Source organism: Pieris brassicae, chromosome 9, assembly GCF_905147105.1.
Source record: "Pieris brassicae chromosome 9, ilPieBrab1.1, whole genome shotgun sequence".
Lineage (NCBI taxonomy): Eukaryota > Metazoa > Arthropoda > Insecta > Lepidoptera > Pieridae > Pieris > Pieris brassicae.
In genome coordinates, this window is record NC_059673.1 from 11,497,417 (window position 1) to 11,569,505 (window position 72,089).

The window sequence follows — 72,089 nt, forward strand, 5'->3', positions numbered from 1 at the left end:
CAACACCTCTTCAATAATAACAGGAAAAAATACATTACTTCCATTCATAGTATTGTGGTAACAAAAAGCGCTGGAATATTAATAAGGTAAAAATAAATACATTTTTCTCACATGACCTCCCACAAACTCTAATGCCGAAAAAATTGCCACATAAGGCAAAATAATCATCATTTAGCAATACACACACTATGGTATTAAGCATGAAATTTAAATTATACAATTAAATATTAAAGCGACACGCGAGGAGCAGCCGTGTGAGGTCTTCGTAAAGTTTTGCCACGGACTTCAGTCGTAGCGATAACGTCGTAGCGGGCAAACGTGTGATCTACTCTTGTTTTTCTTGGGATTGCGCGCGAAACACTACGATATCATGTAATTTTTTTTATTTGTGCTTGCATATGTCCTCTATGGTTTATTAGCACAAAATATCCAAGGAGGTTGAATATGTAAAACTGTTCCGTGAACTTTTTAAAATTCTCAGTGACGTGTCCCGATTTTAAATTGGTACGTATGAGTTCTTCAATAATCTAGAACATTTAGAATATGTATTTATCATGTTAGGATTTTTGGCAGTGAATTGAATCATTTTATTTAAAATAATTTTAATAATTTAATAATAAAACTTTTTAAGTATCCCTAATATTTCTATTTAAGTAATGAAAATGCATTTATTTATATTCGATATATCAGATCAATGTTCAAAATATATGCTATCGTATCGTATGCCTATCGTTACCTCTACAGCCTATCGTTACCTCCACAGTCTATAGTATTAATACTCGAAGGTTAAATCTTTGTACATTTTTAATACGGACAGATACAAAATTAGACACATTATGAAAATTTTGTGAGTAAATTATTAAATATATTAAAATAATCATTGCAAACACTACTTCAATGACACATTGACATTTACCTTTCTCATTCGGTAGACTGTATATTTAATCGACTTTAATTATAGAGGTATAGATTGTCTGTCCTAATGAAATTTCGAATTTAGAACTCTAGGCGATTTCTAGTATATTTAAATGTGTATAACCTTTAAAAATTACGTAATTTATTCAGGGTTGCCCACTCGAAGCGTAGATAAAATATCAGAGTTTCCAATTTAATAAGCCGAGGTATAAATATTAAAGGCCACACAAAATTTACGAGACAAGTTAAGTAAAAAGTTTAATATCTCTTTTGATAGTAAAAAATTCACCCCTCGGGCAGCTTTAGGGATGTATCGAGAAAAGTTTTTATTGACGATACTTACCTAACCTCAATCTTAAAGTTTTTTTGTGTTTAAATTATAAATCACTTTTAAAACCGCAACAGATTTATTTTATAGTTGGAAATTATCTTAAGATAAACTAGTATTTAAAATACATTAGTTAAGTTTAGTAATTTGTGAGTTCTAAGTCTCTTTGTAAGTAAGCACATATGTACACTTATAAACAAACCCTAAGCCTGGTTTCAGAATTCAATTATACGGTTAATCAAGAAATAATTATTCATTTGCCCATACTAGCAAGTATTGAAAAAAATTTAGTACAGCTGTAAACGACAACCACTCAGGGTTGAAACCATAATTGCTATTCCATAATATATTTTTTCTACATGACTATATTTTAGACTATTTTTTAGAAGACAAGCCTTAGCAAAAGTTACATCAATCAATGGAAATAATTAGCCGCAAATTCTCAAGTTTCTAACTCCAGCGGTTTAGCGTGAACCAAAACAAAAATTTCAGATATGCGACATAAACATTTTAACTAAATACGCATTACGAATTGTAATATTCAAGTTGAAGATTGTTTGTAATAGCTCGGAAGCGATAACGCTGCCAGTTTCCCTCCTTTTAATTTCATTTCTCTTATAAACAATGCTTTGAATTGGAAGCAGTATGGGTCATAATTAAAAAAACTTATTTTCTATATCACCTGGAAAGCCCACACGTTACATTTTATGTAAATTGGTGACTATTATAGGATATTAATTGATACCAACGCGGCAGAGAGCGGCCAGGAGAGCCTATTTCGTAGTTAAATTTCATCACCGTTTCTACGATTCTACGAAATTTTATTCTTGTTGAGCTCCTTCCTGTCATTCTCTATATACATTTTTTTTCGATTCGTTAAGCAATTTTTTATTTTTATTGTTTGTTACTCCAGCAGATATTATTACATTTATGTTATGAATAGAGAATCAAATTTGGTGTTCAAATAAAATTTAAAACACGATTCGAATAAGCTTTCTTCATAAATAATGTGTACGCCCATTGTAAATCAAATTGTGCGTTTTTAAAGTATAAATGTATTTTGATAAACACGTACATTAACATAAAATATTGTAGTACCTATATGTATATATATATAAATTAATCACTATTTCGCTTGGTCACGGCATCACGCGTGAATGGCTGGACCGATATTGCTAATTCGTTTTTTGTTGTGTTTGTATTGTCAGGAAAAGGTTCGAAAGAAAAAATTGAAAGAAAGAAAAATAAGAAAATAGCACGGAAAATTAGAAAATTTAAGAATACTTAACAATATTAAGTAATCATAACATTGGCATAATATATATGCAAATGCGAAGCAAATGCTTCTATCGAAGTTTTATATTGGTAAAATACATATAAAATAAATTACAGCCCCTAATTGTTTGTGGCATTCATCTTGAAAATCCATGTTTTTACATGGCCAGTTATATGTCGGAATACCAACAAAACTATTTATATACCAGAAAAACAAACAAAGAATGTTGTTTATCATAAAACAAGTTAGTTATACCAATTCGAAATCAATATATGAATATTTAAGTAATCAAGTTAAGACAGGACAACGTCTGCCGGGTCCGCTACTATAACTATATATGGGTTAAATATAACGATAACTGCGGTTTAACAAAAATATTTTTATACATTCATACTAATTTACTGATTTTATGATAGCGATGTTGTTTTTTTATTCCATCTCATTTTTACATAAAATATATTTGGTCTTTTAGTTTGGTTTACGCTTTAAGTCGAAAAAATATTGTGATATTTGAACTACAATGTTTAAAACTTCAATTGATTTATTTTTAATTACACCAAGCTCTTCTAATTACCCATTAAATTCCCCACGATGGCCCACTATGGTCACGCAACTAAAACCTATGTCACAAAACACACCTTTAATAATATTCTTGAGTAAGTCACATTTGACGTCCACCAACTTTCACCCCAAAGGTTTCACCCCATTTAACCTAATATGAACCATAATAAGCATGCACTTTGACACGCTATCTTAAATTTCGTTTCATTTAATTAAATATTGGGATTATTAATTTTGTTGCAAGCCACAATGTTTGTATTAAAAGTATCGGTGGATATATGATATTTAATTTGTATTTAGATAAGCAATTGCATTACGTTTTCTATTAATATATGTACATATTTTCACCGATTTGAGAACAATCAAATCAAAGGGATATCGTTTTGGTTTGTGATATTATTGGAATTCAGTAATAGCTTCTTAGCTGACAAGCAGTCAGTTTCGTAAGTGTTTATGTGTATGTCTGCAGATAATTTTTCCGAAATATTTTAAACATGTAAACCATGTATATTCGATTTTTTCTGACTTAGGGAACAGTCCAAGTTTCATAAAAATCAGTTAAGTAGTTGTTCCATACGCGTTAACTATTTTATATATTAAAATTTCTTAATTACGTTTATTCATTATATTCATGTCGCATGTATAAGTGTGTAAGTGTGTTATATAAAACACGAATACTTCATATACCCTGCCCAAGTGCGAAACGAAATAGCAGGAATAAAATTCAATCTTTTAGTATTAATATTCTGGAGATTTGAATGGTAAAACTTGGTACACCCACATACCACAATAAACTCTGTTGAAAAGAGAATAATAACAATTTAAAAATTAGGTTATAAATATTTTCTCTTGGGGTTATCACGTCGCGATAGTCATTTATTGAGTACCTAATCAAAATACGTGTAAATGACGATTAAAATTGTATGTTCATTTATTTACGCTAAAATGGTTTAGTTCATTTGGGAGATCCGTGCAATACGTAGCACTACAACAAACTAATCTTACTTTTCCACTAAGAAAAATATAAGAGGAATATAAAAATAGTCTAGTACTTATTAGATTAGGATAACTTATTATTACTAACATATCATGCATTTATTAGACAGATATATTTATTTCTTCTCTATACTACTATTGTGCCCGTGCTTAGTAATTTAATAAAGAATCAGTCCCCTTGCATTGGCGCTGTATTCGATTTTTAATTTGGATTTTGGATGTATTAAATGTCGTCAACTGATTGTTATGGGTTATTATTTTAAAGTAATACAAAATTAGCCCACGATATTTATACAATTAGTTAGCTGGTAGAAATTGGATGACGATGGCACAAAATAAACTGGGGTGGAAAAGGTTGGAGGAGACCTTCTTCCGGACAGGGGCCACATCTTAGTAAAACTATAAATTTATCTTTTTTTATCAAATGTATATCAAAGATGTGGAATAAAGGCTTATTATTATTATTTATACAATGAATCATAATCAGCTTATGTAGTTAATACAACAAGTAAATTTACTAAACTAAATCTTATAATTAACTTCAATAAATGTGGTGGGCGCCAGGAGGATTTTGGTTTATTCTTACGTAACCTATTTTTATGTGGTAACTTTTACTCATTAAACAAATTTTTATTTTATTATTCTATTGGACACCTAATGGACCTTGAGGTCATTTCCCAAAGGTAAAAAAAATATTTCAAATAGCTTCACAATAAAGTAAAACAAAACCCTAAAATAATAATTAAAGAAAACATCACAAAGTTATAAAAAAAACTAAAAATTTCATATTTCATGGAACAATTTATAACTCCGTGTCTATAATTTTGTTCCTACCCTCTACCAATTATATTTAATCAACATAAGCCATATATTTCCCTTAATTAAAAGTTATAAATAATTTATCATTCCATTATTATAAAAAAATAATGTAAGTAGGCTAATAATTCATGGTAGTCATTACTTCAATCGTTTACATTCCCATAATGCACACCGTTAAAAAAACTTAACAACCGTACACTTATAGTTTTATGAGTGAAAATCATAGTCGCGGAAAGTGTATTAAAAAGCCTTTTTGCCTTGTGAAAGTCATTACGAACCAAATCAAAGTGCATGAATAATATATATGGTAAATTCATATCAATTACCATTCATACATCCAAGAACTAGAAGTCGTTTGGGAAGTTAATCAATTATTCGTTGACACCTTACACGAAGTTGCCTTTCACATTGAATGTTCTGTAATTGTATGTATGTATAAATAGGTATGGTGTACAATTAACTCTATTGGATATAAGGAAGGCTAAGACGATCATCCCCTTTGTTGATTGATTTTTGCAATGCCGGTCCTTCCTTACATCCATTCATTCGGTCAAAGCCTCTAATTCAATGTTATTTTTTAATTATGTTGTTATGGGAGAGCTAGACACCCTGTCTCTGTTATTTTTCTTTAAAAGGTTTACAAATCTTACACATTTTAATGATTATCTTATAAATAAACACTCTAATTTTTTATTAATTTTATTTTGGATGAATGATTTCCATAATTTTACATAATGTTGCATATGTGAATAATTTTATTAATTTGTATATTATATTTATATTCCATAGCATATTACACGATATACACAGTTATATTGTATAACCGAAACAAATCGGCATTATTCAAATATTTAACATATTATCCATGTGTAGTGTGATAGATACAGGTACCTATCTGAAACCTACCCGTAATTCGCTGTTTTTCTGTTTTTTTTTCTACTTTACAGAAAATTTCTGGTATTTATATTGTAACTTAAATTTTCATATATTAATAAAAATTCATATATTTTAGATGGAAGAGTTTGTAAAATATGCCGTAGATTTAGTACTGTGTATGATTTGGTGAACTTTAATAAATAAATAAATAGACACTTTTATGGGAGTCATAAAGTCATAAAATTTATGAGGGCGCGTACTCAAAAGTTGAAAATAACCTAATAATAATACCATTAATACCTTCATCCGGTTATTTTTATGCAAGTTAATCTTCCTAACAATAATTTAGCTAGAATTGAATTCCCAATGCAGAATAACTATTCTATTGTTAGCTAAATTGGATTTGAATGACACCGTCACTTCGTAGCACACTTTACACTTATCTCCGAAAGAAATGGATTTAAATACGTGAAACATATATAGAAAGGCGATATATTTTTGTATTATAGACAGTATTAATTACGAAATGTTTTTTAGAACACGGGTATATAGAAACATTAACGTTAACACTTGCATTTATAAAAACTCTGAAACACACACACACATTTACAATTTTTAGTAAGTAAAATAAGTAGTTCATCAGACCTAAAAAAAAAGATTTTCGCTGGTTTCGTTGGATGAAGATGGAAGATCGTTTGAATAACAGATGTGGTTTAAACCTTTTACTTTAGGTTATAAAACACAACCTTTAGGTATTGGCTTATTATTTCTTAATCATTTGTTTAATAGGCAAGTGGATTAACTGCCTTCTTTGCCTGACAAACGCTGTCGATTTTGAATAAATGCACATATAGAAAGGTTGAGAGGCGCTCGCTCATAAAATTAGAAACTAGGATGCTCTCACAATAATGTATTTTATATAGTACTGAAATAACAATAAATTTAATGACAATTAAAAAGAGTTAGTGTTCAAAGCACGCAAGCTGCATTGTTAGTTTTAAACAACAATTTAATCATTCTAAAATTGTCATAATTAAAAGTGATTCAGACCGGCTAAAGCGTCATTTAAACGTTTTAACTCCACTTTCAATAATGGCAAATTTAGATAGAAAATACTTTTTTGCCGGATTGAAGCTATGTATTATTATAATTATATTACACAATTTTAAAATTTTGCGATGTTTCGCGTGCTTTACGGCGTGCGTGGTCACGGTGACTGAAAAAAGTAACTACTATATACTAAAGTATCAATGCGGTAGAGAAAGTTGTATTATCTGTATTTATATCCCCGGAGTTGGTATCGACTAAAATATGACGGGTTTTTGCAGAAATGACTCACAGTGTCCTCGATTTTCGCGGATTGTTTGTCTTGGGGTTTTAATTTGGATATTATTGGTTCCCAGGTGTTTGATAATTTTAGGCCGTCTTCTCTATTGAAATTGGGGTGTTTTTTTTATTTCAATGGCTTCGCGTACCAATCTTGGGAAGAATCTTTTTTATTTCGCAAGTACTTTCGGTTGGTACTTGGCGTATTATGATTAGGCCTATCTAGTGTCTATTCACAGACTGCTGATGTTAACAAAAGACAATACAATGGCAAATTGTTTTCTAAATCACCATGAATAAGAATTTTCTACAATTATCGCTAATGTATTTGTTTATTTAGATATTTTTTAACTAACTTCAAAGAAATAGGTTATACATATAACCTGTATGCAAGGGAATTGTTTAATATTGTTTGGTTGTTCGAGCCTTAATAGACCCTCAAGTACAAGAGAGGAGAAACGAATCCAGAATTAAATTGAGTATATTTCAGCAATATGGTACAGTAGAGGTTTTCGAAGGGTCATGTATCTAAATAAAGGCTATTATAATGTTGCCAGGTAATAAAATACACTTTATTTTATTAAATTTTATTTAAAAAATGAAATAAATCAATGGCGCTACAACCTTCTTAGGTCTGGGCCTCAGATTTCTGTATCTGTTTCATGATCATTTGTTAATCTAATAGGCAAGTAGGTGATCAACCTTCTGTGCCTAACACACGCCGTCGAATGTTTGGGTCTTCTTCGCCGTTCGAGCGAATGTTAATGCGCACATAGAAAGAAAGTCCATTGGTGCACAGACGGCTCGAACTTACGACCTCAGGGATGAGAGTCGCACCCTGATGCCACTAGGCCAACACCGCTTCAATTTTATTTACCTTCCTTATTATAATATACCTAGTCCAGCTTCAAATTATGTTCAGTTTTAGAGGACAAGCCTGCTCTTAACAACACGGCGATACCATTCTCATGAATTTTGGAGCAAGCAGTGACGAAATATCCCCTGGAAACAGTACGTAAAATCCATAGATTCGTGGTCAAACAGATAAAAGGCATGTATTAAAGCCAAAGGTGGCCATCTCGAATGGAATATTCTTTTACTTTTTGCTGAGACTTTAATAATTATGTAGGTATAAATTATAATAGTAATACATTACGTCATTAAAAAATGCGTTCTTATTTGTAACAGAACTTATAGCCAGACTATTTACTTATTGTGGTATGGTGATATGACAACAACATGCCTTCGATTAAATTTTTTATAATTTTTTCTAACATATACCATTTATTTAATTAAACAACATAAAATCAATACAACATCAACAACAATACAGAAACGTTCTAAAGCTAAATTTTCACTTAAAAGCGATCTATAAATCATGTTTTGTATGTAAACAGGTTACAAAGCTTTTATTCGCTTAATAAATGACTTTCATAGCACTCGAGGCATTGAAAGTTGTGAGTCTTGTAAATTAATTCTAGTTAGGCGACAGGTAAGGCTAATCACCAGCTCGCCTGACCTCGCAGGTAGTTGATTAAAATTTCATTTAAAATTGTGTTTTCTAATAATTAATTAATAAAAATGTTGAGCAAAGAATTATGAAATGGTAATTTAGGGCTTATGTCGATAGATGATATTCATTAATATATTAAACAAAGTGCCCGATAGACTCCGAGACTAGTAAGTCGCCGTTATAAAACATTAGGGTCTCGCAATGTGCTCGTCTGCCGAGCGCCGCATTTTTCTTACATTTTATTGTATGCTTGCTAGATTTCTATTTTTATCATAATAATTACGGTTGGTATTCACTTGGCTTATCTAAAGAAATTTATTTGTATCAAATGAATGATTGTAGAATATGATTCTGAATAAAAAGTCTCTTAACTTAATTAATTATAAAAGCAAAATATTTCCAACGAGCTGGTAAAGACTAATTTCTACCTACTCTACTTCTGTGAACCGCTAATAAATTATATTAGTAGAGACAAAAAAAATATGCTTTGTCGCGGTAGTTTATAGTTATTTGTTTTTGGATTTTTTTAATTAAAAATATTATCATCAAACTTTAGAATCGCTTTTGAGGTGCTTGAGGTTTTTTTTAAATCAATTTATTGTTTCATTCTGCAAAAGAAGGATTATAATCTTTAGTTATTTAGTATTAGTTAGCCGTCAAAAGATAATCTTTTATGAAGCAAATAAACAAAGGATTCTCTTACCAAATAATATTGAAAACCTACGCCTGATTAGGAAGAAATCTTGATTTATTATATATTTCAGTCCGTTTTTCATATATATAGCATAAAAAGATTCAATCTCCTTACCTCTAAATAAGTTTATCGTGGAATTCAAACTAATTCTCTTCAAATCGTCGATTTGTAAGGCTTTGTTCTTGATAACTTCTAAAAGATCTATTGACAATTTATCCATTTTAATTAAATTCAATGTAAAATTGTTCAGCTGTTACACATAAAAATATTATCCCCCTTTTGGTTTACCAAAACGAAGATTAATATATATATTAATTAGATATTAATGATTAATAGATATTAATGAGTAAAACAATTCTTGCCATTTGTAGTTCTTAGAACATTCTTTTAAAACATTGAATTGTTATCATCCATTTAACAGCGTGAAGTTCTCATTCGAATTTATATCGTGTTGTCAAATTGCGGCTACAAATTTAGCCAGCAATTATAGTATAGATTCACAAATTATAGCAATTTTGCGTATCCGACGAGACGATGAAATTCCGAATTCAAACCGCTTATTCATCGAAATCGTTAAATCGACACATCAATTTATTACAACCACCAAATACAATTCGCAATACGTTTACTAATGAAGCCATTGTACCAATCGTTTTTACACAGCAATTAACTTCGAATCTCAATGTGGTCTGTGTAATCACTCGGCACTGCACTTGTACTGCTTGACACTTGATTTGGTAGGAGCTATTAGCGTATCGATGTAGTCGATTCTAGTTCGAGTACTCTTGACTCGATTAGTGACGTACAGCTATTGATTTTTATAATTGTACCTTTAAAATACTTGATGTACTCGTGGGTGTTTAGAGCTGTGTGGCCTAGTGGCTTCTGCTGCTGAACTACTTGCCTATTAGATTGACAAATTATCAACAACAGATACAGAAATAAAAAGGCGCCACTGTTTTTTTTATAATTTTCGTTTATTTTAGATATTATCTATACGTGTACTATAATTACATTACTGCATTCAAAGTTCTCAATATTGAATATAAATTATACAGTTCTAATAACCCTATGTATAAGACGAAATCGAAATGTTGATATCAATCCCGAAATATCTACAGAATGGATTTGATTATAGCACAAGGGTAGCGTAAATACACAATCTATACTAACGACCTATATGACATCGGTCAGTATTAATTACTAACTCCATTCGGTCACCCTAGCACCTATAGCCTCCTATAATTATCCTCAACTTGGCATTTAAATATAGTGACGAGGCGGGAAAAATTCAACTTTGACATAATTCATATGTAATTAATACAACTTTGTGGGGCGGAATATTTCACATAACATACTAAATTTACATCAAATTAATTAAAATATGTTTTAGTTTATTTAAACCTTAAATACGTAAGAAGTATTTCATATAGCTTTATAGACTACTACTAACGATTTTTGTTTACAGTGACCTCCTATTTACATAAGCGTATGAACTATTAAGGATATGTTACAGACATTAAACAAGGGAGTGGGGGAAAGTTTGTGCATCGTACACAGCGCGGGACACAAACGTCAACTGATTTGCCAATCACGCGATCGACACGTCACTCTCCCGCCGCCCCCCTCCCAGTGATAACTAAAAATAGCTTCTGCGCAGGCAAGGACATTTGTTCAAGATGTTTGCCGGTATCTGTACATTCAATTTCCATTAGGAATATCTTGTGTTAGCGAAATAACGATTAACCACTTTTAGTATCAAGCTGTGTAAAGAGTTAGATCATATCGGGGTGTTTCTCTTGACAAAGCTATCGTAAATACTAATCTGAGACATAACACTATTTTTAAACACAAAAGGCACTTAGAATATAATTGCAACGGAGTGGTTTCTAATTATGGTCTATTTTGAAAATCATTTTCATATTAAACAATTAAAGTCTTCGACAATTTGAGGCCAAACACAAAATTGCTTTTAAAACTCCATTGCGTCCAATGTAATCTTTAAACTTATAACACAAAAAGCCTTTCCATGTATGAATATTGAATAGAACTTAATATTGAATGTTAGAAAGCACGCTTTTTCCATTTCAGCCGTAAAGATAACGCCCGTCTAAATAAATATTGTGTGAAAGTTAAACTGTATACGCGACGTATCGTCCACTGTTTTTGTACAAAAACTGTACTGCCAGTAGCTGGGACAGTGCTGTTTGTGGAAAATGTTATGTATGAAATCTTCTTTAACATTTATTTATTACACTACAACAATTAATTCCCAGTTCAATATGATATAAACATTTGCCTATGTTTTGTTGCATCGGTAAGTAAATATTTTTGGGTCTAGAATACGTTATTTTACGTTATGATTTTCGTTATCAATTCTTTGTTTTTGAAGTGAAACTTCTTTAGAATCGTTGTGATTTCAAACCGGATGCAACGAAAAAACGACAGGTAAGAGACACAAATACAAAAATGTGTAGGATGAAGCCAGGGGAAAGAATGAGACAGAAATATACATACAATTTGTATATTATCGGTCTCTCCTCTTTGTGCCATACTTCGTAGCGTCCCCACTCCCGTCTTCTAAGCATAGTCGCCTGTAATTTGTGAGCCAGAGCGAGAGAGCAGATGTCAGTGTGTATGTATATTGCACACTGTTTAATACGTGCTTGTATTTGAGCATTTAACGTGTGTAGTGCATGTGAAAACTACGTGAGCTTACTGTACACTGTATGCGGCTGCGTATTACAGCGTTTTAGTAAGATAGCGTGGTGTGTTATTATTTAACTGTTTGTGAGTATTTTTTTCTAATAGGCAATGATCAGGCTTCTGTACTAATAGACAATTAAAGAAACACATAAAAAAACCTTAGATTCCTTGACTATTGAAAGCGATTGGAAGTGAAACTTATTTATCGGCGTTGGAAAAAAATTACCGTCTCATTTTTGAGTTACGCGTCACATATTTCCGTTACGTACTATCTTTTTCGTGTCCCTACCACGGTTGATTCATTAATAACAAAAATATATAATAACGATAACAACGATAGTAATAATTGTATTACAATTAATGAAATTCTGTAATAATCTTAGTAGTGATAAGGTAAAATGAGATAATTGTATTATTTGTATTCATGTCTATGATAATGAAAGCCTTTTGTTAAACTTTATCTAATTTAACTTTATTTAACCAATGTATATAAAGTTGCATATATTGGATCATTTTTCGAAAAATAAGGTCATAAAGACGTTTCACTTCTTACGTGTGTACACTAGTACACGCACACATTCTTTTTTTTTTCTTCGCAGCATAGAGGCCTTATTTACATAAATTTTACAATATTTTAAGTAACTAGTCGTTACAATTTTATTCATCTAAACTTTGACATTATGACTTTAGACATCGTCCTTGCATACAGTTCTTATTTTCATACATTGATTCCAATACTCATTTCCGTAACTGTCTAAAAATACAGAAATTTGCAAATAAGGGAAAGTCTGCTAATACAGAGGCAATAATTGTTCTATAAAGTATGACCTTCATGAACTTTAAACGATATATTTAATGAGAACTACAAAATCCATGAATGCTTCCCAAACATCGTGCATCTAACGTCCTTCGATTTCCAAGTAAATGTACTTATGAAGAGAAAAATACTCTATTAGAATACTTATAGTTCATATTTAACGTTCGAAGACACTAAATAAATTCAAGGAATCAAAAAAGTTACCCTTATATATTTTGTTCACCGATGATACAAAAGAAAACGGAAATTCCCTTGTGAGTAAACTGAATAGTTTTATCTTAAAGAATATCTCTTTCCCTTACATCATGATGATATTTGCCGAAAATATGATATAGGAAACCATCAGTCAGTGGAGATGACACTTTAATAATCGTTTTGAAAATTTTCCAGTATCTCATATAAATATCTAAATGAGTTTTTCATATAGGAAGTTTTGTTTATAGTTAACAGTGCTTGTATTGGCTAGACTTAGTGGTAACGCATACGATTCCCGAACCTCATTGTTTGAAACCCGGTTGTGCATTGGTTTTCGTGCAAGCATCTCGTTTGTCATTCCGATCTACGTTAAAAACGATACTGAGAGGGACTTTTAGAGTAAGTTCAGGATATCGTAACCCGGTACCACAACGAAGATGTTATTTGTCATAAGAGCTGCATAATTAAGCTTCTGTTGAAAGCTTTTAATCAAAATTATAGATCACAGCAATCTCGCGTACCAAATAATGCGTTATGGTTACACTACAGTAATGGGATCAAACTAATGCCAGCAATGAATAAGAGACAGATTTATTCTACGTTAAGTACTTGTTATCTGAACTTACTTTAAAATAAACTGTTTTTACTCTATATGTTCATATTGAATCCACTGCCCATGAGAATCCGATCGTCGCGTCATATGAACCTAAAGCCTTTCTCAATAAATTGACTGTAAGCTTTTTCCAATATGATCATATTTACGATATGTTGATGATCTTTCCGAGTATTGTCGCATACGCTAAGTGACTTTTCAAATTATGATATTTATTTATAGTTTCTAAAACGATGTTTTTCCATTTTTTATTCTCGCATCTATGTAGCACATTTACGGACTCAAACCAATTTTGGCATTCGTGTGTAGTATATGGTCATCTGCATACATTTCCTCACAGTCTAGCCTCGTATTGAAGATAGATTGCTTTAAATGTTTTTCGCGAAGGGGATTTTTGTCGACTTATAATTATTATGCTCTGGTTTCATTGATTTGAACGACTGCTGTGGGGGAATATTTGGACGTAGATACACATTTTCCGTCTTCATCTTTATTATCTCTTTATTAAATTTAGATTGTTCATTATACAAGTGTTTATTGTTTGCACATTTAAGAAAATACATTGTGTAATACGAACTCTTTCGTATGTATAAAATCTTTAAAAGAATTTAAAATGTAAGTATAGCAGCTAGCTGCATAAATGTTCCCAGCCTGTATTCTTACAAGCTTTTTGTTGGCTGTTTCCGAAACTTTACTGCACCCGTCACGTTGTTGACACGGAACTTTCTACACAAATTAATGTCTTTGTTGAGGAGTATAATGGCATCGTGGCTAGAGGTTTGAATTTTTGTTCATTTTCTTCGCTTTTCTTAAAAATATTCTAGACTTACATTGATTTGACAATGAATATTCAGGTAAATGCATTCATATTTGAATCGTATTATATTATTTTACGTCCATAATAATTAACAATATTATTAACCTAAGTAACATAGTAACAATAATAATAAAAAAATTTAATGAATTTAAAACGTTTGGTCCCTGTGGCAGTGTACCTTTAAAGCTGACAGCATTTCCTCACTGTATTGCAATACTTATTCGTTCTTTTTACGTGATTTTGGCATTATTTATATCCTTGTATTTAAAATTAATTAAAATAAAAGCCAAAATACGTTCGTGCCAACGTGCGATAGAAAGGAGTATTCTCGGAATAAAATTACGCGACAAACATAGAAGTGAAAATATTCGCAGAAAAACCAATATTATTGATGCTGAGCAATATGCCCTTAAACTTAAATGGAGATGGGCAGGCCACGTAGCCCGTTGTACAGACGACAGATGGTCTGGAACAGTAACAGAATGGAAGGGTCCGAAAGGAAACAGAAAGAAAGGAAGACCAATGGAGCGATGGGCCGACGGGATCGAGAGGGTAGCTGGCAGAGATTGGATGACGATGGCGAAAAATAAAGTAGGGTGGAAAAAGTTGGAGGAGGCCTTCTCCCGGACAGGGGCCGCATCTTAGAAAAACTAAAATTTTTCTTTTTATTTCAATCAAATGTATGTCAAAGATGTGGAATGAAGGCTTATTATTATTATTATTATTATTAAAATTAATTACGATTCTTCAATGTATATTTATTTTAAATGTTCATCGGTCAGCTATCTCCCAATTCTATTGTTAAACACAGTACTAATTGTTATTGTTTCTGTTAGAATATTAAAAAATATATAAATATATATAATACTAAGACTAAAATATTAGCTCGTGTATGGCTTAGACAAATACTTGAGCTTTCTTGTACTTTACAGTATAAGTGTTTAATATTTATGATAAAGCGTTTGAAGTGTGAAAAATCGCGTGGAAAACATCGTTTATTTTGTTTCTTTCGTCCAATTTATTTATATAATAGGAAGCAAACGGGCAGGACACACCTGATGTTAAGTGAAACCGCTGCCCATGGACACTTACATTGCCAGAAGGCTCACAAGTGAGTTGCCTGCCTTTCAAGAATTGGTACGCTCTTTTCTTAAAGGAATTTAACCGATAGACTTTGGATTCAGATTATTATATTTATTTCGTTATATTTTTTTTTTCTAACAGGGAAGTCATCAGCTTTTTGTATTCATGCCCTCGACTTTTGGGTCTAAGACATTTCGGTTACTTCACTTAGTTAAAAGCCACCGCTCAAGCAAATAAGGCAATTTATTATGATGTTAGTAAGAACGGTCATTTTTATATCTCCATAATTTAGTGTATACGAACCAATTTGCATAGTTGGGCTAGTTAAATAACTTTGTCTACAAAACAAATGCACATTAAGAAGTACTATCGAGAGATTTTCGGCTATGTTTTATTTATTCCTTATAAAATAAAAAAATAGCATTTTTAATTAAGCTGTTCCACGAATGTACCATACAAGAAACAGGAATTCATAAAATATCACATGTTATTTTTCATAATTATGTATTATTCTCATAAAAATTTTGAGTCGTTTTAGCGTAGTGGTTAAGTCGGCGATTCTCAAGCCTGATTGCGTAGATTCAATACGACCAATAGTTTTTTTTGTACACAATAAGTATTTGTTTTTAGTATATATAAATAACTCTTGGAATTCAGCGATGTAAAAAAATTAGACTTCTACTTGCATAATAAATATAATTAATTTAAAAAAAGGCATACAGCTCCATCTGGGAGTTTGTATATCTAAGTCATCCAAACATGTTTGAATTAGATTGTCATCTTTGACACCCTATTCCACAATAGAATTAATGTTTCAAAGGGCTTTTGATGGGGCTTAGGAACTAAGCGAGCAAATTCGTGGTTGGTCGAACATTGGTTTCTTAATGTCTAATATGATTGTTTGTCATTATCCACTCGTTACTTTAATTGTAGTCGAATTGTAGCAACTATTTAGTGTTAATAATGATTTTTTAATTTAACACATAAAACCTAGTCCCTATCGATACGTATTATAGCGGAACTAGCTATTCACGTCAAGTGGTTAATGTGATAATTTCGCATTTCTATCCGTTTAGAATGTTTTATTTTAATGTGTATTCGTTACTCGTACCAGAAATAATTTATTGGTTGTTTTGTTATAATATTTAAAAAATGATAGTTTTGCGATTTGGTTATTCGAATAATCTAAAAACAATCATAATAATTCAGTGGCGCTGTGGTTGTGGCCTCCAATCGCGTTTTTTTTGTCATCATCGTATTCTTTCAAATAAATAGCGTCAACAAGTTCAGCCATCCGACACATTCTTTATACAATTGTTTTACATACATTTATGTATTCACCATAGGAAAAATTCTTAAAAAAATCAATGGCGCTACAGCCTTTTTAGGTCTGGGCCTCAGATTTCTGTATCTGTTTCATGATCATTTGTAAATCGAATAGGCAAGTAGGTGATCAGTCTTCTGTGCCTGACACACGCCGTCGATTTTTTTTGGTCTAAGGCAAACCGGTTTCCTCACGATGTTTTCCTTCACCGTTTGAGCTAATGTTAAGAAGTCTTAGTTGCGCCAAAAAAAATATAATAAAAAATCTATTGGTGAACCACCAACCAAAGCATTGCGAGTTGACAGTTGCACGCTTAAGCCACTAGCCCCATACTGTTCTGAAAACGAATGGTACTTTAATGCATTATTAAGCCAGGATGCCGATAATAACTGGCTTTGATGTTAATGTTGTTGTACAACTAATAAAAAATGACTATCTACTAAATCACTAACTAAAAATTACGAACTAATAAAGAACTATACATTTTTTATAAAATATATTCTCTATGATTCTGTGGTATTACGAGTGTTATAATTATTTAAATTCCTTTAGTAATAAAGTCATCAGTTATAAATGAAATAATGAAGTTAACGCATATGAAATATGATTAACTAACAGTAAAACAGTAAATTACAAACTTTATGGCTCCATTCATACTCGTAAACTTGTAACGAAATTAAGCATTATTTTCTGAACACAGCAATAATTAAGAAATTAGCTACGAACAAGCAAAAATGGCGAAGCAACAATTTACATTTCGTTGTAATAATGAAACTTAGGGCCACTGAAACAATTTTTTACGTTACCTGTAACCGACATCTTATAAGATATAATACTGTAGTCAAAGTTGGAAGTCAAAAACAATTTATCTTATATATATTATCATTCAAATAATTTATATAATATCGGATATTGCGATTACTGCTCGGTGGATAGTTAATCAATAAATCGCTTTTAATGTCTTTTTTACGCTTATGTTGTCGATGTATTATTAGTAATTGACTTAAAAAGTAACTCCCTTATAAATATTAAATCAGTCTGATTCTCGTTTTAAATTTTACAGAAAGAGTTAAATCAGAAGAACATAAGTGAAAGCGTTGACAATTTGACTCAGTTACTTTTTATGAATAGGTAAAGACATGTTACATTATGGACTTTATTTATATGCCGTTTGATTTGGTACTTATTACTATGGTACTTTTTTATGTACTATTTCATTTAAAAAAATTATATCCTTCTGCAATCACGCTTATTTAGAAGTACCGGAGAAATCGAAGCTTAAAACATGGCAATTTGAGCCCACACATTGAGAGTGTCCATATCACTTAAGAGCGGTGAACCTCCTGTCTTTTGCCCTCGGTTCTATGAACCAAAAAAATGCTTTTTTCACGTATCAGCATCTAAATGCCACAGTAACCAAAGGGTAAATTTATTATTGTATATTAGTTTTATATTATTTCTTAAGTATTAATATTTTGAAGCGTAGGAATTATACTTTATAATGCGTACACGCACGCATTTACATACGTTTAAAAAAAATATCGCTCTAATTTGTAAATAAGATCATCCGTATTGTGGCAACCCTGAGAGTTCTACAATAAAAAAGTTAATAAAATCATATTTAACTGTTACACTGGGGTTCATTAGAGAGTTGAACGCTCGCAAAGTATTTAATGAACCTAGCGAGTTTATGACTAACTAGTCCCATTAATTTATGGGTCCTTTGATAGTATTATGTAGGGTCAGGCGAAAATAATACTTAGAAACACGTGCTGGCTGTTTAATCAGGTTAATTAATGTTTAATTAAGAATTATAATACGGTCTAAATAGGATTGGTTTATAATATTATAGTATATTTATGTTATCGTGAACACATTACAGTTTCTAAGACTTCCGTCTGATTTGGATTTCGATTGAGATGAATATAGTAACTTGTATACTTTAATATATATACTTCCTTAAACATATTGTAAAATAATTTATAGCAAAAATATTTCACATTAATTCCTTAGCCTTCCCAAACCTTTTGCAACCTGTCTGCCTAATGATTATGTTTCGTCACCATGTCTTTTTTAATTATAAATAATATTATGTACATTTTACGAGTTTCAGATGTGCAAATATAATTTAATATAAGCAATTGATACACCAAAGCTATTACAGCCTTAAAATCATTTTACACTTTCGCTTTTATCACCCTTCGAAGCTAATAAATTAATCTTAACATCAAATTTAGTAAGAGGACATAAACGTCATTGCCACATCCAAATCTTTTGTCGCGCCAGCATCCTGTCATATGGGCAATTAAGCTTAATTACTTAATTAGTCCACTCTGTAAACCCCTTTTGTACTGTTTATTATTTACAACGGTTACCGAGTTTGTGACGATATAGTTAAACTGACAAGTAAAAAATTTACCTTAACCATGATCAAGATACATAAGGTAATCGTTTGTATATTATATTTCTCATATTAACAAATTTTGGTATAGGAAATGGCGTAATGTAATATAATAATAACCACTAACGCGTACCTTTTAGATATGGGATTCGGTTTTCTGTATTTGTTTGATGAAGTTTTTTTCTAATAGGCAAGTAGACGATCAGCCTTAAAATAACTGGCACTGCCGGGAATCGAACCTTCGACCTTGACTGAAGGCAACACTGCTCGATTAGTGTTTAATTACGTGGCCATCTTAATATGTTAGATGGCTAATGGAATCTTCACTTCTAAATAAGGGTTTCTTTTCTATCAACGTGGCAACACCCAAAAAGGGTAGTCAACACAGCTTATGGACACACATTTTAGTGGACCGGCCTTTGAGGGATTACCAGTATAATAGTGTAATGATAGATTCATGCGGCTACTGTATATGTTTAGAGGCTATTCGTAGCTACATTGTATACTTTATCCATTACTATGTAAATGCCAAATTTAATATAAATTCTATACCATTGTCAACAAAGAATATTGTTAACAGGAAACCTATCAAAGCCCTTTATAAATCTCTCTTTATTTGGCTTCATATCTTTTATGTAAATCTTTACACCATTTAGAAACTTTTGTAATAAAGGCACACCACAGTTTTATTCAGTAATTACTTCTCAACTTCAACAATCACAGGCTAAATTGAAGTCAAAAGTTACAATAAAGGCTCGTTAATACTTCAAAGCGTATAAAAATGTAAGAATCAAACATATTGTTTGAACTTCTATAAAGACGTAATAAAAACGCGGAGTAATATGAGCTAAACTTGCAAACTTCACGAGGACACACACTCATAATCTCAATATTTTTACGAGTTTTCTTTCGAGAAATTTTAATAAATAATACCTTTCAGTTATGTTTACGTGCCCCGCTAAAAGATACGCTTACTTTGTTCTTATCAATATTTCCTATCTGTAACAAATAATAAATGACTCGAGAGGCTCCTTAACTTCGATAAATAATAGGGATTAGAGTAGACACTGTCAGAGAGAGAAATGTATTCAACATTTTCTGTTCGTGAAAAATAAATTTACGGTTTTTTGTTGCTTATACGCGATGCACATGACTTTGTTCATGTGGAGTTTTTGCCACGAAAAGAAGATTCGTTGAATTTAGTGACTTTTCAGCTTTAATAGTGTAGCTTCAGCCATCAAATTGAAGTAACTGTTACCAAGGTACCATAGGCCCCATAATCACTCAATTTTAAGGGTGTCTCCCTCATGCGGCATTATTGATAAATAGCAAATATCTGTAAGATATATACTTATCCGTCTGATTTTATAAACCGTTTTGTTTTACTTTATACATGAAAAAACTTATTTCACCCAATATACATTTATGTCGGTAGCAACGCAAAGCTAGAAATATCGAACAGATTTTTTTCTTTAAGAAATAGAGTGTTTTACGAAATAGGAGGCAAGCTAGCAGGAGGCTCATCTGATGTTAAGTGATATCGCCCATGGACACTCACATTGCCCGAAGGCTCGCAAGTACGTTTCTTGAAGGACGCTAAGTCGAATCGGTTAGAAAATACTTCAGTGGGACGCTGGTTCCACACAGTGGTGATGCGTTATAAAAACTGCCTTAAGAAACTCTCAGTTGTGGACAATTCCTAATATGTTTAATTCACAAAAAAAATCTAGTGGCAACGCACGAATAATGTCGTATAATCAAAATTAATATACATGTATTTTCATAAAATACGTAATATACAACTAATATCTAGTGTAACAAAATTTAACTGTCAAGAGGCTGCAATGTATTGTAGAGAAATGCACCTGCTTCTGAGATTGGAATATGTATAAGCATACGACACATTCCCCTTCTTGCTTATGCTATGTTATATTCTAAAGGTAAAAGTTGGTACGAGTTGTTGGTGCCAACTACGGCTAAAATATATTCTTATATTTAAATTTTATACACACAAATTCTTCCAAGACTTCTTCACTTACACTGCAAATTTTTACTATTATTATTACTACATTATTTACCATTTTTGAGGCGCAAACTAACTGTTGTGGTCTCTGGCATATTGACCAGCGCCGTGGAACACGTCTAATCCATAACGCGCACTGATGTATTCCTTATTAGTTTCTTTCTTTCTATTTTTTTTTAATATTATTTGTTGGGTTTGTGTTTTTTTTTTAGTAACAAATGTTATGTCTATATATTTTATAAAGAATTTTTAATACACACAATATACAATATACACGAATATACAATCTGAATCATCACAGAAATATTAATGTATCAAGTAAATCCTTCTACGCTAAATGGTTACTATAGAATTTTAAAAATGTGTACAATTTTGGGCGAAATAATCTATTGTGTTGGAAGGCAGAAGAATCCTGAAAATGAATTATCCAAAAATATATCCAAATAGAAAATTGAATTATTAGTTAATTATGAATATGTTATCAATGATAAATTCTGCCATTTTTACTAAAAACAAACAAAGTACAGTAAGCAAAGTACAGATTGTGTCATAAAACTTTGGTACATAATGTATCTTTCACCATGTTAAGCTAAACGAGATCTCAATATAACTTCTTTGTTTCAGATAAAAGAGGACCCAATGTGAGTGGAAATAAAGATGGGCTTAAAGTATCTGATCCTAATGATAGCTTTCGCAACAGTCGAAATAAATCTCACTGAGAGTCGTCAAAATGATAAACGCAGATGGAAATCCGAAAAGTCCCCTTATTCGCATTTCGTTAATATTTGCGATATTCAAGACAGAGCATCAAAAGTGCATTGCTATTGCGAAAGTATAAAAATAAAAACAGCAACGAAAGCTGACTGTTGGGTTTTTAATGGTGGCATTGCAGAAGATGACCCCTTCTGGTCCAACTTTTATTCTCAACCGAAAATTGAACGGCTAACGTTCAATGTGAGGACGGATGGTGGCCTCACATTTATTCCAGCCAAAGTTATTGTACGATTGGATCATTTGCAATACTTAAATATTCAGTACGCAAACATATACAGTATACCATCCTTTGCATTCACAAATTCAACGACGCTAAGGGAAATAACGCTGCATAAAAATAAAATTGCGAAATTAGAGAAGATGTCATTCGCTCATTTAATTATGTTGGTGAATGTGAGTCTTGTAGAGAACCAGATTTCGGAGATAACAAAAGATGTATTCTACATCTTACCTAATTTACAAAGACTTTATCTTTCAAAGAATACAATAGAAGTTTTACACGACGGATGTTTTAAGCATTTGAACAATTTAATCAAACTTGACTTGAATAATAATTTGTTGACTGTTGTAATCAGAGAGAATTTCCAGGGGCTATCTAATTTGATTACTTTGGATATGCGAAATAATAAATTGAGTATGATAGGCGATCTTGCGTTCGCAGAACTTTGGGGTCTTCATGAACTTTATTTAGATGGGAATGAAATAAAGTTCATTTCGGAAAGAGGTTTTGGTGGCTTGACACAACTTAAGAAACTTTCCTTAGCCAATAACAAGTTAGCGACGCTGGATGACGGAGTGTTTGATGATATACAAAAGTTGAGTATTTTGGATTTACGAAACAATAACTTGGAAACATTAAAACACGAGACGTTGAGGAACGTTATAGATAATATGAAATCGAATTATGCGTTAATCTCTCTTGACGGTGAGTTTTCTTTCGTCATTCTCTTTAAAGTTATTTATTTTTCTTTGATGTACTACATATATTTGTTATGTTAATTAGTTTATAGATTAAGATCAGTTCTTAGTATAATAGCAAATAATTTAGATAGATTTAAGGTAACGAATAAATCTAATAAGAGGGACTCCAGAGTAATATAGCAGCCAACGGGTTACTATCTACTTTGAGGTCATGCTCATATCCATTTGTGGATACACTCTTTTCTTTGGTAGATTATCTAATTATCATTATAAAATATCTACAGAGACATACAAGGCGAAGGCAACGGCCAGATAAATGAAAGCATTCATTTCAGAAGGCATTGCAAAATCTTTTTATTCAAATCTTTAAGTTTCTATACACAAATATGCATTATAGACGAAATTAAAGACAACTAATTAGTTAAATTATTCATAACATTTATAAATTATTGGAGGTGTTCAAAATGTTGCGTTTAATTACATCAGAAGTTAGTTACCCAAAGTTAGAAACTTAACTGCTCAGGACGCACGCCCCTACGTTCCTTATTAACTTTCAACAACTACCTACGTTTGAACAACTTAACTACCTATACAAGTTGTGTTAATTACATCTAATCATTTGCCTAATAATGTAGCGAAGAGAAAATTTAATGAGAATTTTGAATTATCTTTAAAATATTATATCAACGCAAAAAAAAATTAGTACGAAAAAGTAGGTTCTATATATTTGTATTTGCTTTAAGCCGAAATAATAAAATAGACTCGAAAAACGCAGCGTTTTTTGCATATCACGCCTATGTTGGCACAGTTATGGTATCCTTTTATAGAAATTCGGTAAAGGCGATTTAAATTTTTTATAATATTATTCATAAATTTTATTGTACTCGCATTTCGTGCGGTCCTTCTCTGAGCATATCAATGATATGTCACAACTATGTAACATTCATTGCTATGCAGATGACAGCACTGGAGATACTCTTTATACTGGCCGGGCAGATTGTCGATGAGTACCGGAATAAACTTGTGTCTGAAGTCTGAGTCTCGGGTTGGTATAGACTAAATCTAGTCCAAATTAACCACAAAAAGACACAAATATGCGCGTTATCCGTAAAAAAACACCCTTCCTAGCTACTGCTCTCTTCGAAGACACACTTCTCAAAGCTACAGCCAGCATCGGAATACTTGGAGTTACCATAGCGAATGACGTTCAGTTTCGCGGTCATTTAGTGTGAAAGGCTAAATTAGCCTTCAATAAGCTTGGTGTGCTTAGCAAGGCAAGACAGTTACAACGCTTACAACTGTATAAAGCGCAAATTCAACCCCATATCTCACCTCTGGGTGGGGGCTCCCCAGTACCAGCTCCTTCCACTTGACCGTATCCAACGAAGAGCGGTTGGAATCGTTGATGACCAATCCCTCTCCGAGCGGTGGTATTGGATCTATGGGGAGAAAACCACTACAGTTCACACACAGTGATTCTAAACGGGGCAATAGAGTACCAACCTCTTATAGCTGCACCATGTGACAGAATCACTAACCAACTAATATTCAACAAGAAATATCTTATACAACTGAGAGAAGAGGAGCAGGATCAGTTGCCCCTGAATGAGCTACGTATATACACTGATGGTTCAAAAACAGGGTGTGGCTCAGGCGCTGGTATTTTCTCCTTTGATCTCAACATCAAAATACACCTACCTCTGGGCACACAAAGCACAATTTTCCAATGTGAATGTGTCGCTCTAACCGAAGCAGCCAGAGCCGTACAGCGGATAGGAGTTAATGACTTTTGCATTAAGCTCATATCCGACAGTGCATCCGTGCTGATGGCGCTCGGTAACGAAAACACAAACAGTAAATTAATACTGGAGTATTACGAAGCACTGGAGGCAATAGCTCTAAAAAATAGAGTTACCTTACAGTGGATAAAGGGACACAGTGGCTCTCTCGGCAACGATGCTGCCGACGAGCTTGCGAGAAGAGGCTCTGGTGTGATGCCTGCTGGCCCGCATCCGCTCCTCCCCTTGCCCTTCTCGCTAGTTCGAACCTGGATTCGCCAGAGATCCGCTGAACTTCAGAATCAACGATGGTCGCGAAGTGTAGATTGCAAACAGTCCAAAATGGCTCTGCCGGCTGTGAAGCCGCAACTTACTAAGCAACTTCTAAACCTGAACAGAACCAATCTGAAAACAATGATCGGGACAATCACGGGCCAATGTCTCCTTAATAAACATCTTTTCGTCCTAGGCGCGACAGACAGCCCCTTGTGCAGAGGCTGTTTCAGCGCAGAGGAATCAGTCACCCACGTAGTCCTGGAATGCGAGGCTGTGGCTAATCAACGTACAAAAATCCTCGGAACAGTGAGGTCGCTCCGCGAAGCCTGTAAAGTGCCCGGGAGACTTCTGTGCTTCTCGGCGTCTCTCAGGGTTCGGTTTTAGGGCCAACGCTGTTCTTGATATATGTCAATGAAATGTGTAATACCAAAATCAATAAAGGTATCATCACTTGTTATGCTGATGACATGGCACTAACTTTTTATGGGGATACATGGGAGGAAACTTATAAAAACGCTGAAGCGGATCTTCACAAACTTAACGCGCACTTAACCAGCAGTCAGCTAACTATTAATCCATCTAAAACTAACTTCATAACTTTTGCTATACGTGATAAGAGCCAACTCCCCTCCAATCTTAACATAAAATTACACAAACTAAATTGCAATTGTAGTGAAGACTGCGGCTGTGACACGCTGCTTAGGGTGAAACAGATTAAATACTTAGGTGTGATTATTGACCAAAATCTAAACTGGCACGCCCATGTTGATGCAGTAATAAAAAGGATACATAGGTTAAGCTGGATTTTTTGCAATCTACGTCATGTAGCGGAACCAAACATCATATATACCGTGTATAAAACATTAGTTCAATCTGTTATCACCTACTGTATCATAGTGTGGGGTGGTTGTGCGAAACCCACAGTTCTAGCTTTAGTCTAGTTCACTTGAAAGAGCTCAGAGAGCAATTATAAAAATAATGTTACTAAAAAAGTTTTCCAACTGAAGAGTTGTACAAGTCTTGCAAACTACTGACCATACGCCAGCTCTATATTCTCCGTTGTGTCCTTAGGAGATACGCAACCTCTCCACATAAAACAGACACACCTCAAAAAAGGACCCAACATAATATAATAAGCTACACAATTTGCAAGACAATCTTTGCACGTAAGCAATACAACAATCGCTCAGCCTATCTCTATAATAGTTTAAACAAAACCCTTAGCTTTCATAATCTTACATACCATAAATGTAAAATAACTTTAAACCATTGGCTCGGTACACTTAACTACAACAAAACAGAAGCAATGTTAAATCATCTAATATAATTTTTTCCTTAATCCATCTTTTCATGCAACACGCGCACACATTTGTTTCGTCTTTCACAAACACATTACATAGTCATCATAATATATTCATATATTTGTTTATTTTTATTTATTTATTTTTATTTTTTAAACCAATTGTGTTGGTTGATTAAACTTTGTAAATTTAAAGAAGAGCGAAGCTTCCCTGTCACAGGTCTCTGACTTACTAGGGAGGCCTCTATCTGAGTTGTATTGTACATATATCTGAACAAATAAAGAATTTTGATTTTTTTTTTAATTTTTGGAAGGAGTTAGGCTGGCTAAATTAGCCAGGGCTTTTACGCACAACGGACCGACTACGCGTCTAAGTGCGGACATTAAGTTCACCCTACCTTACCTTACCTTACCGGCTTGATCTCTTGGCGTTGCATAGAGATGTGGGATCACTCTGCATCTTCTACTGCATTTATCATGCAGAGTGTTGTTAGATTTAATACCGTAGCCGAGTTTCATCATCGGACGTCGAGGCAGAATACGAAATTCCGCCCGTACCATCTCGACGTCCGTCATTCCACAACTGGGCGTTTTTTAAGGCAGTTTTTGCCGCGTACCATCACTATGTGAAAGTAGTTGACGACTGAAGTATATCCGAACCAATTCGACTACGGGTTCTTCAAGAAAAGGCCGTATCAATTCTTACAAGGCCGGCAACGTACTCGCGGTGGTAGGTGGTAGGTGGCGATATCACTTAACTATTAAAAAAAATGATGAGATGTTATGAACGTGAAGAAAATCATCACGAACCGACATGTCTCAAAACCAAAAAAATTAATACATGTTTCATGGAGAAGGCTGATCTCCTACTAGTATATGGAATTAAAATGATCAAAGATATGAATCAGATAGGGCTCGGCATTTAGTGACCAACTTATTGAACCACCTTTCCAGAAGTTAAAGATGTTAGACGATTATTCGATTCTATTCGCTTTCATGGCAATTAAATAGTTATGTTATTATCATGGTAACAAGATTAAGTGTTTGAAAAAGAGAAAGAAATCTCACACAAGAATATGTACAAACACATTTTCCGTAATTTTACTAGCCTCCATACTTGCAAGGTTATTTGTTACTTCTACGCAACAAATATTTCCGTAAAACTTGGCTATTAAAATAGTCTCCTTAACGTAGTAATGGGAAAAACACATGTTTTCTCTGCATTTTTAGAAAGAAAAGCTTTATAACCAATACATTGTTACGCATATAAACTTAGTGACCAACTGAGCCACGGAAGTGGTCCCATTAGATGTAGCAAGTGACATTTTAATGGAGTGTATTTCGTGTCGTAAGATATGGCCGCCGCAAAATTGCTGGCTGCACTTGCATTTTCAGATATGATTTAATGTATTACCAGCGTTCATTATTTATTTCTGTACACTATTTATAGACTAGAGGGTTATTAGTTACTCGTTATATATTTTACAATGGTTTTCAATGACCGTTATGAGCCGTTATTTAAGATTAAAATAAACGTACTAATATACATTTACCTGGGAAAATTATATACATCTTAAAAACAGTCATTAACTTATCGTTATATAGGACTTTGAACACATCGTTAACTTCATAAATGCGAAGTTGACATGGCCTTAAGATGAAATCGGTTATTTAGGATTTGTATAATTAACTAACTGAAGTTTATAATGACTTAAATAGCTGCTTAATTTCAACCCACTCACGGTCGACAATCTAAATAACGGCTAAATGGAGTCCTTTAGCCGTTATCATGACACCTTACATGTCACACACACTCACTCGCTCACATGCACCCAAACACTCATTCATTCACTAACGTGTGTTGAAAATAGTTAAAAAATACTGTATTATAAGTTTGTTAAAAATTAATTTTTTAAGTGAAGTGCTGGGAACCCTGACACGTGTTTTTTACTTAAAATATTTATTTAACATAACAATTAACCATGGGCAAGGACAATGGTGATACTATAGTATTTAGTGATAAAGATTTTATAGTGCTACATAAATGCATTACGTAACATACTAATGTAGGGCCACACGGGAGGACTAGTTATCAGAATCTTACTACGTACATTGTCGCAGAACGACTCATGGAATGTCCAACAGCATACTTATTATAAAACAATCTAAGTCGAATTTGTTCGGAGATACTTCAGTGGGTATCGGGTTCCACAATAAAAAATGTTGAGCTGTCAAACGAACTGTGTTATTTACACAAGTTAAATTGCCTCTGTCGCTTATTTATCATAATGACACTTGGTGACCGCACGGTGATCTTTTATACTTTCTGGTGTTATCAGTATTGGGTCAAGAATGGCATACTAGTTTTGTTACTGGGACTGTATTCGATCTTCATCGTTATCGTTGTTATGGCACGCTGTTATCATACACGCACAATACTGCACGTGCTTAATAGTAATTTAAAAGGCGTCATCATTAAAACTAAAGCAATGTGATTTGCACTCTTTTAACATACATAATCCTTCGTCTATTTCTGTCAAATCATGTTTGTGCTGCGATGAAAAGAGACAAATGAGCACTTTATTAAAGGTACAGGGATCTCTTACATTTATGTTATTTTTTTAACTACTACAATTTATTCACAGGTAACAAGCTAACCTGTGACTGTCGACTATCCTGGCTGCACAAACTCCGTGATGAGACTAGAAGCAAACGCGTCCGAGCCTCTCTCAACCGCCTGAACTGTATCATGGATAACAAACTAAAAACCAACTTGATCAACTTTAAAACCCAAAAGAACGAACCGAACAAAGTAATTGCTAAGACCGACAGAACCTACGATGAAGACGACTTCGAAGAATATGACGACACTTTACAAGATCAGGACACAGATTTAGATTTAAAAATCGAATACCGTAAAAAACTACTGGACATTCCTAAAGATTTATTACCTTGTCCTAGTAAGCTTATTTCAGAGGCTTCTTACTCGCCCCCTACTCAGGACGAGGTAAAATATTACAAAACTTCCGGAAGTCAAACATTACAATCAATTTTAAATTTAACTATTGTGTGTGTTTTTGTTGTTATGTAAGCATTAACTAAACTATAATATATATTATATTAGCTTTAGCATTATATATGTTAAATATTTTAGGCATATTTTGTGTTAAAAATAAGAGTGCGCCCGAATATAGGAAAAAATATAATATTCACTGTCAATGGTATCGTATGTATGGGTGTATAGGAGGAGTTTTAATATTCATTTTATAAATAAGAAATAATTCGTTATATAATAAATAATATTGTAAATATAGATTTAAATAAATTTACACTTAATAGTTTCAAAGAAATGTTTTCTTTATTAAAGAAATAAGTTAGTGTTCAGATTTAGATGTAAAAGTTTAAATCGTTGTTATCTTTTTAATGACGTATAATCTTAAAGTTAAATTGAGATTATACGAGAAACTGTTGATTAAATTGCTTTCACTACCCAATGATGTCTTAAAATGAAAGTTGAGAATTTATTGTACAGAAATAGTGCTGTATTTTAATACACATTTTATGCTAATGCTTTGAAACATATTTTAATAACTTTAAATTAGTGTAATTATAATTTTATTCCAAATTATAATGCTAAAAAGCTGACAGTTGTATATCATTTGTACTACACATTTAAAGAAAACTTCTTTGACGGCATATATGTGGTCATCATGTCTGCACTCTCTGATCACAACTGCTGTAGCACTCGAAATGACAAATTTTATCTCTTAAGGAAGTTTTATTTAAAGGCCAACATAAGGCTAAAAGATTTACGTTAACATTCGTCATTAAATATGCCTTGTAATTTAGATTGTACATAAAGAATTAAAAAATCTATGTATTTAATTCAGATTGCGAAATAAATTGGTACTTTTTCTGTGATGTTTTCTTTATACATTTTTGATAAAAAAAAACATGGGGATGTTGAAACACTCCTTTCACCATCATCCTTCTATAGACGCTACGACCTCTTGGTCTTGACTCTTAGGGTGATCTTGAAGGTGATCATGCGACTGTGCGAGTATTAATTGCATTGAGGTCTTGATTTGCCTTTACTGTAGTTCAATAACAGAATTTAAAAGGCGAAGTGTATTAGCCTACCTTTTTATCTACCTGCTTGGGTGCCCTTTTTCATGGCAGTCTGTTGATTTACACATTTTATCTTTATGATAAAAAGAAATCTTAGCAACAGCTTACTGGAAGACCAAATACAAAAGCAGTTTTACATTTAAAAACATAAACAGACGGTGCGAACTTTGCAATAAACATTGCTATTATCATATGATATAATTCAATATGTATGTCTTACTAAGTATTATATTCCCATAGAGCGAGAACCATATGAGTCGATTTTGGGTATACCTATAAGTTTTAGGAATGGGTTTGGGGTTATACAGTATTGGGAACTGGGTGGAGTCACTTAACAAACACATCAACCAAATATCCATTATGTCAATACTGTCCAAGCTTCCATGTAACTTTAGTTAATAATTAAAATTTACTTCCGTTTTGTTAGTTTCAAGTACAAATACAATTAAATAACACAATACATAATATACCTACTCTAGCAAAGTCCCGGCAAAAAATTAAAACATATTTTTTTCGAAATGTCCTTTGGCTTTTATACGAGACTTTAATCTGATTGGTTTTCAAGTGAAATTTCGCCACTGCTTTCTTCAAAGACTTTTTAATAGAGAGAATGTCGCTGTGTCGTTAGAGCATGCCATGCCTTCTTCTGTCATGTCTTACCATAATTTGAAGTCAAAAGGGTTGAGGTACGGGGTAGATGAGGGCCAATCTTCAGAACTTATAAAGTCCGGAACGCTGGTTTCAAGCCAGGCTTCGCTAGTTCTTGCCTTTTGGCCAGATGCAGAATCCTGCTGGAAAGTCCACGGTATATTTTAAAAAAGAGTAGTTGCTGAGAGATTTCACAACCTGATCCAAGAGACTGTATTTTGGCTGTTACACTTTGGTTGAAGTTTCCTCCTCCTCCTTTGTCACAAAAATGTAGTTTTGTAACTCCTTGATAAGACACACTCCACCAAACCATCGCAGATGCACACATCACATCTTCTGTTTTGATCAATGCACCAAACCCAGTACTTATCAAAAAAATAAGTTATAACTGCGTTATAACTGCGTCAATAATAAAAATGTTATTAATAATTAGTGAATTAAAAAAATACTTATAAGTCAACAGAAAAATACTTCAACTGTGACACAACTCCAAATTATGAAAAATATGAAAATATATCATTCTAACAAACAAATTGAACCGTAAGTAAATTGTCCGGTAACTAGATTAAAATTAATAAATTCAAAACGTTAACATTTTCCCCTTTAAGTGTAACAGATGTTGTATAATTTTTTCCCATAAAAATCCGGAAATTAAATCGGTAGGGCTTTTACGGAATCTTTTATGATACCGCTTTGTACTTTTTACTTCCTAATTTTAATATTATGTAGGTTTTTGGAGGGATGTTTTGTTTATACAAACCACTGTAAACAGATTTTACGCTTAATATTTGACGTGGAGGAATTTAATAATATTAATACTTACGTTTTTATTCGCAATCGACGTTGTATGAATTTTTTCAAAAAAGTTATTAATAATTAAAAAAATGTAAACCTATATGGTGAAAAAGAAAAGAAACTGTGTTATATAAAATCACCAAATTATAAAAAAATCAAACTACACTTGTTATTACTAACTACACCCCCTTGTGGTCTATATATAAAGATATACTATAATCCAATATCTGAGATTTTCTGGACTCTTTTCTTCAAAATATCGAAACGGGACAAACAAATACATTTAAAACGGTAAAATAAAGAAATTATATAACCGGAGTAATTCACAAGGCATATATTTATGTAAGAAAGAAAAATAAAGAAAAGAAAAACTTAAGTTGGCGCCTGCTAGATAGTACTGGTGACCCCAGAGCTGGTGCTTTCCTCGCTCAAGGAATAAGTATCACAATACAACGAGGAAATGCTGCCAGCGTTAAAGTTAGACTACCGCAGGGGCCAAATTGTTTGACTTTGTTTTAATTATATTTTTAATTATTTTAATGATTACTTTGTTGGTTATGAAATTTGTAAATACAAATTAAACGTAGCATGATTAAATGATTTAATATATTAAGTTGAATAATAACTGGTTAGGATTTAAGAGAATCACACTAGGTTTTTAGTCTTCATTAATTAGAATAAAACAACATGAGCACAAAAAAATTACATAAGCTTCAACCACAGAGCTATAACGAACATAAGATTTTATTTAATATTTTACGGCTACATTAATGTAACTACGTTGGCTCTGGCTCTCAATAAGTCCTGCGCATTAAGTTAAAAACCAACCGTTAAAAACAATAAAATCTTTTAAAATATTTTGTGCAATATATTTAATTCAGTGTAAACCAGAAGTGAGAATAAAATACGAACCTATTTCGATTCTCATATTAAAAAGTCGAGATCAATTCGTGAATCGATTAATCTTTCCTAAGGGTGATCTCTATTTAAGGCACCCCTGTTATAAATAGCCTATTTAGGGCCCCAAGAAGGACCTATTAGTCTCGCACTAAGGGGACAACAGATGGCTGAAACATTAACAGCACGTTCACTAAGGTATTAAAAGATTTGTCAGTTTGTTATATGAAATAAAGTAATACGTTATTTGTTATATATGCACCCTTTGTAATGGAACAGACGCTGGGAAGGACTTTAAGATCAGCGCAATATTCTTGGTTCGGCCAAATATTGCATATTCGTGTTTTATGTCGTGATAAACAGATGTATTTATTTAAAATACTTTTATTTAAACTATCACGCTTCCGTTTCCGGCATAAGAAAATAAACAGGGCTGGAGTCCTCACGGCAACAAAGGAGTAGAGATCTGTGGGCCCTAAATTATTTTTTAAATAAATTGAACTATCGAGTTTTTCAGCCAATAATTTAATTGCGATGTTCATTTTTAGCCAATATATTTCACTAGTAATAAACAAATGGTCTTTATATTATTATTATTCTAAATAATATAACTTATTGTGAAACCAAGGAAATTCTTTTAGTATATAACAAACCTAAGAATATAGAGACAGATCAATGATTTCTATTAATATTTGGCTACCTAAGCTAATTTATCTTCAGAGCTGGTTTTAAGGCTGGTCAATCGGGGCTACAGCCCCAGGGCCACAACAATGAAAAGGACCCCGCAACTTCGGAAAAAAATCGAACAGGAAACAAGTTTTCTTTTGATATTCTTTTTCGCTGTTTTTTTACCTTTATCTATTTACAAACATGATAATCTTGTTAATCCTATATACTCAATATTAATTTTACTTATATTTCACTGCAGATCATTTGTCGAAAACCATTAAAAACTTAAAGAGACAAGCTTCAGAAGCGAAAGTACAATCTTCCACCACTTTATGAAGACGCGCGTATAATGCCTAGTTCGTAATAAATAATAATATATTTTAATTTCATTAAATTTTGACATTTAAACAAATTTACTTGCCTATCTCTATTATTTTTAGGAATCTGTATGTCCTTTTTTGACGAAGGCCTGCTCCAAATCCCGCCATTAAAAGCTGCACCGTTCCACTATCTGAAACTTGTATTCTTAATTTGACCTATTTCTCTTCTAAATTGTATTTCTCTTCTTTGTTTATTGTACCTTGGGCACCAGATTAGTACTTTTTGCTCAAGTTTTCCGCCCCGCCCATTTCCAAGTTCATTCATTTTTATCGTAACATCTGCTCCTTAGTTGTTCTTCTTTTGTACAGAACAATGGCCAACGGGCGTAAGGCTCACCTGATGTTAAGTGATGGACACTCTCAATATCTCGCGAGTACGTTGCCGGCCTTTTAATAATTAGTGCATTCTTTTCTTTTTTTCCAAAGTTGAATTGTTTTGGATATACTTCAGTGGGCAGCTAATTCCATATAGTTCTTGATGATGTCCTTCGTAATTACAAAATCTTAATAAAGATTACGTTCCGAGAACTTATAAAGATTATTATAGTCATTTACGTAGGTACTTATCACGTTTAAGTGTCAGCCTAACAGCTCGTAACTTGAATATTTGTTTTAATAAGAAAGTTTTGACGTTTATAGACGTTTTAAGTTATAATCCTTCAGCATCATAAACGTGAGGACAATAAGTTTAAATACGGATGCTCGTATGACGCGTGGCTCCGGCAAGTTAACTTGCTGACTGATGAAAGGTCAGATAACGGTTTTATTAACACTAACTTTGGCCCTTGTACTTCGGGGACATAGGGAAATAGTGCACATAATTTCAGAGCTTACAGTTGTGTAAATGTGATACTAGGTATCAAGTAATCCTGTTGTACGAAGTGCAATGTGTGTAATAGTAATATTATTTTAAAGTATGCGGCACATCGTATTTACATTTAGCGGGTTTTTTTTACTGGCGAACGGAGTATTAAGAAGAAAATTTTGTTTCACTCTGTCAATTTCCATAATCAGTATTAGTTTTATAGAGCAAGTTTGTTTGACAGGTTAGACTTAGTCTTCAGTCCAATAATATGTCAGGAGATATATTTAGGCATCTATTTTATTCATGTTTGAAGGCAAAATATCAAGGGTCAAAATACAACGTGTTATCGCGTACATTGCTGCGTTAGTACTGTAGTAGTATTAGTGCGTTGTTATTTTCTGGAACGGGAGTTACGATTTAAAAATGAAATAGCCGAAAATGTTTTATTATCTTATATATATAGGTATGATCCCTTGGCGTTGCGTAGAGGTGTGAGGTCATCTTCTACAGAATTTACCATGGAGGTATTTAGAGGAGGTATTCGGACTAACCTGCAGCTGAATTTCATCATTGGACGTCAAGGCAGAATACAAAATACCATCCGTATCACCTCGTTCCACAACTGACCGTTTCTTAAGGCAGTTTTTGCCGCGTACCGCCACTATGTGGAACCAGCTGTCCACTGAAGTATTTCCGAACCAATTCGACTTAGGGCCCGTCGAGAAAAGAGCGTACCAATTCTTAAAAGGCCGGTAACGCACTGAGCCTTCTTTTGATGTAAGTCTCCATGGCCCATTTGACTTAGCACAATATGCTCCTACCCGTTTGCCTCCTATTACATAAAAAAAAATCGTACATAAAATACTATTTACATGACTTTAAAAGAGAAAGACCAAACTTTACGTGTAATACTCACTTGTCCATGTGCGTATTTGGTCGTGTCTCATGCATGACGAAATAATAGAAAGAATGGAATATACAAATTATACAGAAAATAGAAACAAGCAAAAAAAGTCATAAACATATTTGACTTGACGAAACTATCTAGTAAACTTTGTATGTATAGATTAAAAACTCGCAGATAGAGTGATGAATAAAATGCTATGTCTGTACTTAACTACCCTATGTGTAAAGATGGGTGACGTAATCACAGAAGTTTGTAGATGACATCCTTACGGTCGAATCAAATTAGGGTGAGCGAGGGGTTAGATTTTCAGCCTTGATATGACGTATTTGGCCGTGGTCTTAAGCCTGTGAGGCGTTCTACATCCATTCGTAAGTTATTTAATAAGAAACAAAAGGTAATTAAAGTATACAATGGAATAATAATTTCGAATACTATACAATATAGTCAATACAGTTACTTCGCCTTTATTCATGTTAACATACATACAAAAACAGCATACATAGTGCTTACGCACTAAACATTATTCTGTCATTTTTTAATATGTCCAGTTAAAGTTAAAAGTTTATACTAACTGTTTTGTAGCAACTTATTGACTTTTAATCAATATACTTTATTTGTTAACACTTCGTTGCATACAGAAATATAATACAGTTGATAATTAAATGAAAAGGAGGGCAACTGGCCTTTTCGCTTTCGAGCGATCTCTTCCAGGTAACCAAAGTAAAAAAAAATAGGATAAGGCAGGTGCAAGAAATGCAAAGATATATAAGACGTTTAGACAACAATAATCAAACGTAACAAATGACAATACTAAAAGCGTGACTTTTTGTGTGATTGAAATATAAACAGCTATATTATATACAACTACAAAGTTATTTATACAGTATATTGTGATGTATACTCACTGTTTAATAGTATTATTACTATTTCAAGTTCTACGGTATACAAGTAACAATACACTTTAAAAACGTAAAGGTAGAAAACAAAGCCCGATAGCGTGTGTGTAGTCCCAGAGGTAACAGTTATCGTTCAATTTACATTTAGTGCCACGTTTGTTTTAGTTCGCTTTAGATCGTATCTGCGAACTAAGTGCCCGGCTACCTTTGGTAAACTTAATGAAATTTCTTTGTTTAATGTTTTCGTATATTTGAATTTTTTTTAGAATAATTTAAAAAAAAATTAAAATAGCCTTTTTACGAATGCTGAATGAAGTATTCTAATACTATTTTATTTACACTTCGTTGTACAAAAACATACATATAATAAAAGCAGGTTCCATAAGTTATTGGGCAACGGGCGGCCTTATGGGTAACAAGCAATTTCTTCCAGGCAACCCTAATTTCGAACAACAACAAAAAAGAAACACCTACAGAGGGTAAAGTACAAGTGCATAAATAATTAACAAAAAAACACAAAATAAGATATAACACTACCTATAACATGCCTTTATACCTACCTTTCATGAGTAACACTGAAAATGTTTAGAACGGGCCAGTTAGAAACATTGCTAATGAAAACGTTTTTGAATTTAAATTTTAGAACTGTAACCTAACCTAATGTAGTATATTGAATTCATTTGTCATGTTTCTATGAATTGGCGACAAATCTAAAACTCTTGTAAAGACGAGAAAATTTTCGGTCAATGATTTTTATGACTTGCGTTGTGGGCTTACTTAACAACACAGTTATGATAGGCTGAGATTTGCATTACTTAATGAAGCCCCATCTCGTGCCAGTATTTACAATTGGTTTAACAAGTTTAAACGTGGACGTAGCAATCTCAAACATGATCCGCGTAATGGACGTCCTTTAACAGCGACTACTGAAGATAACATCAGTGCTGTGCGACGCATGATAAAGGAAGATAGAGAGTACCAGCAGATGCGGGCAAACTAAGGCATTGGTATAAGTCAGGTTCAAAAAATATTACACGAACATTTAGGCGCCAGGAAGCTTTGTACCAGATGCATTTCCCATATTATAACCGACGACCAGAAACACCTTCGCATGGACTGGTGCATATTTGATTATGGCAGGTGTCGAGATAATGAGTCATCCGCCATACAGTCCTGAACTGGCGCCCTGCGACTTTCATTTATTCCCAAGAAGTAAAGTTAAAATTCGAGGTATTCATTCATTAAAAATGCCATAGAAGAGACCCCTAAGGAAGGATGGGCCCACTGCTTTTCTCAGTGGTTCCATCGAATGCGAAGATGTGTACAGAGGAATGGAGATTACTTCGAAAAATAATAAAAGTATTGGCATCTTTCTACGTTAAGCCGTTTTTCATTTTCTTAATATTTTCAGTGTTACCTATTTAATAATACTATCTAGTATTCTAAGTAGTTTTACTGTATGTTTATACAATCACGCACGGAGAAAAAACAATAATAAACAAACCAAGGGACACTAATCTACCTGTACAAACATATAGTCAAGTTTAAAGATACCTTGTACCTCAACACTTGGCACGGGCGTCAATAACAGGTGTCTACTCTCGCACTTTGTGACAAATTTGTGTTCCACCGTCATATAATTTTTGTGGTTTTTAATTAAATAATTAGGTGAAAAACCTATGTAAGTATAAAACAATTTTTTAATTAGCTAACTAATTATATGTATAATATATATAGAAATCGCGGGTTAATTAATAACACTTCCGATTTTAATTGTAATAATTATTTATTTAATAATGGTGATAATTAAAAAATGAGTGCGTACAAAGTACACGTGCCAGAAGTGAAACCTCTTTGTAAGATAAAGGCCCAATAGATGATCATGTACCAGTATATGATCACTCCATGTATTTGTATATCTTTATTCTAATATGCAAACATATCAACCAATAGTGTGTATTTTTTTCTCCCTCTCTCTCAATCGCTATCTCGCTTCACTTCTACAAAAGGGCTGCACGTCTTCATGACGTTTTATCCGAAAAAATTCTCTCCTAAAATCACGAAATTACATCTCCCTGAAATTAAAAACAATTAACAAACCTGCAAAAATCTTGTTAAAAATCGGTTATTCAGATTCATAAAGTTTCAACATTTGAGTTTTAATTTCAATAAAATTATTTTTGTTAAAAGGGTTGGGTTTAAAAAATACTCGGTTGATCCTGTCAATGACCCCTTTTGACTTTTGATCCTTCCCCGGAATTCATATCTAATATTAATTACCTAAAATTTATTTAGCAATTTTAATAATTTCAATTTAATTTTACTTCGTAAAGCTTTATCGCTTTATCTAATAATAAATAATAGACACAATATAATTCGTATCAGTAAAATTGACTGTATGTGTATCGTCGATGTCTAATTTCGAATAGTTAAGACAGCGGGTCTACCACGTATACTTAACCAAGCCTTCTAGTCTAAGCCGTGTCCCATGTAAATTTGTGTTAAGTTTTCGATTTGCAAATTTTATAGGTGTATTTATAATATTTATTAATAATTTATTATAAGTGTATTAAGTATAGTAACAAGTCATATATATATCTGTCTAGGTTTTTGATATAGCCTCGCTAGTCTCTATATATAATAAAATATAAACCAATTGCTAGAATTGGCTATCAAACAATCCTAATAAACGAAAAAACGGCGCAATCAACTTCAAATATTCGACGTATATTTAATTAGTTTTTTAAGTCTACACTTTTTGAGAGCAGTGTTGAGCTAGTGGCTTCAGCGTCCGACTCTCATCCCTGATGTCGAAGGTTCGACCCCGGCTGTGCGTGTACCAATGGACTATATATGTGTCCATTTAACATTCGAACCATATCCATTTGACATTTTACGAATTGACTCGACCATCTCCCCGAAGTGGGATGGTCGAGTCGGAGTAGGGAAGTTGTGATTATAAAAGAGGTTGTGACACATGCGCTCGTGCTATTCCTTGGTACAAGTTTGAAGTTATACAGTTGACGTAAAATCAGTGAAGTAAATTATAGTGAATTAAGTCATCATTGAAGTGTTTAATTTCCTACCCTAAGAACTAGATCAACTATCGCGAACATTTTGAAGACATATTGAATGAACCGACCCTGATTATATTGGTCGACGACAACGACCTTTTTTAAATCGTGTGAACCAAAGTACCATGAACAATCATAATAATAGCAAGAAAACTATAATGCAGTACAATTATATTTTACACGATTATTTCATGTAATTTCGCTTTAATTCATGCTAATACTAGCAGCAGAGTTATTGAAAATATGTTGCATGTTCTAACGGCTATTAAATTAAATGTATGTTATTTTTTGCATTGGTTTCTGATGAAAAGTAATCACTAAAGCGAGTAGGCATACGTGATTTTATATTACGAGTATTTATATAATTTATGTCCAAAAAAAACGGCTCCAATATAAGAGATTTTCTTCCAACTTTTTTTTTATTCTCTTTGGAGTAGAGACTCATGGGCCTTGGGGTTCAAATGCACAGGCGCTGATTATAGATTTAAGTTGACACCTGGTTGATAGTACCGGTGACGTCAGAGCTGGTGCTTTCTTCACTCAATGAATAAGTGCCGCAATACAGTGAAGAAATAGTACAAACTTTTAAAATTTGATATAATTTTCTATTGATTAATTTTTATTATTTCTATGTAGTTTAATGAAATTGTAAATACTCTATGATATTTTATTTAATAAATACACGTTATTTATGCCTTAATTCACACATTCTCAGCCTCAAATTTTATGCTTTCAATAAATGCTCCATCTATGTATATAGTACTTATAGTATAATTCGGTGTTTTCCTTGTAATTCTTTCAACTATGTTATTTCGTGTTGTTCCCACGAGAATGTGAGCGCGTGCTTCTTTTTTACCATGCCTCCTGCTGATAGAAGACAAGTCTTCAATTTTTTTGTCTTTTATTTTTAATTACTTAAGATGTCATGTGGAATATGGTGTAATGGTTGCATTTCCTTACAAACATTTTGTAAAACCAAAGCATGGCGATTAAAAAGAGCGGCAGAGAGTTTATTGCCAGTTCTTCTCATCCGCTCTACGCCCTTGATTTGAGAACTTTCAATAAATGTGAATTATTATTAAAAGTATTTTATTTATTTATTCACACTTTGTTACATTACGATATAAAAAAAATGAACATAATTAAATCAAAAGGAGGGCAACTGGCGGCCTTATCGCTTTCGTATTTTTTACATGTATTTCTTTATTGATGTTCATTGTATCATGTACACAATGTACGTTAGCTGTACTGTTAGCTTAATCATTTTTTTAATTTTTATTCTATATCCAACAAGAAGAGATAGTATATAGTATACATCTTAATGATTTTTACTGTACAGAGATGTGATACTGATGATAAGAGAGACTGCACTTTCAATAACACTTAGAACCTTATCTAACGATGTATGTACATCATTTGTTCAACGATGTGTTTTTATTTTTAGCTGACTAATTAAAAATGCAGAAATTGTATAACATTCATACTAAAATGGTTTCAGAATTTATTGGGAAGAAAATTTCTCTACATAACGTAACACGGACTTAATAAGTAAAATAAATTCTCGATATAAATCACTCTTAATAATTATTGTCAATATATTGTAGTACAACCTAATATTACTGTTGAAACATGCATTTATCTGGGGCTTTGATAAAGGTGAGGTTATGAATTTCCAAGTCAATTGTTTGTCCACGGGTATGGCTTGACAATAGCAGACAGGTCAGATAAGCCAACGCCATTGCTTCTTAAATATTGGATGCGGTGGTTATACTAATATTAGGTCCTTACTTATGATATTGGCGTTTCGTCGCACTGGCCACTTTGACCTCAAATATTTCCTCTTTGGTTAGGAATACCAAATTTAAATTTTTACAGCTATTTAGGAAAGGAATCAGAGTTTACGAAATTCAGTTTTTTTTCTTTATTAACTCTATTTATAAAGTGGAAATATCACCGAGAGATTACGAGAAACGGCTCGAAGTTTGCGTTTGTGGGTCCCACGTTTATGTTCTGGAAATTTTGACCTACAGACAAAAACCCCGTGAACAGCTGGAGACCAAATTGATAACGACGAATGGAAGGCTATTATGGACTAGGTAGGATCTATCGCAAACTACGTCTGAAATAGCTGCAGGCTGTGGTGTTAGTGATAGAACTTCATTAATCCAGCAGCATAAAGAAGCAAATTGGGAAGTGAAAAAGTTTGAGGACCTTCATTTTTTTAATTGAGGAAAACGGGCAAGAGGCTCGCCTGATGTTAAGTGATACCGCCGCCCATGGACACTCTCAATGCCAGAGAGCTCGCGAGTGTGTTGCCAGCCTTTTAAGAATTGGTGCGCTCTTTTCTTGAAGGACCCTAAGTCGAATTGGTTCGACAACAGAGCTGTGGTGCGCGGAAAAAAATAATTTAAATACGCTCTGTCGTGGACGCTTCCTCACGAATTAAGTTAAGCAAATCAACAAACGTGTGTCAAATGATGCGTTATATTACTCATTACCTGAGATGAAAAGTGGATCCTGTACGATAATCGGAAGTGCTCATCGCAATGGCTGGACCCAGCCGAACCAGCCAAATCGTGCCCCAAGCGAAAATTTACTCCGAAAAGTAACTTGTGAGCGTGGAGTAGTGCTGGGGTCGTTAACCTTCCTTAATCTGGCCAGACGATTAGGATTTCTTTGATAAATTAAATATATTATATTTAAATATAAAACCCGTGTGTGTACTTATGTACACGCGTTACAAGTTATACTTCTTTGGCGTAATAAGATAAAAATCTTTTTAATATTTTTATCCTTCGCCTTATTCTACGTTCCTAACAATAGAAAAAAGGTATTTAATACATTGAAAGTTTTATTATAATGCATTATCTAGTTAAATAAACAAACAAATACCGACACCCTGAACCCTGAACTTTATGCGAACTGTGTGCGGGTGTCGGTTTTTGGTGACGGTGTGCGCGCATCGTAAATTTACTATTTTAATTACTCCCATCATTTTTCCCTAACGCGCGTTTTATAACTTCAAAAAATCCCTTACCCCCAAACAAAACGCCAATTTCATATGTAAGGAACGGTTATTATACAATATTCAATATGTCAACTATAATTTTAAGGAAATTGTACAGTAGTTTTTAATTATAGGTAGTGGTAGATTTGTTTTTGTTAATCTGTCTAGCAATAACAGGGATAGGTTTCTGTGCTATTGCAACATATATATTTCATTGTTACTTAGTATTATAACAGCATGTTCTAAATTCAAATGAATGTAAAAAAGGTGAAATCTTAACTTACATTTAGTCAATCTTTAACTTAATAAAAAAACCTTATTGACATTATTATCTTTTTAAACTATTAAATGTATACTATTTTCTGTCCTCCATCGTAGTATGTGATGATATTGAAAGTTACCAGTTATAAGGTTAACTTCAAAGCAAATAAATTCTTTTCATCATTACTTGAGTAATTACTTTGTCGTTTCTATACGCTTTTTGTTTTTAAATAGGTATCTACGATGTTGAGTTGAGTTGAGTATTAGTCTCTTGAAGATTTCCAGATTTATTGGTAAAAACTATTTGCTTGGCTGTTTTATTTTACGAAGAAATTTATTTGAATATCGTTTCATTAAAAAACGCAAATTATTCAAAGCCCTAGTAATATAATTTTTTTAAACAATAACACGATACTCTCGTTACTTTTGAGCGCATCCATGAAACAGAGAAGTTACTGAATGACAGAGGATATACATAATAAATGAAGATTTTAGGCTTGAATTCTGTTGAGGACTCCGAGTGACCCGCCTCAGGAATAATAAACTAGATTCAATATAACGTATATAGAAACTATTGCCTATCATCTTAAACTAATGTAGGAAGTAGGGTTAAATGTGCATAATATTAAACGAAAAACAAGGTGATTAATATGATCGAGGGAATACAGAATAATTCGTTACCATTTCATTCAACTATGCATTTGCGTGCTGTTCCGAAGAGAATATAAGTGCGTGCTCCTATTTCACAATGCTGATAGAGGACAAATCCTCGTTTATTATTCCTTTTTTCATTTATATTTTTTATTATTATAGCTTATTACTTAAAGATGTAATGTGGTGTTCCACAATGTGTGGTGTAATGGTTGCATCTCCTTACAAACATTTTGTAAAACAAAAAAGTTGGCGATTAAAACAATTGTCGGAGAGTTTATAGGAGATGGAAAGACTATCGGAGAGTTTATTGGAGAGAGGAGATGATGCGTGCATGAGGTTTTCGTGGAGGTGTATAATATTTGAACTCAGCTAGAGTTCAAAAAATATATTGAGTGTTCTTCAATCGTGAATTTTTTTTCATCGGTAAAGATGATTAAAAATTAAAATTAAAATTACTTTATTCAATATAAAGTTACATTATTTTAGCAGGTATTGGAGCCCCTGAACAAGTCTAGGGAGACCTGAACATCAGGGTACTCCGCTCATCCAATGGTTTAATTGAATTGTAAATTAAACAATCGCTTATAAAATATTTTATAAAGAAAAAGACCTATTCTAAAATAAAGATACAGGTTTACATGTTTTAATCTTTTTTGCACACCAGAAGTGAATAATGTTCGGGAAGGGTGGGATGGGATTTGTGGGGTGTAGTGGCGAGTGCTAGTGTAAAAATAGAATGAGTGCTTGTGAAAATAAAAATGATTAGATTATTCTTGTACTAGTAGTTCAGTTTCTTCATAGTTCAGTGCACAAAGAAACTTGGTAATTAAAGTTTTAATTTCGTTTAGTAACTTAGGGTACTTTCTCCTCTTCTTTTTGCTATATATATTAACTCCTTAACTTTCCGACTTTCAACTAATTTTCATTTATACGCTGACGATCTTCAAATCTACGTACAATCAAGTCTCGATGATCTCCCGCAAGCCATACAATCTACCAACAATGAGCTGGCAAAGATAGTTGACTGGAGTAAAAAATTTGGTCTTCTAATCAATCCCAAAAAGAGTAAGGTATTAATTATTGGCAGCCCCTATTTCACGACGAGAATTGATTGGGCCAGGATATCCCCTATCCATATCGATGGTGTAATTTTAAATTTTAGCCGTACAGTAAAAAATTTGGGGGTTTTATTTGATCAAAATTTATCCTGGGAGCAGCATGTTAAAGAAGTTAGCCGAAAATTATACGGTGCCTCCAGTATCCTTCGACGTCTTAGTAATTTTCTTCCCTTTAGTACCAAAACCTCACTGGCGCAATCTCTCCTCCTGCCTTTACTGGACTACGCCGATTCCTGCTCCTCCGATCTTAACGAGGAATTGCTAAATAGACTGGATCGTCTCCAAAATTTCTGTATCAGATTTATATTCGGTCTAAGAAAGTACGATCATATCTCTGCGTTCCGTAAGCGGCTAGGCTGGTTGCCAATTCGTCAGCGACGCGATGCTCATGTTCTTCATCTCCTATATTCCATCCTGTTCAACCCTAAAACTCCTTCCTATCTCAAAAATGATTTCAATTTTTTGGGAGCCCATAACTATAGCTTACGCTCTTCCGAAAATTATACCCTTGAAATCCCATCTCATAACTCCTGCTTTCTTGGCGATTCCTTTAAGGTCTCCGCAGTTAGGCTATGGAATTCACTTCCCGTCCCTATTCGCTTAGCTCCTTCTTTATCTTCCTTTAAATTTCTTCTGTACAAACATTACCTGTCCACATCGTATCCCGAACTTTCTTACTAACTACTAACTGACGTGAGACTTATCTTAAATTATCGTGATTTATGTGTATTTTTACTCTTTAATGTATCTTTAATATTTTATTCCTGTTTAGTTTTGTTTAATAACTGTGTATTACATGTATTTTGCACTACTTGCCTATCTTATTTAATACATTTATTTTTTTTCTTTACTCACAGTGGTTGCCTGGAAGAGATCGCTCGTAAGCGATAAGGCCGCCAGTTGCCCTCCTTTTGATTTAATTATGTTAATTTTTATTTTTATTTTGTAGTGTAACGAAGTGTAAATAAATAAATAAATAAATAAATAAGTAAATATTAAGTTTCCTGTTAAGTTTATTGTATAGTTGACTCGATAGTTGATATTTCTGTGCTTTTCACCTGCGTATCGTAGTAGGGTATAGTATAAAATTTCACCTACTGTTTTGATCGATCCATTCTCTTCAATTGTAAATATTAATGTATGACTTGACTTTGACTTAATGCCCTATAACCCCTAGATGGGGCAGAGGGCGTCCACAGTGAGTCTCCATCGCGTTCGGTCTTGAGCCTCGTGTTTCACCTCGCTCCATGTCTTTGGCTCTCTTTGCCTCGTCTGCAACTGTTCGGCGCCAGGTTTGTTTGGGACGGCCACGCTTTCGCTTTCCTTGCGGATTCCAATCAAGCGCCTGCTTGGGAATATGATTGAGATCCCTACACAGTGTACACTCGGAAGGGAAATATTAATTTATGGGTCCTGTATATTAACGATAAGCATCGAGTTTCAGGTTATGTTTTAATTTGATAATACGCGACAGAATCCTATTGGGAATCTTCATTTCTCACAATAACATTTTTTCTTCCTAATGGGTCTTCGACAAACGAAGTGTAGTTGTATCTGTTTATAGTACAAAATACGAACATACGACTGATACCAAGCTGAAGTGTCTGGAATATGACCGACGGCTCCATACCCACTTGGTGCAAGGCGATTACTGGTATCCTATGTCATTTAACACCTCCGGATTGCAATTTGATAATGAACACGAAACAATATGTGAAATGGCGCAAAATCCAAAATAGTTTTTAAAATAATACACGTGTTCCAAATTTAAAATAATTAAAAAGTTGAAAAAAAAGAAGTTTTATTTAACAGTATTTATTGCCAGATTAGTTATAATCTAAAATAGCCGGGTCGGTCACGATTATCACGTGATAATTATTAGGATCGCCAATCCGATAGCATGCCGTCACTTCCTTAGATTCATCGTCTGTGCTTTACAATTTTTGGAATCCTTCTTTAATATGTATCTCTATATATAAACGCATGCTGTCCGCGTCTCTTATTGGTGATAATTTATTTCTTACTTTATTTTGTGCTCCTATAAATACATTTTAAAGTTAATATAAAAATAGAAAAATTTATCGCCTGTTGATCCCACTATTCACAAGAAAATTAAATTAGAAATGAAAAAATTAAATGTTTTATTCATGAGTCAAATTTTTAAGCGTGACAATGAAAATCTATCTGATTTATAAGGGTGGGGTGTCAGCTTGGCTTATGTTAATGTGGTACCAAATGACACTCGTGTTTAATTTCATTTTTAAATTATTATTTGCTAATCAAAGATACAAATGGGTGCTAGATAGTACTGGTTATCGCAGAGTTAATGATTTTACTCAGTGAATAAGCATCGCAATACTGAGTAAAGCGAGGAAATACTGAGTAGTAAGAGAACTCGGCTTCATGTAACATTTATGATTAATGTGGAACTTAATTTAAGTTTTTCAATGAATCTAGCTAGCATTATATTCTGTTACCATTTATTTATGTACACTTCGTTTCATATAGAAATACAGTATCAATTCGAATCACTTCTCTTTTCTTGAAGGATAAGAAAAGAGCGTGCCAGTTCTTAACAAAACGGCAACGCACTTGTTAACCTTTCTGGCAATGTGAGTGTCCATGAGCATATCTCAGATGAGCCTCCTGCCGTATACAATAGAACAAAGCAAAAGTATATGTAAACAGTGACAGTAATAAAGAAGGTACACATGAAAATGAAAAGGATTTTGGTTATAACCCATATGCACTGAAATTCTAATATTTTGAGTAGTTAGTGAGTAGATGTCTCGTTGCTTTGTGTTTCAATTACCGTGTTCAACATCAACTTGTGGATGCTACCTAAATTGAGATTATTCAAATGTTCTATAATTTATAATTGTATAGCCAATTAAGTTACATGTGAATTATAACTGTATTGGATTTAGATATTAAATAAAACTAATCCGATGGATATAAATATTAATTTATTGAATTATCTTCACGGCTCGACTTGAAGCAGCAGTGAATGACTACCACATCAATTTGTATTTGCAATAATCTGCAAATATTCTTTAGTAACTTTTTAAAGATCATATTGTAATACTCTCATGTGATTCTCACTAAACTATAATATCTGAAGAGCACTCGAAATGTTGAATCGTACTAATAAATTCACGTTCAAATTCCCGAATAGAAGTTGCATTAAACATCTGTACATTACTCGTTCGTTTTAGGCAGTTGATTTAAGTTAAATTTTAATCAAAAATATATATTTTGTCCTAAATCACTACAAAAAGATTGGAACGGCTATTATGGGAAAAGCATAATTTTTCAATGAATCTAAAAGGCTTGATAACTTTCAACTACATAACGTTGTTTATCTAGTGTGCAATACCGGCGCGAATACTGTTGGAACTTTTACTCATCAATTCATATTGAATGCAAATATGATATACACTTCAATAAAGCTACATTTCTATGTTCAAATTGAGTTGAAACTATTCATGATTACAATTTTCGTTTTTCACCTCTTTTTTAACTATTATCCGTATATAAAGTTAAGAAAAACATATTATGTCTTTTAATAAATCACATTTGTTAAAAGCCCCTAGAAATAAAAGCTATAATTGGTCATTAACGATATTTTGAATAAAGAAGATGTCGCCATAAATACATTATGCGTAAGTGTACAACAATTGACGCACTTTAGAAGTAATTAATTTAAATTGTTTTAGAAGCTTTTCTCTCTTTGGCCATGGCTATTTCAAAATCTATGTTTATCTTGGTGAGGGCTACGCGCGAGTTTGCGTGATTGTGTGAATATAGCTTGTAATAGGATAACGTATGTGTTAGACTTTGCTCAAGTGGATATGTAAGTTTGCTGTGCGTAGGTCAAATTACTGGCAGTTTAAAAAATAGTGTTCATAGAAATAACATTATATTAAAAAAATCAATGATTGTACAAATGATTTCGAAACCCTTTTAAGTCAAAAACACCGGTTTCCAGCTCTTCCATAACAAACATAGTAATTCCATAACATGTTTCTTTTGTTTTTACAATATTTTTTTCACCGAGTGAGTATGTGGGTGCATATGCAGGAATGAGTAAGTGTAACTACACACACACATATATATATATATATATATATATATATATATTATGTAGTGGACAAATCGACCAACCAGGCTCCAGAAGATAAACCACTCATTTAGAAATTGTACTTGTTTTTACAACAAACTCCCAAGCTAAATCAGAGAATTATCACTAAATTAATACAAAGTTCTCGTTAAACGTAACTTAATCAATAAAGCTTTTTATAAATTTGACGAATATTTTAATGATCCTAATCCTTGGGAATGATTTGCTCCAGTTCTAACAATTTGTATGACTCAAAACTTAGCGATTAAAGAGTGGCGGAAAGCTTCTTGCCAGTTCTTCTTGACCTCTAGTAAATGTAAATTTAGAATTAATTTAACTTATTTTCTGACGTTCATAAGTGTACTTGTTTACCTATATGAATAGAGTTATTTTGACTTTGAAAATATAAGTGATTCGCACTAATTGTCCTCCATGTATGACAATTGTATAAAAATATAGAATTGGAAATTTTTAAATGTATGAAATACATTATCGAAATTATTCGTAGTCTAATTAGCTATATCTATAACAACAATTATTAATCAGCAATAAATAACAACCCAAATTATCAATGCACTTGCAGTTAAGGTATGGTTCAAAAAATTATGTTCAACACATAAATTCCTTAAACCACTCTAGAATATCTATCTGCATAAACTGTTCTTAGTTGCGAAGCTTAATATTTTCTAAGCCCTTATAAAACTTTCCTTCATAAAGCGTATAAAAAATTAGCTTTTTAAGTGAACAAAGTGAACAGTGTTAAAGCTACCGACACGAACGGTATCCAATTTATTTTTTCTTGTTTATTATTACGCTTAGAGCACTAAAGGGAACTTAAATGAACAACTCCTTGTTAACTGCACGCAGTCAAGTGGAAAATAGAATTAGTGTCGTATCGATAAAGCTTTTTTTACGGAGACGGAATTGTAGGCATATGTAAATGTATATTTACTTATATAATCAATATCTTAATAATAATAATAAATTTTTGGTCGATATTTTACTTGATAATCATAATAGCTCAGTGACATTTCATTAGTATTTGGTAATATACTAATTGACCTTAATATTAGATTTCGCTATTGTTTAATTAAAACAACAAAGATGCTTGGAATGAAACAGAGATGGAAGTAATTTAAGGCGATTACCCAACAAATTGTGCCATGCAATTAGGACTATAAGCCGATATTTTACCGATTCGCTTTTTAAAACCGATCTCGAAAACCGGTTTAATCAAATACGAAAATTTATACAACAAAATACAGCAATTTATTTTTACTTAGAATTTCTCTTTAGCGCTTAATTTTCTCTCATTCGTCTATTTTAATTTAAAAAAATACATTGCATGCACTATTGAACTTGGGGCAAAGGCGCTACACCTACAAAATTTTATAAGCTTTTCATATTTACGATTTTCAAGTATAAACTATAAAAGGCGAGGTTATAAATATGGTAATTTCCACCTTCTATACAGTAAAGGGATTGTGATTTAACTTTTTTAAAATTTAAACATCAATAATATTCGAATATTTTCTTATCTTTATACCGGTTTTCAATCCGGTTTGCCAGTATCAAATGAAAGCCATGCACACTACAAACTTTGGGCACATAAATGTATTTCATATCAAAGTTTCTCTACTGTAGCTAAAATAGATTCTAATTAGAAATGCGGTTTGAATAAAGTATGTTATGGCTATCAAACTGAGCTTTGAGGAAGATTATTTCGTGTGGTCTGGTATAATTAGTATGCAATTTTAATAGTCACTGCACAAAACAAATTCTTTGTGTCTGCCTGTTAAGTGGATAGGAAAGTTTCGTACAACACAATACACTATACAAAAATGTTTTTTCATAAAGCTTGTAGTAGCTTCAACTGTATTTGAGTATGTAAATAATATGTAATGGCGAGATTTACTGATTTAATTGTCGTACTATTAAAGACCTAAGTAAGAAATTGAATCAAATATATTATATAACATTTTAGAAAGAACGTAAACGTCAATTGATCTAAACGTCGTTCACTAGTAACCTTAGCATTAGTTTAAATACCGTTCCAATCCTATTATACAATAAATAAATGAATTATGATAATTGTTTTTAACTAAACATGGCGTTTAGACAAACATGTCTCTCTCTCGTGAACTATTAAATAAATGAGCAGTGTTGGCCTAGTCGCCTCAGCGTGCGCCTCTCATCCCCGAAGTCGTAGGTTCGATCTCCGGTTGTGCACCAATGGGCTTTCTTCCTAAGGGCGTATTTAATATTCGCTCGAACGGTGAAGGAAAACATCGTGAGGAAACCGGCCTGCCTTACACCCACAAAGTCGACCGTCCGATACGCGCCGTCGACTTTTTTCGCCCTAAGGCATGTTGCACCGTACGAGCGAGTACTATTTGCGCATATGGACAGTATGTCCTTAATACACAGACGAGGACCGAACCTACGACCTCGGGGATGATGTGATGTCAACACACTACTCTAAAGTATACTTACATTTATTTATTCATATTTTCTATTAAATTAATTGCATTAGTGCCAACTTTAAATTTTTCAATTCAATTGCAGCATAAAACAGTAAACTGAATTTGTTGAATATTACACACTACTTTGATTAGCGTGAAACCTATATTCGAAGTAAATACAAAACCTGTCAGAGAATCAATGTTAATCTACTCCAACCTATATTGCTACTTTGACACCAACCAAACTCCCACATGAACAAACAATGAATTCTCCTAAAACTAGTTTGAATCGACTGATAAAAGAGAAAAATTCGCTTGTCGTAATCAAAAATGGGAATAACTTTCTTTGAGTTGAATATTTTGGAATACGCATCGCTTTTTCAGCTCACAATCGGGAATTCAGAGTCTAGTTCAAAATAAATATGTACGTATTGGTATGGATTCGTGTGTGGAGAGGGTTTTCGAAAAGGGTTGGCACATTTTTCTAGAAATACGTGCGTGAATCGAACGCTACTGATGTTTTTTTACCACCTCAAATGCATAGAAGCGTAACTTATAATACCTTTGTTAATATTACTGTAATACTAACTAAGCGAGTTCCACCTCTGTCGCCTGTGTCTATTTTCTAGATCATGTTTTATATCGGTATCTTAAGGATGTTGTCCTCAACCAAATTAAAATAACTTCCCGTGGCGTGAAGCTGGTCCATGACATTCAGGGTAGAAAATCATATGCATAATAATCACTTACATATCGAGAAAAAAACCTAACCTTAACAACTGATATTAAATATATTAGTTTTTTCTTCAAACTAAAAGTATAAAATACTGTAAATTATTTCGATCGATCGAAATATGTCTGGCTTTTCTTGCCAGTTCCTCTGGTCTATTCTAAGCCTGTGATGTGAGATTCAGCGTCGTACTCTGTAAAATCTAATGACGATAGTGATATCAATCCTGATGTTGTATGCAGGTTCGATGTAGTTATCTCGGTATAAAACTCATTATTAAGATAAGGGTTTCTGTCGGTATCGCTTTTGAAAGTTAGAGTAATGGCCCTAGTAAATATATCTTTAAGATATATTTTTATTCACGTTCGTAGGTGTTTTGTTGTAAAATTAATTCATATTAGATGAATAAAGTATATAAGATAACTTTCACCACGGTGTGACAAGAGGTCTGTAAACTAGTGACTCATATGTGAGACGCGATAGTATTCGTGATCGGGACTCGTGTTTGACACGAGCAATTGCAATTTAGATACATATTATATGTGTTTATAGAAATTCCTCGAATAGGTAAGTGCTTGAGATGTCAATTGATTCATATACATATTAAGTTGTACGTCTTATTGCATTTCTTCTATTACAGCTACTTTGCATGTATAATTATTATTAACGTATCATTTAGGGGTACAAGGCCAATATTAGACTCCTAACTATTTAACTCCTAGCATTTTATTGTTTTTGAGGCTCACCTGATGTTAAGTGATAAAGATTTCGATGGAAACTCTCAATGTCAGAGAGCTCACGATAATTGGTATGCTAAGTCGAATTAGTTCGGGAATACTTCGGCGGGTTTTACATAGTAGTGGTGAGTTGTGGAACAACGGACGTCGAAACTTAGCTGCCGGTACGGACAACCTTTTGAACACTCTTCATCGTAAATACTGTAGAAGATGCAGAGAGACACCACATATCTACGCAACGCCAAGGGATCAAGCCGCTCGTAAAGTGACTGGTCGTTGACGATTCGGATCGATCTTCGTTGAATAAAGTCAATTGGAAGGAAGAGACAAGAAGCTCGTACTGTAATATAAGTTATATTCATAATACTAGTGATATATATTTGTAAGAAAGCAGAAGAACTGCTTATTAGTAACAAACTATTCTTTATATTTCACAAACAAGATTGGATTCTGAGATCCCCTTTATTCTAAATTATGCTACGCTACTCGTAAGGCAGTTGCGCTTGAAATGAATCCGGTTTTGGAAGGTGTAGTAATTTAATCCTGCTAATTACAGATTTTATTGTTTATATAAACATAAATATTTATGGTATTGTATAGACACAAAGCAGGTGTGCAGGTGTGTTTTAAGTTTATTTCATTGCTTTTGAGTTTATTACAGTACTTAATCAGACATTTTGTAACATCGGGAACATATCAGAGGTACATCGCTTAAATTCTAAATAAATTAAACTTTTGGTCCGTGCATGCATCAGTAGAACTCGAGGCGTATTTTATCAAGAGTTTCAATTGGGAAGGACATTTTTAGATGAAGATAGAGTGAGCATTTCCACTAAGAATATGGGCAATAACCCCTATCGCAGCATTCCGTGGGTTGTCCTGCTCAGCGTAACATTGACCATTTCCTTGTAAAACATAAAAAGTATCAATTTACACTGCTTTAATTGGACTTATTAATGCATCCCCCTATCTACCGATGGGATGAGATGTCCCCACTTTGTGTCCCGACCTACCAAGGTATCTTTCAACACAGCTATCCTCAATAGACCCTTGGTGAGAATCACCATCTCGAAATAATCTCATCTATTCCTTATACACATTACTTAAAATGTTCAATACAAAATGTGATGCATAAAGCGGGACCCACATTAGATTCCGTTCATGGTTCTTTCGCGGTCAAGAATGTACTTTGAACAACATAATACCGTGGATCTAGCCTAATGTCGTTCGTTCACAGTTCGTTCTCGGTCATATCTGGTGAAATATTTTTCGTATACGATTCGTATTCAAAGGGAATTTGACTGTTATTTTATAGTATAAATCCACACATTGTTCTCCAGCCGAAATGTCTCAGTCATATTTAGTATGCATACATGGAATGACGTTGTTTTAGTTTATATTTATAGACCTCTACGAAACAAATATCTTGTTTCTAATATGTCGATTCAAACATGTATCTAATTAATATGCACCAGTCAGACTATTCGATTGGGTTTCAATTAAATTAATTTGCCGGTGTGTTGAATATTAAGTTACACGGTCGATTCTATTATCCAAGCAATAAGTATCATACTCCGTATTGAAAACAGATGTGTAAAGTATCTTAAAACTTATTTGGCCTTAGCAAGAAAGAAAAGATTTCTTACCTTTTTTTTTGGGCAGAGGCAGAAAGCGGACGATTCTTCGAAGAATCTCTGGTCTTGTTTGCGATGACGGTGTTTGGTGTATTTGCCACAACGAAGAACTTTATAGCATCCGTCGTCAAGTAACATCAACATCGTCCAACTCATAAAGTGCTACAGGCTCAAGTGGTCGGGACATGTGCAGCAAATAATGGATGCCAGAACCCCAAGGTCCTTACTGAACTCACAACCTGGTGGCAAGAGAAAACCCGTTAGACCGAGGCTGTGTTGGTGAGATGGAGTTGTCAAGAACCTCAGAATAATAAGGGTTCGAAGTTGGACGTGGTAAGCACTGGATAGATGGCGAAGTGCACTTGACGAGGCTAAGCCCCACAAGGCAGTGTAGCCATTGATGATGATGGAACAAAAATATTTTGTTGTATTGTAGTTGACTTGTTCCAAATAAATATATTAAAAATAAACACATTTTAAATTCGTTAATTAAGAACTTAAGATTTACTGTTCCGTTATAATTTGAAAATATACATGAGCAGTACAAAAATGTCTATACAGCAATTTGGTTTAATTATTTCTAGCACAGATTTATGTACCGTTAAGTGTCAACGTCAATACGAAACGCGGCGGGCCGGAAAATAACTACCAATTTATTCCGCCGTCCATCCGGGACCTATTCTGGGATATTTTTTTTAAATAATTCAACAGTTTTTAGAGAATAGAGTAAACCTATGTTCTAGATATTGCGAGCTGGTTATTTCAATTGTTCAACTCAACGGATTCTTAATTCAAAATATTTTAGCAAGCACATAGCAATTACAAAGTGTTTTATTTAATACACACTGATATTATGAGATACTTATGTAATGTAACATACTTACCTTTTGTTTTTTTTTTTATTTGTATAATAATTATGTATATTATGGTTAAAAAGTATAAATAAATAAATAAATAACATATGATTAACATCATAACATTAAACAATTATGTAACGGAATAACAAAATGAATGTTATTCCGTTTTAATAAGTTAGTATATATTATTTATAATGTCATTTTAGGCTTCTTTAAATAATATTTTTTATAGATAGAGGTTTGTATTATATAAAGTGTAATGTAAAAGAAATGAGTAATACATTATGAACTTGCTCCATTACAACTAGTACAACTATAATATTTAAATAATCAGAAGTGGAACTGCTAATATCTTTTAAGCGATGTTTTCCAATTAATAACTAAGTATTTATAGATATTTACACTTAGATTTTAAATTTTTAAACCAGAATACGCGCGTGTAACATGAGACTGACAAGTTATATTCGAAAACGTTTTACCTAAAATGAATGTTTAACTTGCGTCTGCTACTTTTATTTTACCAAAGTATATATGTTTAATATTTTATTTTATACGCACGCATTGTTTTATTTTATTAGTTTAATGATCAGTTGTTGCCTCTGTATAACTGTGTAAATATATTTTTTTATAAATTAATTGAAAATTAATAAAAAAATATTTAAACGCTTAAAAGGTTTAAACAACATTATTTGTTACATTTATTTATTAACACTTCGTTACATAAGAACATAAAATTTGAACATAATTAAATGAAAAGGCGGGCAACTGGCGGCCTTATTGCTTTTGAGCGATCTCTTCCAGGCCACCACTGTGAGTTAAGAAAAAATAATGTATTAAATTACATAAGGTAGGCAAGAAGTGCAAAAATACAAATTACATAAAGAAGAAACTAAACAGAAACGAAAAATAAACTAAACTGATACTGGATACATAAAAACAAAAAGTAAAAAGTGCATATGAATCACGATAATTTAATTCAAGATCAGTCTCACGTCAGTTAGTAGTTAGTACGAAAGTTAGGGATACGATGTGGACAGGTAATGTTTGTACAGTACACTTAGTTAATATCATATATATGTTTGAATTTTATATATTCTTATATTTTCAGTAAGGCTATTACTGAAGATCAGTATTGCGGTCACAAGGCTTGTGTGCACGGCGAGCGTACTGAGTGAGGTCAAATATACTTATTTCGTATATTAATGATACGTATGCATACGTTTTAATGAATGTTTTTTTCGTTCTATATTTCTTATTATTTTATCAATATTCTCAAACAACACATATGTTAAAATCAGGACAACCAGATATTTATGAAAGTATGTTTTAGAAACGATATACATGTGTTAAAAAGACATGAGAGCTAACCAGATCCATGCAACTTCCTCACAATCGAGAATTCCACAATACCGCAGCACACAGCTCACGAGGGAACTCTTTGTATAGAAAAAGTCACATGGGTCCGATAAGCATCCCCGAATATACAATGTAAATACATAACAGCAATGTTGCTAAAACGGCTGAAAATGTCCAACGAATAATTTTCATCACAGTTATATTGTAAACCTAACGCAATCTATTAATTGAACCATTAAATAATAAGCAATATTTAGAATGTACGTCGCAGTTCAAACTAAATTTAAAAACGTTTCAGTCATAGATATAAGTCACTAAATACACATTAATTTTACAATTTTTTTTCACTTAATATCCTAAATTTGACCACAGAACCCTTTCTATGAGACCAATGCAGTGAGCAAATTCGAGTAATGTAACACATCGATCACCCAGTTCGGTTGACTGACGGAGGAGGTCTATTTGAACGTAAAAAGAGACACGACGAAAGTTAATTTGCTCATTCGGTTTAAAATAAAAACCCCAAAATGTCAACATTCAATGATGCTGATTTTTAAGGTCAGTCGTGTCATTTTTTTATCCTTACTATATATAATGATAAAAAAATTATAAACCCATCGAGTTTTTTTATCTTTTATAGACGTCCTTTGTCGTCCTTTAACGCTTTTTCTTCAAGGCTCTTTTACCTTTAACCACTTTCTTAACAACAAAATTTTCACGAACATTTTAAAAGTCATATTACATACATTCACTTTAAAACTTAAACAACATCTTGTCAAACTGTCCTACGCTGATACAGAAAATATTCTTAGTGTGTAGAATTTATTGTCAGTACAGTTAACATGTAACTATTTATGATATCCACAACAATGTATCCCAGAATGGTCCTCCCTCTAAAATGTACAAGTATTATAATTATGTGCGTTCTTATGTTGTTATTTTTCACAGTAGTCTTTATGAATTTACAAAGATTATTGGCGGTGAATTGGAACTTGAATAACTTCTATTTTGTCATTAATTTTAATATATGTATACTATATGTAATAGTTAATGTTTAGTAAACCAGCACTGAAGACAGCAATACAGGTGTAATTAGACTTCAGGTTTACAAATGTTGTTTAGTTTCTAGTAATTTTATGAAGTAATCAGTTGTCTGTTTCTGTACCGAAAATTTTAAAATAAAATAAAATGTCAAAAGGAAGAGAATAGCTGCCCTCAACACAGATCATCCCAGTGGAGGCTAGTGTACTTTATTCTACCTAAATATCCTATTATTATGTATAATATAGTTGGTTCTGCTTTCTTTAAAAACCATAAACATATGATAACTACTACTAAAATTATATATATATTTACACAACGGTGAAACTGGATCGTTATTTATCAGATGTTAGCACTACATTTGAATATTCAATAGATGCAATAAATCATTAAATATCTAAGTAATATTAGTATCTGGTGCTTAAATCTCGCGTTCGTCTCCGTTGGATCAAACTTTGAGTAATTTCAAACTACGGTTTAAGCTCGGCTTAAATGGTTGATTAACGAGAACCGACCAGTACTAACTTTCTTTAGTTTAAATCGTGGTCGTAATGATAGCGTATACTGGATATAGATTTCTTTTATCCGGTGATGTTAATTATTTTAAACGTCATTCACATATATGTGTTTGCTTGCGGAAGTAGAGTTTCGTGTAGGGAACACCCACGGCAAGGTATACTCTTATTCCAGCATGTTGATATAGGCCGAACGTATTTTTAATGCCATTAATTGCCACCTACATTGTTTTCTCCAGGATAAGAACACAAGTCCGTGGTTCGAACAACTCGTTTCGATCTAGTAATTAAACCAGCAGTAGGATCTTTAATGTTATTAATATGGTTAATGCAATACAAGCGATAATATTTCTAATTTTATGTAATATTCTGTAATTTTGTAATTGCTTCTCAACATTCTTCATAAAACTAACGTGGTTTTACCGCGGCTAATAAATGGTCTACCCAATCAGCTATTAGACAGCCTAACGCTAACCAACATAAATTGTAAATTAAAAAAAATACTTTTATATGGACTTGTCGTGCTCCTAATCAGACTGCTATGGTTACATTAATAGAAACCACAGCGGTTTTCTAATGTAACATATTGTGATTATATTGTATTATTTTTTAAAATTAAAAAATATAAAAAAACAGAAATCAAAATGGTTGGCGATTAAGTGTGGTGCAGTGTGTCCTGCAGTGTCTCTTTGTATGTAACAACCATCGGCAGTATTTTACAAATTTATTATTTACACATTCAAATCGCTACTAAGCAGACCATGTTCGTCTCAGAATCACTCGAGCGCTTTATTTTAAAACTAGTTTACGATTTTCTTACCACTTACTTACCTTGCTAATAAAGTTCATACAATATTGCAAATTGATTTTGCTTTAATGAGATATACGTATTATTTTCATATAAATATATTTTTTTTCATTTTCTTCTTCGCAAGTTCCACTTTTAGAAGAAATAAACAGAATGTGTAGATGCAGTCCTAGTAACAAGCTGATTTCCAACTTTAGTCACAATAAAGCTCTTCCATAAAATGCAATCATAACTTCCTAATTATACCCATCGTTCAATGGATCTGAATTAAAAGACTAGTAAAACGTAAAAATTTACGTAATTTAACAGATTTCTGTATGGAAAACTTCAGCGAAATATGACACTCTAATAGTATTCTTGAATGGTATACAGATTCCAAATGGATCTGAGTTGTCAAAAAGTCGTATTGTGACAATACTTAAACCATTAGCGGCTACCCTCTATCACGAAATTATTCTCACATGTATATGATTTATCTACAAATTATTTTAAAACTCATAAAACTATTATGGATTAATTGTCCTTTAACAGTAAACAATTGTCAGAGAGCTCTGAGAACGAGACACTGCTTTTTGCTTAGTAAGACTTGGGACCATACTCTGTATATAGCGATAAGGACAACGATAACATTTTGACATCTGGATAGAACATTCAATCCCTGGCGCTAATCAGACAAATATTGGATGCGCGCGGTAACTCACCATCGACCATTAGTATAAACAGACACAAAATTCTAAGGCCTAGGCATAAAATATTGTAGCACCACTGGTTATATTTTCGTTTTATTTTTACAACTAGTTCTTTATTTGATTATATGATGGGTAATAAAAATAATCTCAACAAAGGAATTTGTAAGTCACGTAACTCTAATAATAGTTACTACTAAACGTGTGCTAAGCAACGATGCAAGTGTATCAAGATAATGATATTTTTTGATTAAGGTATAAATATACCATAGGCGGTAACTACAAGAGCTTATAAGCTTAAACTAATATGACGTCACCTCGCCCACATGACGTAAACTTCAAAAGGTGTGAGAACTTTTTTCACGCCACTTTAGTCAAAGTCGCTAGGTGGCGAAAGGTGGTTCTGCAGTCTAAGCAATAAACTTCCGACGCCATCATAGACACAGACTATATCTGTATTTTTTTATGTTGTTAAAATAATAACTACAAAACTTTTATTAAAAGAACATAATGAGTTAAAGAAATATAAGACGTTGTGTGTCGCAAAAAAAATCTTTAATAAATATTAAAGAATTTTTTTGCGACACATAACATAATGTCACTTACAATGACGTGTATTATATTTGAGTTGGTTATTACAACATTTATCTGTCACACTTGTAATCTTTGTAATAATTAAATAAGAAATTATCATACAAATAGAAACATACTATTTGATATAATCACCAAAGTCATTCTGGAAAGTGTAAAAATTACAGTGAAATTAGTAATCTATATTCTAATAGCAATCATTTATTGTGATCTGACTTCACAGAAACAGTTTTTTTCTTTAATAAATTTTAAAATAATGTTCTCGTTTTTCGCTACCCACACAATAGAAAAGTTCTTTTTGCTTATGCATAGCTAAATCGCGATTCTAGACTTTTTCTCAGAAATTTCATTACTTAGAACTATTGAAATAACCTTCAACGTTAACAACAATTAACAATTTTATATTTGAATTGATTAGGAAAATTAAAAACAATTATAATTTCTAGGAAAACCATTTTGTGAAGAAAGGAATTTAAATAATGAAGTAACAATAACATAATCTAATTATTAATAAAATAGTTTTACTTATCAGCCTTTACCGTTATATAGATTGACATATAAACTTATTTACAGTAGCTTAAGTATGCATGTGTACTTTTTAGTAATACTTTCGTGCAGGCTCTGCGTTGCATAATATAAGTGCAAAGTCATAAAAGTAAAAGCCTTTTAAAATTAGGGTTAAGGCAGTTCAATTTACCAGCGGTTTAAGGCTGCATGTCAAAATGACGTCTATAATTTGCAGGTCCCGGCAACGTTTCTTATCGATTCACATTATACTGTAATAACATTATGCACTTTGCCTTATCACTAACACGATTGTAAGTCACACTTTAAGTTTGGTTCACATATAATGCTAGTATTTTTTTACAAACTCTACTAGATAGAAGCTAGAAATTTTGTAGACATAAACATGTTAAAATGTTTTTAATGTTTAATGTATATTCGAGGTATGCAACACGTATAACATTAAATATTTGGCATTCTAATCCTCTAATTGTTATATTTATTGTTAATTAAAAAACACATAATCACTATTATTTAATTTAAAGTGTTGAAATAAATAAGCCTTTTAAATATAGGCACACAAAGCGGATTTTTATTTTTATTTATTTATTTATTGTATCTTAATAGAAAGGAAGTTGATGTGGTGGAAATACAAACTGTACACAGTTTCTCTGTCCACCAGGACGTCGAATATATTTAAATCATTAATTTATATACTAAGGCTATACATATAAACTATAACATTATAACCATCAAACCATTACAATTGCACATAAATCGTCATAAACCAATTGAAACATAGATAGCCGATGCAAAAAACCATTATTTTAAGATGCAAGATATCTCGTCGTAAGACACTCAATGATTCTTAAAACTATTAAGACACATTTCAAGAAGACAAATATTCACCTAGAGGACATACGTAGCTTAAAACATTGTATTTTTGAGAGTATACTCAAGTAGATTCCTCTTGCATTCACTAAGTTTTTATAGGAAGTTTAAAATAAGGCGAGATTAAGAAACGAGAGCGAGGAACTGTGAATATCATTTGCATTTATATACTTCGCTCCGAGAATGCAAACCATGCATTACTTTGGAGTCCGGTGTTTTACGATATTATTATGTAACAGACGTTTTGCAGTATTAATGGATTTTTCAATAGCGAATTTCTTTAGCAAATCGGGTTTTCACTTCACCTGGATCGTTAAATGCCATGGTTTCAAATTGCTATTGTTCTACATGCTAATTAGTTTCAATTACTTTGATGTATTAACATTACAAATTGCAATGTTTTATCTTGTGACTTTTTAAAATATGTTTTAGGCTATGAATGGCTCCCATTTGCGAAAAGACGGATATAAGCGATGTAGTCGTAAAAGTCACTTTAAAGTTTAGAATAAGTCCTGTTGAATGGAGACAGAACAAAAGATAGTGTTGATGGCATCAACAGACGATATCACGAATTATGGAGGTAACAATCGAATGGAAAAGACATAATCCCAGTCTACTCCACTCCAATGAAAGTGTAAACGACCGGCAGGAGGCTTACCAGATGTTAAGTGATACCCGCCCATGGACACTCACATACCCGGAAGGCTCGCAAGTGCGTTGCCGGCCATTCAAGAATTTGCACGCTCGTTTCTTGAAGGAACCTAAGTGGAAGTGGTTCGGAAATATTTCAGTGGGCAGTTGGTTGGTTGGTGGTGCGCGGCAAAAACTGCCTTAAAAAAAATTAAGAAAATGGTGTTAGGTAAGTAATTAAATATATATTTTTTAGTTATTGTAATATTTACCTCAATGTTATTAATTTGTATAATTTAATTATTTTTCATTTGATATACAAACTATTATTATGAATGTTTGGTTTAGTTTTTCCGTAGATATTTCAATCCTTTGAGAGAAATATAAAGTACGATAAGCTTGCATATAAATATAAAGTAATAATTTGCGTTTCCTTATAAGCTCCATTCCCGCTACGTAGCATACGTATTTCGTTGCAAATAAACGTCGCAAATGTCGTGGCTGTCGACGCAGGTCATAAATATGCTGCCGCAAGGTTTTTGAATGTAAATTATTCAAGCTCTTTTGCTTTAAAAGTACTGTGATACATCCTTGATTGCACTCTATTTTTGTACAAGAGAAAAGTTACTGCAGCATAAAACCTCCGTGTAACTTGGTACCTAGTACAAAACTTGGCATACCTCGATTCGGATTAACTATGACCTATCTAATTCAAGTTCATTAACACCAATCTTTTGAATCGTAAAAGACCAATAATTCGAATTTCGAACAAGAATGAGCGCTATTAACCCTCTCGTTGCCAATAACAATTTGCGACACCATTGTAAAGGTCTCTTGAACCCTTGACTAAGTTTGTCGATTTCGCTCCGGAATTAGTTGAATTTAATGATCTGCTCTTTAGCAGGCTTCAGTTTTAAGGGTGACCATATTACTTCTATATTATAAACCAGTGGTACTACAAGCTCTAGGTCTTGCCCTCGGATATCTGTAATTATCTGTAATTATTACATACCATAGATTTTTGGGTATAAAACATGCCGAGGATACGCTTGCGATATTTTCACTTCCGAACCAGTGATAAAAGAGACAGAAAAATCCACAGATTGATTCGAACATTACAGTTCTCTCAAGATGTTTGCATTCACCTTGCAATTAGTGCGCAGCCAGACTTTGAATGCATTAACTCAAAATGGAGATGATTGCGGCCATGCCGTTTTAGCAAAGTAAATTATATTTTTTTATTTAAGGAAAATTGAAAGTTCTCTTGTAAGATCGATCTAAATAACGACCTACATTGACAATGGCCCATAAATCAATAGGCATTTAGCTACTTCCAATAAATCAGAGGACCGTCTGAGCGATAGTGACGCGTGTCCAATTTAGCGCCAAACGGAAACGAAACCGCCACTTGACGCGGTAATTGTTGCAAGGTTTTAGTAATGGAATTAGTTGATCGCTACGGTTCAACCGAGACGCTATTACGCGGTCGCATTTGAAGGGTTAACTGTTTTTGGTAAGTTTGCAACGGTATGTTATAGAAGGGATTCCTTCTATTACACTTATAAAAAAATAAAATATGTTTATTATGGAATATAAGATATCACTTATTCCACGTCATTAAATTTGAATCAGTAGACATCCCTACTCATCGGCAAAGAAGACAGAGGGTATAAGCCGGCATAAAAAACTCTCGGTACTATTTTGAAATAGTAAATCATCATACAAAATGACTATGGCAAACAAAACTTATTTTAAAACAAATATCACAAAGAAGCAGCCTGTCTAGCACTATTTAGTTATAGCACTTTTCCCAGGCCCTTTTATCAACTAGATAATCGTTAACTTTATAGTAAGCCATTTCACACAGCTTTTCTTTAATGCATTTCTTAAGTTTATTAAACGGCAGAGATAAAAGAGCCTCTGGGATTTTATTATTTATCAAAAAATAATTACTAACTTTAGATAGTCTAGTATGCGGAAATTGCAGCCCGCATCTGTTTCGAGTATTAACATTATGCGTATGTTCTATTCAAGTAATAAATAAATAACTATATGTAATATAATTTATCACGCATAAAAGTATAAGTTTTGGATTTAGCAGAACCTTGATTGTAAGGCTCACAACAAGAAAGGCCAAACCAGGGTTCACATGTTATTACGATTAAGACTAGTACGTTGGTCTAAAGACAAATTACGCAACATAAATTGAAAATTGAGAATGTTTTGTTATAGGTCGACTCTCTCAGAATGTGATAAGGCTTAAAAGGCAATTTTCCTGAAACCTTTCATTAAGGTTAAACCCAAAGTTATGAAGGTCTTCATGACTTGGTCAGGCTTTACTTAGCTTTTGTATGTGAAATAAGATGAAATTGAATTGTTTAAATAATATGAAACCAGACAATTTAGTTTGGAATATATAGATTAAGAGGCTTAATAATATTTGTCTAAGATAGTGGTACAGTGGTTAGATCGATCAACTACAAATATCCGCACAATCAGCGATATACGTAAATAGGCAAGCAAATTTCATATAAATTTTTACAATGTCTTATAATAAGGTCATAAAATAATGCCAAAGTTAAGGCTATTTACAATTGGTGTCAAATCTATGGTCCAAATACTCGCCTACGGCATAAAGGCACCTTGTATTTAAAAATTCACCTTCACATTGAAAGAATTACACGGTAGTGATCTATAACTTCTAGGAAGGGGATTAAATAATTTTATAGCCATGGTGTAACAATTTTTTGCAAACATCGCGGTGAAGTTGTTTTTGTTATATATGTATGTAATGTTTGTTTCGTTTAGCGCAAATATTTATTCAATTAGTGTAATGAAATTCAATATTCTAGAACTATATCTATGTACATATCACAGCATGTGTTCATGATCATTAGTATATCAGATTAGAAACTTAAACGCACAAAACGTTAAAAGTCCTGTTCAAACTTGATTTATTACTATTTGACATTACAGTTCGAAACATTTTTGTGTTTCATCGTTTTATATGTGATTGACAGCTATTGATAAGCCACTTTTAATATATAGGTGAATATTTCTGTTGAATAAGTTTGGTTTGTATATTTTAAAAAATGTGTTTTTCTATAAATGTAATGAAGTGCAAATAAATAAAATAAATAATTTTCCTTATATTGAAAATGCTTATAATAATAATAATTTGAACAGTGGAAGATCCTGTGGAAGAATTTTTTTTATTAGATGTATTCGTTTGTCTAAATTAAAACTAATATTCGATTTTGATTATTCTCTTAGCACATTCCATTTTGTATGATTTAAGTAAAGCTGACATGATCAATGTACTGAATAGTGGTTTTATTCGAATGGCAATGCATGTCCGATGTATTGCATTCGTTGAATACTGATTACCATGCCAGGGGCTACGAGCTACGTACGTGCTACTAGCTACAAGCTACGCGCTACGACTCTACATTTATCTAATAGATAAACAATACACTTTGATATAATTGACTCTTTAGACAAAACCAGTTATATTTTAATTACTAGTATTTAAACTGAGTTGTGATGTGATACAAAAATGCCAGCTTTTAATTTTAAGCCAACGCAATTACTATACGTACGTTAATAACAATTAATTATAATAGTCATATACAAAAGTATTGAAGAAATTTTAATAATCTTCAAATAACAAAAAGCTTGGTCACATACATATCTTTGGTTTTGAATTAATGCCATGTTGCGATATATTTTATAGCTTAAATAAACTCTTGTTAAGTCATAAAACGATCCATCGAGGAGACTCCTTAAACTGTTAATTAACTAGTTCGAAATTCTATGGGTACTCGACAATATCATATCATTTATAATATCTTTGACATACATTTCATAAAAAAAGATATAATTACAATTTTAACTAAGATGCGGCCCCTGTCCGGGAGAAGGCCTCCTCTAACTTTTTCCACCCAAATTTATTATGTGCCATCGTCATCCAATTCCTTCCAGCTACCCTCTCGATTCTGTCGGCCCATCCCTCTATTGGTCTTCCTTTGTTCCTTTTGAACCGGATACTGCTTTAGACCATCTGTCATCTGTACAACGGGCTACGTGACGTACACATCTCGTAAGTTTAAGGGCATATTGCTCAGCATCTATAATCTTTTGCAAAAAACCAAAAATGGTTTTTCTGCGAATATATTCACATTTATGTTTGTCGCGTAATTAAATTCCCAGAATACTCCTTTCTTTCGCATGCTGACACGAATGTATTTTGGCTTTTGTTTTGTTTTTGAAAATCCAAGTTTGTGCTCCATTTGCAAGCAGGAATCCACCACCTTTTTCCTTAGCTTAAGTGGGAGCTTTTGAGGATATCTTTTAAGCTCCAAAACTTCTTTCAAGTTGTGGTGATACGGTGCTCCAGTTCTTTGTCGTGTCTTTGTTTCTTAAATGAAACTTATTTATCAAGATAAGTGTGTCTATATACTCGATGGCTGTTCTGTTAAGCATAATCGGGTAAATGTTGTTATTTGTTGCATCTTTTGTTTTCGAAGTATTTATTTGTAGTCCTATTTTGCTGGCAGTATTTAGGTTTTCTATCATTTATTGTAATTGATTTGGCGTTCCTGAAAAGAAAACAATATCGTCTGCAAAACGTAAGTTGCTCAAATATCTCGAGTCTATTTGATTTCCTTTCCTTACCATCGCAGTTCTTTCATAATATTTTGAAGGACGTCCATGAATATTTTACTTTACTGGTACTCTTCTTATATATGTCTTTAATAATGTTTATGTACATGGCTGATATACCTTGATATGAAAGCGCCTGCCAAATACTTTCATGTAAGATGCAGTCAAATGCGATATGCAGTATAATCGATGAATGCTAGATATAGGGGCTGGTAAACTCTTGATCCTTTGCTACTATTAGATCTACCATGTGTATGATCAGTCGTTGAATATCCTACCCGAAATCCAGCTTGCTCTGTAGGTTGGTGCTTTTCTATAAATATAGCTTTTCTTTTTTCTTGGCAAACAGTTTTTACAAATTTGGTAGAAGACTGATAGGGCGGTAATTGCCAATATCTGAAGGGTCACCTTTCTTATACAACAGAACTATATGGGATTCACCCCAAATATTGGGGAATTTCTTGATTTTCCAATATCTTGTTGAATTATGTAAAATATATTTTTTCATATTTATAAAGATAGATGAAGTTTTTCGTTTTGATACCGAGACAGATTTTAGATTGCAGAGCCACCGAAGTGAAGTGAGTGAAGACTTTATAAGTGGTCTTATATATATTTTTAAAGTGGACTAAGTATGAGTTAGTGATAGTGATAGTAATATTTTGCTTGATTTCTTTCTTAGAATTTAATTCAATTCTATTCAAAATCATTTATTCTTATAGGTAACAGAATGTACACTAAGAACGTCAAAAACACAACGTTTGTAAGTAGCTGCAACCATAACACTATGTTTTATATGACATCTTAAGTAATTAATAATAATCAAATAAATTAAACATAAATATTTGTCCGCTATCATCAGGAGGCATGTTGAAATAGGAACTTATATGCTCGTAGGAACAACACGCAAAAACGTAGTCGAAATAACTAATATCACCGCATACACGAATTCAAGTACGACTAGTCACCACAAGTAGCACCCGTTCACGAGTATGACGCATGGACGCCGCCACAACCAATGACATTTAAGCGAGCATGACGATCCCTGATGTATGTATGCAATGCATTTAGTAAATATTACTTCTTACTATTTAGTGTAAGATATTTAGATTCAAAGACTGATATTGTAGTAAGAAATTAAGTTAAGCGTAAGCAAAATCTATTATATGTGATATACGATGTTTATGTAAGTTTAAGTATTGAGATACAAAGTTTTTTATTTCATAACAAATACCAAATCAAATGTTAAAATAATTATATCAAATTATTCGTATATTTATAGTAGAAATTGCTTTATAAATGGGTAAACAGTTTGCCCTGGTTTTTGTATAGCTTATCCTAAACAAACTTATGTAAGCTTTCCACTCGAGCAAAATCTAAATTAATTTTACACAATTTGTAATATATTAACTTTTTATAAATAGTCAAAACAGAGCTAGTTATGTTACCTAACATTATATATATTTTAGTTCATAATTAAACAACAAAATGTAAACAATCATCGCACGCTTGAAGTCATTTAGTTTTTACTACACTCATAAATTGTAATTTAACATTGTCGTTTCCGAGGTCAGGTTCTAAGTGTCACTTAGATTTACGAACTCTTCAATAAGTTAAGTTAGTTTGTTAATCCAGCGTCGCAACTCCACTGCCCCGAATGTTATCTTAGTTATAAGCTCATGTTTTAAACAATTGCCTGAACATATCCATACAAAAACCGCCACCGAACATAACTCTCCTCTAGAATTTTTATTCAGTTGCTCTTTTACAATATTTACTAGAAAAGTCATAATAATGTAATAAGTGCATTAAGTCTTAAAAGTGAGTTAATTTAACAATGAAACCATTCGGATTGTTCTTGATATTAGCATTAGCATACTTAAGGGGATTGATAGACTGGTCAAGGTCTATAGACACTAATATATATGATAACAACGTGATTTTTAACCTTAATTTGCGTAATTCCTCGTTTTGAGGGCTAACCTTAAAATATAATAACTAAAATATATTATTAAGCGGAGTCCCTTTCGGCAAGGTTCCGACGCTGCACCAAATGTCATAAATAATATTCGCGGCCTAGAACCCTCTATTTGCAAGCTTAAGCGTTTTCAGCCGCACCAGCTCTGTTGTTGGTTTCACGTAGATGGGAAGGAATGAAGTGAAATTTGTCACGTCACTGAGTTCACTAGCATTATGTGTATAAAATACATTTAATGCCCCATCTAATTCCACAGACTGTTAAATATACAAAAAGATACTAAGTCATATGTAGTCTAGGATAAATAATTGCTATGCGAGTGAAAACAATTTTCTAAAACCGATTATTAAATTAATTTTCACATGAATAGTTCAAACTTCCTTAACGAAAGATCAACCCTTCCTTATTCCAGCCGATATCACAGAACAAAGAGAAAAAGAATTTTTGCATCTCTTCAAAACGATCGTGAAAAAAGTTTACATCACCTCCAAATAACATCTCAAGCGAAATTATACTTTATATGATTGTAATATGGTTTAAATTTGGATAACACGAAATACAGTTTGCAGAGCAATAAAACACTTTCATTCGAAGCGCGAAATCACTAACTAATTGCTTGAGTTTTTCCGACAAAATTAACTGTTTGTCGGTTACGATGAAAGTAGCAAAGTGCAATCTATGAAGTACTTAGCGGCGTCTGAAGTTCTTTATAAGCTAGCTTAGGGAATAAACAACTAACATTAGTGGTTTCTAGTTTGTTCCGTTGGTATAACTGCAAGATTAACTTTTAACATACGAAATTACGTTTTAATAATATGCTTTTCGTATATTTGCAAAGGCTGTATTTTTATTTGTTCTAAATTTAAATTTATTTTTCAAAAAAGAAGCTTATAATCCTAAGTATATATAATAAAGCACTTGTACGGCTTACTAATCAGGAGGCGGGCGGATAAATGTATTTTAATTTATATGCAATAATTGACAGGAGTATGACTATGTATTACCAAACTGCTCAAGATAACTTATATATGAGTGGGTGAGATCTAAGAGAACATACGGAGCCTATGGTAGGATCAATAATTCCAGGTGGAGGGTTAATCTCAAAACAATCGGGTAGGCTCACCACAATAATTAAGGGCTTGAAGAGGGCTCCGCCAGTTTGAGAAGAATTAAATAATTTGATTTATTGTTATGAAACAACACTTAAAACACTACTTTCGCCTATTCACACATAAATATTAAAATTTGGAACTACCACGTAAGCCTGCAATTGGTTCAATTGAAATCTAAATACTACTTCAGATAATTATATAATTTTATTTCTTTTTACACATGAAAAACTAATTGTGTGAAATCTATGTATGTATCTCTGTTTTATGTGTTTCTTTATACTTGAGTAAATATAAGACCTACTGTGGATATTACCAAGAAATTATTATTGTCGAAAGTCATACATTCACATTACCAATATAGCGGGAGAAATCTAACTATATCAATGAATTTGGTGAATTTATTTTGTTTGTAAAGATCTACAAGAAGCTAACGATATAATGTTTTAAGTCAAATTGATTCAATAGAAATGCCAAAATGTACATACATATCCTTTACAAAAATAATTCAAAGTAGAAACCATATATTTCGGTAATCGGATACCACAAACGTACATCGATCATAGAAAACTTGAGTGGTTTTATAACTAGTTTGAAACTAAGGTGTGATCCAACTTACATACGAGTCTTTTGTTTTGTGGGTTTATCCAGTTTCAAACTCCTAAGTGTTACATTAGCTATTTTAAAGTGCTTGAAAAGTTTCAATGCCGGCATTTTATTTGTAGTTTTGATGGATTTAAGTAGCGTGGAAATATCCAATATCATTTCAAATAAATCTGCTTAAAGGTCTCCTCGACATTATTGACATGATGTTCTTTGTAGCCAAATAACAATAAATATATCACAATATTTCTTTAAAACAAAATTATAACAATGTGTTTATTAATTTGACAACAATTCATTGTAATATGTAAGCTTTGGTAACCTTTTTAAGTTTAAAAATTATTTATTAATTCCTTAGTAAGTATAATAAATTATATCTATTATTTTAATTATTAGTCAAGCTAAATACAACATGAATGTATTCTAAAACGCATTTTCAACGCCTTTTGAAAGTGGCCCACAGGCTTCTGTAGTAAAATAATTGCCAATTATATCACCAACGACTCACATCCTGACATCTTCTTTTAAACGTTCCTTATACGATCATCAATCAACATTAACGCAAACCAATCGGATCCCGCAACAGTCCACTAAAACTTATTACTCCAATCGGTTAGGTTTTGCATTAGGTTTCGTGTGACGTATGAACAGGCTGTCTGTCCATCACTCCAATTACCGCAGCCCTCGACCGATACATCAATCTTACGTACAAATATGGCCGGAATCGCACGAGATACGGCACAAATACACTACCGAAATTGTATGTTTGGTGTCGGAATGAATGGACGCTTTGTGTATTTACGGGGCAAAGACCGCTTCGGAAACAAACCGCTAGTGGACACAGAATTTGATTTAGCAGTTACGTAACGAATCATCGGAAATTCATTATTTAAGTTAATAAAGGCTATATTATTATTATTATGTCCATACCTTCGTGAATGTCTCTTTTATGTTAACGAATTCGAAGTTATATTAGATTCACGTATAGATAACATTAATTATTACCAAAATATCATAGTCGTTTAAAATAAAGTTATTTCACGTAAAATATGTAATTAACGGTTAAAATATGGTTTAAATATTATAATCCTTAATTAGTATGGGAACCTTCAATAAAATTCATGGTAGCAAATCATTTCTCAAATACTGCAGTTCGCAGTCGTGCACCAGGTACTTAGCGTGTATAATAGTCGAAAGCTCCGAGCCGCGTGACAACCACGCGAAACTAATTTAGGGCTTGGAAATTGCCCGCTCAGTAATCACAGGGAATAATTAATATTAGCACTAATTATGTACTGCGTAATTACCACTGGCTTCATGTCTTCTGTACAATATGAGCTGTAATTGGTCAGTATTTAACGTCCAGTGATTAATTTAAAAAAAAAACATATAGTTTCACGCCTAAATTTTTTTTATAGTAGACTTATACTAAAAAGTTCGAGTCCTGAAATATTTTGTGTGGACTTATTTAATTTAAATTAATTAATGTATATGGTATATTTTGATAACAGCTAACATGAGAAAATGGCTGGCAATTTTCATGTTCCAAAGGTATTTCATGAAAAAAAAATCTTCTCGGTTTAAGTATTTGTTAAATAAATATT

General features: G+C 32.7%; 1 protein-coding gene across 1 annotated transcript; it reads left to right on the top strand.

The window, feature by feature from the left end:
* Positions 1-304: 304 nt before the first annotated feature.
* On the top strand, positions 305-30,224 carry LOC123714515 (connectin-like). The gene is made up of 3 exons (XM_045668787.1): positions 305-504; positions 21,908-22,982; positions 28,978-30,224. The coding sequence occupies exons 2-3, from the start codon at positions 21,941-21,943 to the stop codon at positions 29,421-29,423; spliced, it is 1,488 nt and encodes a 495-aa protein (XP_045524743.1). The 5' UTR covers positions 305-504; positions 21,908-21,940; the 3' UTR covers positions 29,424-30,224.
* Positions 30,225-72,089: the final 41,865 nt, after the last annotated feature.

Coding starts and splice junctions, on each gene's coding strand:
- LOC123714515 (XM_045668787.1), top strand. CDS start 21,941: ATGGGCTTAAAGTATCTGATCCTAATGATAGCTTTCGCAACAGTCGAA. Junction 22,983..28,977: donor TGCGTTAATCTCTCTTGACG/GTGAGTTTTCTT, acceptor ATTTATTCACAG/GTAACAAGCTAACCTGTGAC.